The following is a 72,089-nucleotide window of genomic DNA, read 5'->3' on the forward strand; positions in this document are numbered from 1 at the left end:
TGTTTTGATCGGTGTTGTGTATATTTATTTTAGATGGTTCATGATTTGGTGCTCTGCAAGTTATCCATATTCGTGACAGTTGTTGATTGGTTGTGTTCTTGAGCTTCTAGACATTAACAGATGAAGATTTTAAAAATGGTGTTGGTGCAACTATTCCAGATGATTCTAACGTGCTTGCTGGTGTTTCCTAGTTGTGTCTTATTTGTTTTGGTGATCTGCATTGATTGTTGTGCGAGTTCTTGGTGGTTTTCATCAACCGATATTGACTTTCATGTTATGCGATATTTTTGATGGTGTAGCGTGTTGCGGTTGATCTTGGCGTGATTTTCAATGGAGTTGTGCATTTGGGAATTTGAATTAGGACCATGTTATGCTGTGTAAATCATTATATTGGTCTGGTGGTCGATCTTTGTATCATGTGATGTAATTTTTTAATTAAGGATTAAGTGTTTAGCCGACCTTATTATCAAGGTTGATGATTTGTATATATAGGTGAGTTATTCATGTAGTTTGGGTGTCATTTTTGTGTTTGCATTATCAAAGAGAGATTTGTGTGTGAACAAGTGATTTATCATTTGGTGTTGAGTTTGAGGTGAGATTGGTGTTGCAGGGCAGACATCTGTGCTTAACTAGAACTGTAATCAGGCATTTGGAGATGCTATTCTTTCAGTTCACTTCTTTCGGATTGTAGTCTGAATCTTATTGTAAGTCAGTGAGAGGGTTGTAGCCTTTCGAGCAAATATCTTTTGAGCAGCGAGCTCTAGGCAGTGTGCTTGAATAAATGTGCATTCCCCATTGTAATATTTTCACATACTACTACAGAGTATCATCTTAGTGTGGGTAGGTTCCCACCATGGTTTTTCCCTTAACCGGGTTCTCCACGTCAAAAAACTTAGTGTTGTGTGTTGTGTTGTCAATTTGCTTATCTGTTTATTGCTACAGTTTGTTGAATCTTTTGTTGTTCTTAAAGTTTTGTATTCTGGTGAAGACTGATTCACCCCCCCCCTCTTAGTCTATGAGAGTTGAGAAACACAACACCACAGGAGCCCAAATGATCTTTGCAAACGGAAAAACCTGTTACAAGGAGAAGCAAGGAAGCAAATAACAGATAAAATAAATACACAAAAAATATGCTCAAAAAGATGAGAGCTCAATATTCACAAAATGTATAATGTGATAATCCTTACAATACAATGAAAAGAATGAACCTCTAATAGGTCAAGAAACCCTCAAAAGGAAAACCTAGGCTTGCACATAATAATTAATAAAAGAATTAATTATTATGCACCTAAAGTTAGCTTAAGTGTAAAGGAGATAAAGGGAACTTAAATAATTAAACAAATATTGTTTAATTAATCAAGTAAATACCCGAATACTCTAACACCCCCCCTTAAGCTAGAATTAGGGAGAAGCTAAAACCTAGAACAACTATTGAAAGCAAGAAAGATGGTGTCTACTCCAACTATAATAACAATAACTCTAATTGAAATCTCAACCCGAAGTTTGGACATTCATCTGGTAAAGTTACTATTTTCATGGCTATTGTTCATTTAGTTATCAACCTAGGGACATAAAACTTGAAATGGGTCTGCACTATATATGCACTAAGCTCCTTCAATGGCTATTTTGCATTGTTGCAGTAACTAACATTATGCGGAAAGGAAAGGCAAGAATGGAAATTATAGAAGGCTACAGGAAAACTTATAAAAACAATGCTGGAACGATCTAATATAAATAACAGAAATCACTTTGTTCTAGCTTGGTTGCAGGAATAGTCAGTGGATCTATTTCCAGTGGCTGCAGGAACAGTCAAGGCACGAACTTCTACTGCAACTAAAGAAGAATTAATTTCAATGAGCATAAACACAGGATCACTCACCAAGTGGGCCCCCTTGGATGAGTGATATCAAGCTTCCAGAAAAATACTTTTAACAGATCAGAACAACATATCTTTTATTCATTGCTTCCTGAAAATGATTACATGTTTTAAAAGAAAAACTCCAGAATGCTTATCAAATTTTTTTGCTCTATATCCTTCTATTTTGTTTAACCTCTAAGAAAAAAGGAAGAGATTATTAAAAATCAAAGATCAACTACAATGGACAACTCAAATCACGCCCAGAAGAAGAGGCAGATGATTGACTGATGAAGAAGATAACTAGAGCTTGGTTGCAGGAAAAGTGGATCTAGACCAAACCACAGTCTTTGCATGTCGTAGCGATATTTTGCGAATTCAATGCCCACTAGAGTTAAACTTCCGTAGTGCTGCCTGGCTGCTCTATTCATGCCATACCTTGCACTTGCTCGACTCCTCTTCAGTTTGATCTCCAGTTATTTCTTACGTGATTCTTCCTTCTTCAGGCGTGAAAGGAGAATATCCATTGCGACATCATTTATTATCTGCACTACGACAAAAAACAACATACAAGGACATGCATACATATTTTATTTAATTAATACATTCATTAATTCACATATGATATTACCCTAAATAATCTGCATAGCAACAAGAACAAATCGCTTGGCTGCAGGAATAAATGGCATGGCTACAAGAATAGACCGGCAAAGTTCAAAAATGATTTCATAAGTTCAGGTTTAACACATGGAATACATATAGTCAATTTACAATACTTCACTACTACCATGCAAACCAAAAGATGTCAAAAACCTAAGAGTTTTGATGATAAAAACATGAAAAAGTCTCAACTTATTAGATGGGTCTCGACAACAAGGCCTGATCAGGTACCCAAATACAACCAAATCTCTATGAACCAGAGAAATAGAGAAAACCACGTGGGAACAAAACTCTACTCCAAACAGAGATGGAAAAAGCAAGAAGAAGGACTAAAAAAGCCTCCAAACAAGAATGTTCCAAATAGATAGGAACAAGAGAAGATCAGAAGAAACACTGAAGCATGACGAACCTGCAAACACTATCGAAGAATAATTGGTGATCTGAAGAACCTCCACTGAAATAGAACATGACCAGGTAGAGAAGACTGTAATCTATATGAGTGCCCTCAAATGACACTACTCGACTTAGAAGGCAAATAAAGGCAAACAATTGAACTAGAAGATATAGATGGCATGAGAAACCAAAGCCTGAAGAGCTGATCAATCGAACCATGGAAGCATTAGAACCAACTGGACAAACCTCCCCATAATGTTGAAAAGGGAGAGGGACAGGTACACTGAAAAGAACGGCCAACAAGGACTGCACGACGAAGAACCAAGAACATCGAAGGCGCAGAGATAGTACATAGTGTCGTGGAAGGAACACTCACTTGACACACAACATGAGGCAAATGTCATGGAAGGAACACTCACTGGACAAAGGTAGATGGCAAACAAGGAAAACATCAACCCCCTCATGGCACTTTATAAGTAGTGCATGTACAATAAGGCACAAGATCCCAAGTAATCAATGCATGATGGCACTTTATCTCAGTATGTTTGCATAAAAGAAGCTACAATGATAAGAAGACTGGAAATAGAAAGGAGAACCAAAAAAGAGACATCCTACTCAAAGAAGAGATCCTAGGACCTGAAACAACCAAGATATCCACAAAGTGCTGAAAAAGCAAAAAACTGAAGAAAATATTCCTGGAGCAGAATCTGGAGAGAAAACTCATATGGCTGGAAATTACATACGACAAGCTTTCCAACGATATAAATTTTTCAAAAAATGGAGTTCGGATTCCCATTCTATGGCTCCCGGAGTGCAAAAAAGAGACCCCACTTTGACTGAAAAAAACATAGTCAAAAAGAAAAATTGGAAAAAAATTCCAACATCATGAGATCCGTCTCAGAACCAGCTTTCCGATGCCTATTCGTTTATGAAAAAATGACTCCGTATGCCCAAGATATGGCCAAAAAATGAACCCCCCCTTAAAAAGACAAGAGGGAGGAGGTTCAGTGGCAGGAGCTTGGCGGAGGTGGCGGCCGGGCGAGCACGGGGAGACCGACAGGGGCCAATGGCGGCCCGGAGAGCCAGCGGCAGCTAGGGGCAGGGCATCGGCGGGAAGTCGGGGGCCGGCGGGGGTCGGAGTCGGTGGTGAGGGGCCGACAGGGGCCGGAGGCAAGGTGTCAGCAGGGGCCGGGTCTGACAGGGTTGGTGGAGGCCAGACTGTCAAACCGATGGCAGTGCTGGCAAGCCAGCGACGACCGGACGGTCCCCCCAAAAAATATTTTTTTGAAAAACTTGTTTTCTTTTTCGCCTTTCTTTTTTGATTTTTTTTATTTTAAAAAAAAATTAAAAAATTGGCCTACATGCTGTAAAAACGAGAAAAATATTTTTTGAATTTTTTACTCGAACTGTGTGCTAGAGTCGTATGATCTGGTACTAAATAAAAAATACTCCTAGAGGCTCAGGAGCCAAAAAAGGTCAAGTTTTATATGACTATAGGGGTTTTTGGGCCTTCTGAAAATATGCTCAAAAAGATGAGAGCTCAATATTCACAAAAAATACACAAAAAATATATTCACAAAAAATATGCTCAAATGGATGGGAGCTCAATATTCACAAAATGTGTAATGTGATAATCCTTACAATACAATGAAAAGAATGAACCTCTAATAGGTCAAGAAACCCTAAAAAGGAAAACCTAGGCTTGCACATAATAATTAATAAAAGAATTAATTATTATGCACTTAAAGTTAGCTTAAGTGTAAAAGAGATAAAGGGAACTTAAATAATTAAACAAATATTGTTTAATTAATCAAGTAAATACCCGAATACTCTAACACAATCTTCCTTCTTGGCTGCTGCTAACAATTGGTATTAGAGCTAGATCCTCCGGTAGAAGCTTAATCACTTGAGGAGATCTGGGATGGCAGCTCAAGGTATTCTCTTTAAGGACACTCTAAGGTTTGATGGAAGCAACTATACTATATGGAAGAACTGGATGGAGGTGCACTTGAAATGTCTTGGTGAAGATTATTGGAAGATCACAAAGAATGTCTATATTGTTCCTCATAATGGACCATCTACTCCTGATGAGGTTAAGGAAGCAAAATACAATATTAGAGCGAAGGAAGCATTGCTTAGTGCCCTGACTAATTCAGAGATGACAAATGTTATGGGACTTTAGACTGCACATGAGATCTGGGAGAAGCTTGAGATCCTATATGAAGGTGACAAATAAGTGAAAGTTGCCAAGTTGCAGAGTTTAAAAGGAAAATATGAGACATTAAAGATGGGAGATGATGAGAAAATACATTCTTTTATGGCTAAAGTGAATGACCATGTCCTAGGTATCATATGTGCTAGTGGAAGCATTGAGGAAGATGAAATTGTTGCTAAGGCACTGAGATCTTTGCCTCCTGCTTCTAAACATAAGGTTGCTGCTATTGATAAGATCCAGAGTGTGACTATAGTGACAAGAGATGTGTTGGTTGGAAAGCTTGCTGCATTTGAACTGAGTGAGTTTGGAGAATCACATGGAAAGTTTGAGATAGCATTTAGGGCATCTACATCTGTATCTGGTAAGTAGAAGTATGATCTTGATGAGTGTAGAATATCCAGATATGAGAGAGAGAGAGAAAAGAGATTGAAGAGCAAGAAGAGAGCTTGATGAGCTTGAAGCATTGATTGCCTAAAGTTGTCGGTAAGTATGATGGAAAGTTTCCTTTAAAATGTTTCTCTTGTAATAAGATAGGACATTTTGCTTATAGATGCCCAGAGAGAATGGCTAAGTATGATAGGCATGATAAGTTTGATAAGCATGGTAGGAATGATAGATATGAGAAGCATGATAAGCCTCATAAGTATAACCGGAAGTTTAGGAACCAGAAGAACTGTTATTATGCTGCAGATGAAGGTGTTATAGATGATGAATCAAAAGGAGATGAAGTTGTGTTTATTTCCATTAAAGAGGATAGACATGTACCTATTGATTTCACTAGTTGTTTTGTTGAGAAGAAAGCTTTGGCAACAAAGGTAGAAGAAAAGGATGAATGGGTGATTGACAACGGTTGTTCACATCATATGACCAGTAAAAAAAAATTTGTGATCATCGATAGATATGATGGTGGAATAGTCAGATTTGGAGATGACGAAGCTCGTGTAATCCGTGGGAGAGGTTCTATTTCTTTTGATGGTAAGCATAACATTGATGATGTCTTGTATGTTGAAGGTTTAAAGCATAATCTTTTGAGTGTTGGATAGATGGTTGATAAGGGTTATGATCCACAATTCAAGGTGTTAGCAGTAATCAAGAAGGAAGACTGAGAGGGGGGGGGTGAATGAATCTTCACTGGATTATCAAAATTAAACTCCAAAACATAAACTGCAGCAATAAATAGATAATAAAATTAACAGCACAACACACAACACCAAGATTTTTGACGTGGACAACCCGGTTAAGGGAAAAACCATAGTGGGAACCTACCCACAGTAAGATGATATTCTGTAGTAGTATGTGAAAATATTACAATGGGGAATGCACATGCATTTAGGCACATTGCCTAGAGCTCACTGCTCAAAAGATATTTGCCCATAAGGCTACAACCCTCAGGGAATTATCACTCACTTACAATATGATTCGGACTACAATCCAGAAGAAATGAACTGCAATGATAACATCTACAAATGCTTGATGAAAATTCCAGTTAAGCACAATTGTCTTCTCCACAACACCAATCTCACCTCTACACTTCATTGAATGATAAATCTCCTATTCGCACATTCACCTCTCTCTGATAATGTAGACACAATACTGACACCAAAACTAAGTGAATAACTCACCTATATATACAATTCATCAACCTTGATAACAAGGTCGGCTAAACCCTCAACCCTCAACTCACAATTACAAAAATTACATTACACGATACAAAGATAGATCACCGGACCAATAGAATGATTTACATTACATAGCATGAATCTAATTCAAATTCCCAAATGATCTCATCCACTGGAAATCACGCTAAGATCAACCGCAACACGCTATACCATAAGAAATACCGCATAACATGAAAATCAATACCGATTGACAAAAACCACCAAAAAATCATACAACGATCAATGCAGATCACCAAAACAAATAGGAAAAGACTAGGAAACACCAGAAAGCATGTTAGAATCATCACCAATAGCTGCACCAACACCACTTATCAAATCTTCATCGATCAACATCAGAAAGCTCAAGAACACAACCAATCAACAACTGTCACAAAGAAAGATAACTTGTGGGACACCAAATCATGAACCATCTAAAATGAAGATACACAAGATCATCCCAAACAATATCCCAAAAACCTCAGCACAAGATCTAATCACACAGGAATATATCGGAGAAAATACCGGATTCTACAAAGTAGTGATCGACATAACCAAACTACAAAACCATATCAAAAGATCTCCCCAAACTCACCGGAATAAACCACAGGAATATGTTGACATCAATGACAACAACCTATCCTAGTAACAACAATGAACAACCATATCCAACAACTCCAACACAAGGATGGTAAATGCAAGATCTTGAATGCCTTCCGTATAGAGATTGCATCTGGGACTAAGATTGAAAATAACATTTTTCATTTGAATGCTAGTGAGAAAAGTTGTTTGATTGCTGAGATAGATGAGATTTGGTTGTGACATAGGAGAATGTGTCATGTAAATTTTGATTCAATGATTAAGATCCGTTCTACACAAGTTGTTAGAGATCAGCCTAAGATTGTTAAGCTTGTTAATCAAGTATGTAAGGAATTCTAGTTGGGTAAGCAAACACAAATTTATTTCAAAAGCAAACAATATACATTCGATGGACTGCTAGATCTTGTGCATATTGACCTATGTCCACCTACAAATGTTAGAAGTGTGTAGGGTGATAGATATTTTACGCTGCTAATTGATGTTTATTCCAGGCTGATGTGGGTTGTCTTTTAGAAGGAGAAATCATAAGCATTGGACAAATTCGATATATTCAGAGCAAAGGTGGAAACTGAGTCTAGATTAAAGGCGAAATGTCCGAGATCTGATAGAGGTGGGGAATTCTGTTCCGGTGAGTTCAATTCATTCTGTGAGATGCATGGAATTAGAAGACAATTATCTGCTCCTAGAGCCCCTCAGTAAAATGGAGTTGTTGAGAGGAAGAACAAAACTATTTTGGATGTTGCAAGAACTATGCTGATTGAAGGAAATATTCTGAAGATCTACTGGAGAGAAGCCATTAGCACTGTTGTCTACACATTCAATAGAGTTCATATTAAAGGTGATACCGGTAAGACTCCTTATGAGCTTTGGTTTGGTCATGTTCCTACTGTAAGATATTTCAGAGTATTTGGTAGCAAATGTTATATCAAGAGAGATGAGGATATAGGAAAGTTTGATGCTAGAAGTGATGAAGGTATCTTCTTGGGATATTTAACTAAGAGCAAAGCCTACTGGTGCTTTAATAAGAGACCGAGAAAGATAGTTGAAAGTGCAAATGTGAAAGTGGATGAGAACCTTGGGAAGGAGATCAAAGCATGCGGTTATGATGTTGGTCAACATGTTGTTTTAGCTCTTGTTCAGCCTGAAGAGCCTAAGCAGAATGATCTGGTAGAGATTGTTGATCTAGATGTTGCTATTGTCGATGAAGATGTTCAAGAACTTGAGAATCAAAACAATCAGAACACTCTGAGGTATGTGAGATTGAATCATTCTGAAAATCAGATTATTGGTGATAAGAATAAAGGTGTGATGACTAGAAGAAGGTTAGCTATTGAAGAAGTATGTTTGATTTCTAAAGTTGAACCTAAAGATGTTGCTGAAGCCTGTAAAGATGAAAATTGGATGAGAGCTATGGAAAAAGAACTAGATCAGATTGAAAAGAATAATACTTGGGAACTTGTGACTAGACCTAAGAATAAGAATGTTATTGGTACTAAATGGGTATTCAGAAACAAATTGAATGAAGTCGGTGAAGTTGTCAGAAATAAAGCTAGACTAGTTTGCAAAGGTTAATCACAGCAAGAGGGAATTGACCATGCAGAGACTTTGGCTCCGGTTGCTAGACTTGAAGCTGTTAGACTATTGCTTGCTTATGCTTCTTATAAAGATTTCAAGGTATATCAGATGGATGTCAAATCTGCCTTTTTGATTGGTGATCTAGAGGAAGAGGTTTACATTGAACAACATGATGGAGACATGGTGTGTGAGTTGAAGAAAGCTCTTTATGGATTGGAACAATCTCCTATAGCCTAGTATGCTAGATTAGATAAATACTTATTGAAATTGGGATTTACTAAAAGTGTTGCTGACAGTAATCTGTATTTCAAGATTGAAAATGATAATATCCTGATTATTGATGTCTTTGTTGATGATATTATCTTTGGTGGTGATGATAACTTGAGCATGAAGTTTGTCGGTGATATGCAGAAAGAATTTGAGATGTCTATGATTTGTGAGATGAAATTCTTCTTAGGTTTGCAAATTGCACAGACAAGAAAAGGTATATTCATATCTAAAACTAAGTATGTGAAGGAATTGTTGAAGAAGTTTGGGTTAGATGACTCCAAACCGGTTGGAACTCCTATGGTGATTGGTTGTAAATTGTCCAAGAATGATGAATCTTCGAAAGCTAATCAAAGTTTGTACGGATCTATGGTTGGTGGACTGCTATATCTTACTTAGAGTAGGTCAGACATTATTCGTGTTGTGTGTATGACTGCTAGATATCAAGTTGATTTGAAGGAGAGTCGTGTCACTGTTGTTAAAAATATATTCAGATATCTAAAAGAAACTATGGATTATGGTTTATGGTACTCGAAGAATGATGATTTTATGTTGTGTGCCTACACTGATGTTGATTGGGCTGGTGATGTAGATGATTCGAAGAGCACTATCGGTGGAGCATTCTTTTTGGGTAAGAAGTTGGTGTCATGGGCTAGCAAGAAACAAGATTTAGTGTCTTTATCTACTGCTGAAGTTGAGTACATTGATGTTGCTAGTAATTGCACTCAGGTGGTTTGGATGAAACAAATGTTGAAAGATATCAGAGTTATTCATGATGAGCCTACTATTATTTATTATGATAATTCCAGTGCTATCAACATGTCAACGAATCCAGTGCAACATTCAAAGACAAAGCATATATCAATCAATTATCATTACTTGAGAGAGCAAGTCAGTGAAGAGAAGGTGAAGCTAAAGTATGTATCTACAAAGGAACATATAGCTGATATTTTCACTAAGCCTTTGTCTATAGATACATTTGTCTATTTGAGAGACAAGTTAGGGGTATCCACCCCTCCTGATGACAACTAGATGCATTGAGTTGCATCGATCCGGTGGATTTCAAAGCTTTATCTTCTATCTGGATTGGTGAGTTGGTGTTGCTCCTCTGTTGGAGTACTCTGTATTTTGGGAAGAGAGATTTATGTTTCTATTTTGTAGAGAGTTTGATATCTTTGGCATTGCTATCAAAGGGGGAGAGAGAGCATGTGAAAAATTGTTTTATCTATCATGATCTTAGGGGGAGTTTGTTGGTGATATCTTGTTTTCTTTGCATTGATTGTTTTTCACAATCATATGTTGCCATCAATGCCAAAGAGGGATATTGTTGGATATGGTTGGTCATTGTTGTTGCTAGGATATGTTGTTGTCATTGATGTCAACATATTCCTGTGATTTATTTCGGTGTGATTGGGAAGATTTTTTTGATCCGATTTTGTAGTTTGGTTTTGCTGATAACTATTTTGTAGAGGTTGATATTTCCTCCGATATATTCTGGTGTGATTAGATCTGGTGCTAAGACTTTGGGATATTGTTTTGGTTGGTCTTGTGTATCTTCATTTCAAATGGTTCATGATTTGGTGCTTCTCAAGTTATCTTTCTTCGTGACAGTTGCTGATTGGTTGTGTTATTGAGCTTCTAGACGTTGACAGATGAAGATTTGAAAACAGTGTAGATGCAATTGTTACAAATGATTTTAACGTGCTTGCTGGTGTTTCCTAGTCATGTCCTATTTGTTTTGGTGATCCGCATTGATCATTGTGTAAGTTATTGGTGGTTTTCATCAACCGGTATTGACTTTCATGTTATGCGATATTTCTAGTGGTGTAGCGTGTTGCGGTTGATCTTGGCATGATTTTTGATGGAGTTGTTTGTTGGGGAATTTGAACTAGGACCATATTATGCTATGTAAATCATTATATTGGTCCGGTGGTCGATCTTTGTATTGCGTGATGTAATTTTGTAATTGAGGGTTGAGGGTTTAGTCGACCTTGTTATCAAGGTTGATGATTTGTATATATAGGTGAGTTATTTGTGTAGTTTGGGTGTCATTTTTGTGTCTACGTTATCAAAGAGATTTATGTGCGAACAAGTGGTTTATCATTTGGTGTTGAGTTTGAGGTGAGATTGGTGTTGCAGGGCATACATTTGTGCTTAACCAGAACTGTAATTAGGCATTTGGAGATGTTATTCTTTTAGTTCACTTCTTCCAAGTTGTAGTATAAATCTTATTGTAAGTCAGTGAGAGGGTTGTAGCCTTTTGGGAAAATATCTTTTGAGCAGTGAGCTCTAGGCAGTCTGCTTGAATGAATGTTCATTCCCCATTGTAATATTTTTACATACTACTACAGAGTATCATCTTACTGTGGGTAGGTTCCCACCATGGTTTTTCCCTTAGTCGGGTTTTCCACGTCAAAAATCTTGGTGTTGTCAATTTTCTTATCTATTTATTGTTGTAGTCTATTAGATCTGTTGTTGTGCTTAAAGTTTTATATTCTGATGAAAACTAATTCACCCCCCCTCTTAGTCTTCCTTCCTGGTTGTTGATAACACCATTATAGCCCATGAGTTTGTGAGAGAAATTTGTAGACTACATGAAATGCCGAAAAAAGATAATATTGGATAGGGATGCAAGAATGACGTCTAGATTTTGGCAAACCTTGTTTGCAACCTTAGGCACACAATTGAATATTAATTCAACATATCGCCCAGAAATAGATGGATAAATAGAAAGAGTCAATCAGGTTCTTGTTGATCCATTGAGAATGTATTGTATAGATTGATAGTACAAATGCGAAGATTATATTCCCTTGGTTGAGTTTTCTTACAAAAATTGTACTAGTTATTCATAAAGATACCACCATTCAAGGCACTATATGGAAGGAAGCGTAGAACTCCTATTAGTTGGGATAAATTGGAAGATAGGATAACCCTTGGTCTTGAAATGCTCTAAAAAATGGAAGAGGAAGTCAAGATGATCAAAAAAAGGTTAGCAAAAGCTAACGGTTGGCAGAAAAGCTATGCAGATGTAAAGCGTACACCCAAGCAATTTGAAGTGGGAGAGAAAGTACTCTTGCAATTTAAACCCCGTAAAAGTGCCATCAAATTTGGGAAGTCATCAAAACTTGCACCCTGATATGTAGGATCGTTTGAGGTTCTCAAAATTATCAACCTAGTCACATATAGAATTGCTCTACTACTAGATCTTGCCCAGTTGCATGGTGAATTTCATGTTTCATACCTTCAAAAGTATATTTCAAACTTTACACATATGATTGATTGAAATTCCCTGCAGGTACAGAACCCAAGGGTGGTCATGATGTAGCCAATCAGGGTGCTCAAGGTATGTAGGCTTCCCTTACGTATCAAAGAAGTAAAATAATGTAAGTTCCAATGGGACCAATAAATTGATGACAGTGCAACCTGGGAGGACTACGATGAGATCCACCAGAAATTTCCTCATTTGTTTAATGTTTTTAATAGTTGAACTATTCCTCCAACGTTGGGATAAATAAAATTTCATTTTTGATGTTAATGTAATTTTTTTTTAATCCTCGAGGATGATGATTCACAAGGGGAAAGATATGTTACACCCCTTTTTCACTAATACTATGTTAATTCTTTTATAAAATTATAACATGATGATTTGTTGAATAGAGGTTCAAAATGCTAATTAGAATTGAACTTATTGAAAAGTCACAAAGTTTTGTTGAAGTTATGTAATCATGTTTTTATAAGATAGATCTACTGTGAGATTTTAGGCTAACTACATTTCTTTGACCTAGTGGTTGTAGGAAGTCCATCGTCCTCCAAAAAGGGAGGGAAAGTATCGCCAGGTATGGGAGGTAAGAAAATGAAAGATCAAAAAGTCATCTAAGACCTCAAGTCAATAAGTTCATATATGTTTTGCTTGCATCCAAGTTGTGGAGTCATGTCGAAATACCTTTGTCGAGTAACCCTAGTCTGTTAATTGTATGAGAATTTGCCAAGATCTAGAGTCCAATTGATAGCACAAATAAGAGAGAACAAAATATGACAAGAGTAAACTGTATTCTAATCAAGATGCAAAATACCGATCAACTGGATCATCAAGAATTACATACAACGTAGATGAGCCTACTTATAAAGGCAAGGCTAAGAGACAAGAGAGCACAAAACAATGACATGTGGCTCAATGAGATGCAAGGGTAGGTAGGAGAAATAGTAAAATATTCCACATGAGGTGGATCACCCACCGAAGGTGGAATTATCACTCCACAATAAGTGGATATGATAAAGTAATAACAATATCACACCACAGAAGGTGAAAATTCTCCTACATACACACTCCCAATGTATGCACATCTCCCTAAGTGTCTCATATGCAAACTACTATGTTATGCATGTACCTAAGTAAACTTAAGTAAAGTGTAATTATATCCAAGATGAATAAATAATTACACCAACATCCCACTTAAGTGCAACTTAGGGGAATGCACTTAAGTCTACAATGCAACTAAGTAATGCGCTACAAGGCCATGCTAGGTAACCATGTACAAATGCAAATGCAATCTCCCATAAAGTGGGGAAAGAGAGAAAAAAAACCCAATGGGAAACCCCTTTCCCCCTGATGGGTTGGGGTTTGGGATAGACTAGCCTAGTCTATGCTCTTGGATCCTTCCCTTGGATCACCTGGTGTTCTCTTCACACCCTAGGGGCTCTAGGACTTCCCTTGCTTGAGGAATCCCCTGACCTTGCCCAATCCACCCACCAATGAGTTGCAATGCTGCTCCTAAGGTCTCACCTACTCATGAGACTCAAAAACCCTTACTATGGCTAATAAGGGTTAGGCTGGTTCCACACCTTCCTGGTTCTTGGCAAGGATAGGTCAGGTCTCTAACAAGGTTTTTCCAACCATCCATGTGCCCCCAAGAGGTTTCAAGCTTTCAATCCCTTACCAATTTCACTATTTTGTGTTTTGCCTACAAAATAGGGCTACAAGGATTATGACTAATTAGGCCTCCTACCTGGTCCTTTAGGGCTTCCTCTCACAAACGATGCACAAAATACCCAAACTCCAAAAATGGACTACCATTCATTTGGCAAGGGCTCAAGTATTTCTCTATTTTTGGGCCTCCAAGTGGCCATACAGTGCCTTGGGCGAATTTTGGGGTTTTTAAGGGTTTTGTGAGGGTTTTAATGGTCTGTCTGAGTCACAGTGTATGTTATGTGCTATAGCCACCTTTTCTGGATTGGTGGAGGATCCTCCTTCACACCAATGGTTCTTCACACACTCCTCTACACCTCCTCCAAAGGGTTCACTCTCCTTTGACCTTCCTTGCTCTCCAATACCTCTGCAACTTAACCCTTCCTAGCCGGGCACTGTCTAGTCTCGCCTAGGAATGGGTCTTCAAATGGATTCCTTGCATTTCCAAGGGCCCTGATTGCTGTGAAGTATAGTACAGGGTCTCTACTCTCATTTCCCATGGTTTCATGGTGATTCGACAATGGGGAATGGAGTTATGAACCCATTCTCTCAAAACAGTCCAAAACTGGATAGTGAGAAGGCAATTTACAAAGTATTTACAAACACACCTCACTTACAAATAAAAACCTAATATAAATGCTTGAAATGAAATTATTTACACCATATAAGACATTCCACATAGTTTTGCATGCAAATCAATCCTTTAATAATCCTTCTTTACTCCATTTGTGTCGACTGGCAACAAAAATTGCAGTCACAGTCAGTTAGTTTGCTTGGGCCGTACAATATCTGACATCCAATACATTAACTTAGGGTTTGCAATTACTTATACTACCCTCTCCTCATTTTGTGTTCCCATATTAGGGTTGTCCATGCTAACCTAAAGATTTTGACCTCTAGGTGGAAAAGTTGTTTGACAACTTTTAAAAGTTGTCATGCAACTTTTGCAACTTTTGAGCAACTTTCTCAATGTTGCTTTCCTTGACTCCTAGACCCACATTGGGCCAACCTAAGGACACTACCATGCTATGAAGGACCCCTAAACACCTCAAATGCACACATACCCCCTATTTCCAAGAAATCCTCAATTTTGACTCATGACCCTAAGACCTCAACTAGGACCCTCACTAGCACCAATGAGCACATGGCTCTTTATTTTATATACAATGGCTTCAAAAGAAGCATAACACCAACAAAACAAAAGGAGGAAGAGCTTAGAAGGGTACTCCTGCACCACCCCCCTCCCCCCTCAAAAAAAAAAAAGAGACATGAAAACTATACAAATAACTCTCAAAGAAGTATGCGAAGAACAAAACCCCATGTGAGGAAAAAGTCCCCCGCATATGAGAGAAGAAGAGAGACCAAGTAGCCCCCCCTCAATGTAGAATCTGCACCAATGGTAGAAGCTCGAGGCTGGATGAAGAAACTGCTCAATGATCATTGAACAACGTTCCTCCCCTTAGGAAGAAACAAAACCAAATGTGTATCCATGAAGTCTCCCCAATCATGAAGGTAAGATGTAGGAAAAAAACTCATGATGAATGAAGTCTCTGAAAACTGCTCAAGTGTCCCCATGTTGATGCTGAAAGTTACCCCCTCCAAAGGTGGTGTATTGATCCACACTACTAAAAAAGTCACTCCAAGATCTAGTTGAGATGAATATAGAACAAGATCCAAAGACTCATATCTCTCCTCTAAAGATAAAGAGATTTCCTCCAACTGTTGTACATATGTAAGAATCCAAAATCATGTCAACCTTGAAAGAATGATCATGTAGAGAATGCACAAGAGGGTCAAAGTGTTCCCTCACAACAATCAAAGAAGGATTATCTTCACCAAAGAGAAGATGAATATCATCAATTATGTCTCCCAAATATGCAATGTAGGACTCCACAAACTAACCTACAATGACTGTCAAGTAGGCATCCCAATGAACTGAAGCTAGAAGACAAGGAATACCCTCCTACACTGAATCACAAGAAGGCAAAACTGTCACACTATCCACATCATTAGGTGCAATAGGTGATGTGATATCAATAGGAGGAGATGAAATGGAAGGCTCGATAATGGGGTCACATGTGATAATTCCCAAGTTCAAGTACCCAAAATTCTCCTCAAAATCTGAATCATTATGTGAAGAATAAACCTCATCAATAGGACCAAAATGTGAAAAAGAGTACAACCAAGATGCATGATCAACCACCCCAGTTGCAATGATAGCTCTAGTCTCCAAGTCTCTAATGATAACTGAATCAGGTGTGATCTCCACAGTTTCCCTCATTGCCCCATGTGTGAATTGATAGATGGAAAGAAGATTGTTTGTCAAGTTGAGTACACACAACACATAATTGAAGGAGTTATCCCCAATGGCAATAGATCCTTTCCAAATCACATCCATGTACGTATGATTTCCCATCAAAATATGTGGTACGCTGCAAGGCTCAAACGAAGAGAACATAGACTACGAAGATGCCATATGATGAGAAGCCCTTGAATCTAGAAGCCATCTCCATGAATCATGACTTGTAGTAGCACAAAGAGCTTGTCCCTTTCCTTTATCTGTCCCAAAAGAGTGATCCTTTCCTTTATCCTTTTCTTTGGAAGAAGAAGTTGATGTAGACATTCTACAAGGTAAACTGATTTTGTTCTTCTCAAGAAGATGTTTCAATGCATCAATATCCTTCTTGTAACAATGTTGTTCATCATGTCCCGACTTCTTACAATATGCACAAAAAAGATTGTCCTTATATGATTTCCTCTTAGGTAAGGATGTAAAATCACATTGTTGTGGAGAGGAGGATTGTGGTCCATCTTGTTGTGGCTTAGGCTTAGGTTTCTTTTGGTTCTTGCCTTTTCCTTGATTTCTTTGATTCCCTTTATTAGCCACCAAAGCTTGTGACTTTGAAGATTTGAGAATCCCCATCTTGGTCAACTTAGATTTCTCAAGAATAAACATATCTATGAATGCATCAAAGGATGGTAGAGTGTAGGAGGCACCTTGAGACAATATATGGGTGTGAAAGCTAGAGACAAAGGTTGCATACTCTGATGGAAACTTGTCCAACAATCTGTAAACCAGTTGAGCATCCTTTTTGTCAATGCCACAATCCTTAAGCTTTTCTCTTAGCTCATTTGCTTTTGTGACAATCTTGGATTGTATCAAAATCCTTGGGATCCAATGTTGTGAGTTCACTATCAAGCTTGTAGTCCTTAATCTCATCAACTTGACCACTCAATTTGTCATAAATATCACAATACTCTTTAATTGTTGTACACTTCTCAATGTGAAAAATGAGGTCATCTGATACATATTTTCTCAATGTTCTAAGTGCCATAGAATTTTGAGTGAGCCATTCAACTCGAGGTTTAGTATTAGCCTCAGGATCAGGTGGTGTTGTTATTGTTCCATTTACATAATGAATGAGTCATTTTTCCACTAGTTTACTCCATGCCTTAATCTTCCATGATGCATAATTATGAGGAGTTAAAAGTGGAAATTTAGGAGAACCCATAGCACCAAAATGAAAAAAACACAAGATAGAGAGGCACAATCACACGAGACGTCCCCCAAATTACTCAATCAAAGAAACTCCCCACCCAAAAAAATTTTTAAAAAAAATGATGATTTGGCACTTTATACTTAGTGCGTGTACAATGACCACTTGCAAAACAAGGCAAGGCGGAATTTTGATTTCAGCTTTACAATTGCCTCAAATAGGCTATAAGAGACCCCAAAAAATACTGCAAGTGATTTAAACTGAGATCCAAGCAAAATACAAGTACCAAATAGGCCAAAAATGATCAAATACTGAAAGTATAATTTCTACTCAAAATCACTGCAAATTGATGGAATATTATGAAAGTAGATGAAAATTTTTGCACTTTTAAAAAAATGACACCTAAAAAGGAGGTCGTATGACCCTAAATGAAACCTTTGAAGTTGCAAATTTGAGGATTAGACAGGTGTAGTCATCAAAAACTGTGAATTGTGAAAAATCTGTCCATCAAAATCATAAAATTCCTCCAGCATTGCGAAGAGCACAAAAAATTATCCCAAATAAAAAAAATTGCACCAAAAAAGGAGCTAAAATGAGCAAGATATGACCTCTTGAATTCGGACTGCAAAATCAAAAAGCCCAATGAGAGGGGGGTAAAAAAATAAATAAAAAATTGCTGATGCAGTGTTGATGTCAGCAAAACATGATGCTAAATTTGACATCCGTTTGACCGTCATCAGGCCATCGCTCCCCCTGGCTGACCATACGGAAAATACTGACGTGGTATAAAATGATAGGGTTTTTCTCTTTCTAACAAGAATTCATAATAACTTAAGTTATCACATAAATAAGGTCAAATTGAGAATTCTCCCAAAATCCTTTTTGGATTGTCATTTATTTATTATATTATTTTATATTGATTCAATATGTATGTAATACGGAGTATAATACGTATGTATATAAGTGTATATGTGTGCAACTTTATAAACATGAAACAATTATATATATGTATATACATAGGTATACACGTATCCCATACTATGCACATACTTAGTCACTCCTTAAGCATTTATGAGAGAATTGATACATAATGGCTAGTGACCATATTAATATAAATATGAGTTTAGAAGAAAGCTTATTAAATGGTGTCAATCAAGTAATAATCTCCTATCAACTATTAAGCCAATGAAAGAAGATTTGAACAACTCATAAAGAAGGTTCTTGGCTTACTCTCTACTTGAGAATAGGAGCATCCAATGTTGTTCAATGAAATTCAAAACTCATGGAAATTAATTTAGATTGAAATGAAATAGAGATAACTGCTTAATGCAAACTGTTTTGAAGGACTTTTGAAGTTCGGAGCATATATATCAAGCATATATTTTATTCAATAGACATCGCATAAAAATAACTCTCTTTCTCTCTCGATAAATAATTTTAAAAAATGAGAATTAAAAAGTAACAAACTGTTAAACGAAGAAGATGTTGGGTGGAGACTAGTTGAAAGCGAAGAAAGAATCTTCGGTTGCAGCTAGCTTGGAAAACAAGCATGTAACTCAGGCTTATCTTGAGATTATCGTACTTCTTAATAAAAGAACAAAGTAAATGTTTTATTGAAAGTTTAGTTTGAATATAATGTTGCAAGACCCAATGGAGGTCAATAGATGCCAATGTAGCTTAATTTTTTCTTCTTGAAGTTGAATGCTTTCCAGTAACTAGAAACCGTGCTACTCTTGTTCATGGCTAGAGTCTAATTTTTTGTAGCCACGGGTTGGAAATGAAATTAAGGAGACATACTAGAGAATACTAATTGGAACCCTTAAACAACATTAATTGAACAATCTCTAGAAGAGATTACGTATTACAACACCTACTTGGGAATAATAATTAACAACAAAAGAACATTTTGAATCATTCCTTATCTGAACTATTACTTCCATTTAATATTCTAAACCATTCCGTAATAATAAAGGGTAATTTGGTAATGCCCAGTAGTTGAATTAAGCTCATTTCATAATTCTATCAATGCATATGGTTTGAATATAACTTGATAAGAGGAAAGAATCTTAGCTTATGAAAAACAAATATAAAAGGAGATGTATTGTAAATCATCTCTGCTAGAAAATATAAACTTGAACTTTGACAGGTTGAGTTGGAACCCATCATTGTCAGCATGTTTGCAAATATGATTTTGCTAAGTAGGAGGCAAATACTTGTACACACGAGGTCATAGGTTGCTACTCATGTTTACAAGCATGATGTCGTGTTTACTCTAAACATTAATAAATATTAAATTAAAAATTAGAACAAGAAAAATATGAAGGTAACCATCTTTGAATACATTACCTCGTGACTGGAACTAAAATAGTTAAAGAATATGTTAACTTTGAGTCGAGGAAGTCAATAATATCTTGGTTGTGAGAAGCTAACTCAAGAGTCAACCTTTGGGTCAATAGATTAACCCCGACAATGGTTCTAACTGAGTAGGGTGGTGAACAATGATAACATGCTAACTCGTGTTTGCAAAATAGAAAACCTTTTGCCAAGGTGATTGTTGTCACAAAAGTATGCCTGCTTGACGAACTCTTAAGATCATTAACCCTGTGACAAATTGAAACAACCTCGAAGTGTGGGACCTTGCATAATGTGAGGTTGAGTCTCCGGAGAAGGTCGTCTTCCTTATCAATCCAAATGCAGGTGTTGGACCAACCCAACACACATATATAAATATATTCTATTGATCTAAGGGGGAAAAGGCAAAGAAGGAATGCTTGAAAGGGGAAAGGAGGTTTGCATCCAGATTGAAAGATTGATGTTCCCTACCTATAACTGCATAGAACATCAAGAAAACTACCAAAGATACACAAGATTCTATCCTAATTAGCCATCTAAGTGTGAGTGAAGGTTGAAATTCTTGTAAGATGGCAAGAGGAACTAAAATAGTTCACAGATGATATCTAAAGAGGGATTAACACAATCACATACAACTTAGGAAATCAAACAAGAATGCATCCAAACAATAAGGTAAAAAACATTACACAAATTGTAAGGACTGAAAGGAGGCTATAATGTTAGTGAAATGTGAATGAGGGATCAAGAAGAAAACTACCCTTTCCCTCCAAGGAGAGATGAGAGTTTCACTATGGATTTCCCTTCAAACACTTTTCACCAGGTTACATTCAAAAGAGGAGAGGAGAATTCACTAGATTCAACCTCCGAAGATGAAGATTGAATTCTGAATGAAATGGGAATGATAAGTTGATCCCCTCTTCTTTATTTGAAATGGAAAGTAGTTGATTGAATTATGTAGTGCAAAAGTGACAAAGAATTGATTATAACTTGATATCAGAGTATGGGATGAAGTTGTGCACCAGGATCTGGCAGTAATATGTCGAGACGAAGTCACCCTGCAAATTTGAGGAAAAGTTGCCCGGACAGTGGCGGGAATGTACACAGTCCTCCAAAAAATCCGTGAAATGAATTTAGGGTTTTCCACCTCTACAAACGGAGCCCGAATCGAAAAGTACAGTTGCACACCTGCAACCTACAAATAGAAAAGAGAGGAAAATGGGTTGGGATTGGGGGTTTGCCTTTAGGTCAAACCCTAGTTTTGGAATTAACCAAGTAATGAAAGAAAGTACTTGCAAGTAGGTGTAAATAAAAGACTGAATTGTAAATCACCTCAAGGGAGGTTGTGATAGAAATGTTGATAGAAGTGCTTGTGTGGAATCAATCTCCTCTTCAATGGTTGAATCCTTGACTTGAATGCAACACTTAGCCTTGAAGGGAGACTTGAGAATGCTCAATGCTGGAAAAGAATGCTTGAATGCTCTTGAATGCTTGATAAACTCCAATCTTATCCAACTTCAACTTATTGAACTTTTGCAAATGAGAGGACAAATGCCCCTTAAATACATGTTAGTGGATTTGATTTTCTTCACAACCCGACATCGGGGGAGTTTCTCGCCCAATGCACAACCCACAATGCATGCTCTAGGAAGATCCTGCCCCAAACTAGGGCAGGGACAGGGATGCCATGCCCCTGTCCAACCCCTTTCTCCAAATAAGAATGTAGACAGGGTGATGCAGAGGCCAAGGAAGAAGTAGATTATGAGGGTTGAGCAGTCTCTGGTCTCCGATCAGGATAGAGGATTCGATCTCACGTGTGTGAGGACCCTAATGCAGTCAAAAAATGCTAGGGTCACCATTTTATGACACTACATTTAGCCCCCACTTTAGTAGGAGTATAAGTGTATGCCAATACTACCAGTAAAGTACAAGGAAACAATATTGAAAGGCTTTTACCACATCAAGGAGGAAAGATGCGCCAAGCCCCTAGTGGACTTATGATCTTACGACTTCAATTGACAAAGTAAAAGGGAAGATCGAGAAGGGGAGAACCATGACTGTAAGTAGCAAAGTTCCCTTCACTACGAGTCATGAAATCAAGGATACCAAAGATTACAATGTAAAATAAAGTTCACTAAGTAATTCTAAGTATCAAGAAGGAAAATACGAGCGAAGTGTATGCCCCCACGTTAAAGCGATCACACGCGCCTTATTGGGAGTGATTGGCTTTAAGGTAGGATACACCCAAGAGAGAGAGAAGAGAGGAAGCACGCTATCGCAAGAATTTAGCCCCCAGTCGAGGAATAAACCCAAGGATAATGAACACAAAACATGAGGTAATGTCACTTTCCTCAGGGTCAGTATGTTGTATGATAACTCATGTATATCATGTATGCATTTGCATATAATAATCGTCATTCCCCAAAGGACACTACCTTAGAAGAAAGGGAAGAGAGGATGTCTTTTGAGTCAACATGAAAGAGACCAAGAAAAGATCTTAATTCTTTGCATCATCCCCAAGTAGACATTAAGGGAACAATAGAAGAACAGGGATACACATAGAAGAATGGTCACAAAAGAGCAAGAAAGGAGAAAGAGAGAAGATCTACAATACTAATATTGCTAATCTAGCATGACATCCACTTCCCAATCTTGCTGATCACTATTTCGGGAAGGCGAGCAACACACTAGAGGAGCGACATCGAGCACAACAAATGGAGCTATCACAAGATCCAAATGATAACTATGCTCATGTTGTAAGTCACTTTGTTCGATTCTAGGAGCTAGGATTAGGGTTTGTGAAAACTCATCTGATAAATGCTTGTCCATATCAACATACTCATACTAACTATCAGAAGCATTAGGAGTTTTATTACCATTATGAATACCATTTTCACCCATTTCTTCATCAAAGTTTAGAGAAAGAGGAGAAAGAACATGAATAGGAGTAAAACCATCACATGTTTTGTGCAACTTATGATTTGGAGATGTAGGTTGAACATCTTGCTTGGGAGAAAATAGAATCATGTCAATTGTCGAAGTCTGAGGTGATTGAGGATTTTGAGGGATAGCTTCGCGAGCTCGAACACAACGTCTTCGTCAGTGTTCTTTCGCACAATGATTCCATCGAGTCTTAGTGGAAGGCTGAGAAGGAGGAGGAACACTTGACAAAGTAGGAATATTTTGCTCCTTGATATTTGAAGGTTTAGGTTGAGGTCTTTTAGGTTGAACAAGAGGAGAAGCAGACCTCTTCTCTCGATAAGAGGAAGGAGGTAGAACTGCGCCATAGAAAGGAGGAATATTAGGTGTAGGAAGGAGACCAGGTCCATCATGAGGAGGATGTATAGGTCTAACCTTAGGAAGAATATTGTTTTTCTTCTTAAGAGAAGGTAAAGTCAGATCCATAGGTATAGGTTGACGATCTTCCTTAGGAGGGAGATTAGTTCTATCTGTGAGGGGAAGAACCTCATCTTGAAGAATAATAGGAATGCTAAGTGTTGGAGATCTTGGTTGAATGAAAGATAAGATCATATATTTCTTCCATTTTCGATAAGATTGAAAAAGAGCATTGCTCCTTGATGGAAGAGATTGAAATTGTTTAGGCCAAAAGAGATCAATAGGAACATCAGGGTTTCTTTCAAATGGATGAAATAAGCTATGGTTCATGGTTATGATTTCTCTATTGTGAGGAAATTTTAGACACTTGTGGATTGGAGAAGTGATAGCCTTCATGGAAGATAGCCAAGGATAGCCCAACTTCACACGGAATTGCTCAGAAGAGGGTATGATAACAAAGTCAACATCCATGGATTTAGTATGAAATTCAACAGGAAGGTTGATAGAACCAATGGTAGTACAAAAGAAGCCATCAAATAACTCCACAACCACAATAGAAGCATGATATATTGGTTTATGCAATCATAAAGTGAAAAGATACTCCTCAATGATGACATTAACCATGCAAGAGGGATCAATCAGGGTACCACGACAAGGGATATCCTTAACCTTCACAATTATGTATGAAGGGCCATCGTGTGCTCTAATGGTCTCGCTAGGGTCAAATGTAATACAAGGATCCTTAGGCATATCTTGTGTTTCTACCATATTAACCAAGTTTGGAGCCATAGAGGCGAATTCCTCATAAGAGAAAGAATTGGACACAATCTTAATAACGTTAGAGGTATGAGATGGCAAGGGATGAGTGAAAATATTAAGATTTTGATTAGGAGGAGCTGCTGATTTATTCCCTTTATCATTCACACTTGCCAAAGATATAGTGTAGACACCTAAAAATGTCTCATTGATCATGTGCTAATTATTCCTCTAATTGATTAAATAATCTTTATTATTTAATTAATTTAATTAATCTATTTCTTCTAATTTCATATATCCTTATCATCTTATTAATTATTCTATTTTCCTATTCTATCATCATTTAATCATTTTAATTATTTTCTAAATATTTATTAAATATTTATTATTTAATTAATTCTAATTAATTCCCCAATTTAAATAATCTTTATTATTTAAATAAATTGCTAATTATTCAATTTCTATCTCTGATAATCTAATCATTCAATCCTCTTCTAAATATTAATTAAATATTTATTATTTAATTAATTGTGATTTAATCCTTTAATTTAAATAATCTTTATTATTTAATTAAATTCCTTTTCCAAATAATTAAATAATTTCTTTAAATTATTTAATTAACTAATTAATTCTTCCATTTCCAAATCCCCCAAATTCTAATTTCATTTAATTTCATATTCTTCTAATTTCTTCCTAATTCAATTACATGTGCATGATTTCAAAAACCAAAGTGAAAACCAAAGTCAAGTTCTAAATATATTCAAATACTAAATTGAATTAATAAATTCAATATTTGAATTAAAATCTCATGCAAAGATTAAATTAAAAATCTAAATCTAAATGCAAGCACATGCTAAATTAATTAATTAAATCAATCAATTAATTAAATCATTATCTCTCCAATCTCTATTTCTATCTTTCAGTTAGCTTTTTCTAAATTAAGCTTTCTGTGTCATCTTCTTTATTTCCTCCAATCATTCTTTTTCTTCAAGTAGCTTTTTCTCAACCAGTTAACTCAATTAATCTATTCAATCTATTGAGTTTCACTCCTACAATCAGCAGTTCAACTATCAATTTTCATTTTGAGTTCACCTGGGTTCACACCTCTTGATCAATCTGTTCCACCTTTCAATCAAATCTTCTCCAAAAATCTATAAATTGAGCATTCAATCCTCACAATTCCTCTGAATCATGAACTTTGAATCTTTGCGTCACTTGCAAGTTACCAGCGCAATATCTGAGAGCCATCATACCACGAAGAGGAGAAGAGTAATTGAAGTTCTACGCAGTCACGGAATAGGGACTTTTTATTGATTTCATTTATAATTCCTGTTTTGCTTGGTTGTATCATTTCTTTGTTAGTTTGTTAAATTCTTTGATTAGAAGGGAATCATGATTTCCCTTTTTTATTCTAATTGATTACTTGTTTTTATAAGATGAATTTTACATGCGCTACATTTTGGTGAACCCGACATGAACTAACATCAATTTAACCTTTTCTGTGTTCTGTGTGATTTTTGCAGATTGTGCAGATTTTTCATTTTTTTTGCAGGTTACACAAATTTTGAGAAAAGTTATTTCCATCACGCAATCAAGCTTACATCGTCACGCAATCGAATAGACAGAATCATGTATTTGACCCTTCGGGGTCACGCATTCGTTCTGACAGGGTCACGCAATCGCCCTGTCACGATCGTCCTTTCTGCATCACACATTCGCAGGAAGCTTTGCTGTTTAATTTTTTCTTCCATCTGTTATCTATTATGTTTAATTCTGTCTTAAATTTAGTTAATTCGGGATCAAATTGCTTTTTATTTCATGATTTGATTAACAAAATTTATGGCAAGAAAAGTTCAGTTCAAGATTTCAAGTGCAAGAAGGATGAAACAACAAAGGAGAGAAGCCAAACACTATCAAAAGGTTCTCCAAGCAGAAAAATTGATACAGGATTCAGAAGAACAACTGGTCTTAGACAAATATAATAGCCTAGTTCTTTCTTATATAGTTAAATATGATATAATCAATATTGAATGGATGATGAGGGATTTGGCTAGGGCTTCACAATTGGTTTTGCAGGTTCCTAATCGGGTTTAGTTTTCTTATTTTTTTTAGTTTTTAACTTTTTTTGTTGTCTGCATTATGTCACACAATCGACCTGTTAGTGCTACGTAATCGACCAGATATAGTCACGCATTCGGTCTGTCAGATTTACGCATTCGGTTTGCCAGATTTATGCATTTGGTTTGTAAGTATCACACATTTGCTCAGGTAGTATCATGCAATCACCTCTGTCAAGTTTTGAGTTTTTGTTAGAGCTATGCCAAATATCCATCTCAAGGCAAAAGAGGAACGATATATATCTGAAATATCACGCATACAAATGCGATAAAAAGCTTGACTATGGGAACATGTGAGTAACTCCATCAGGGCTATGAACGCCTACTGGCAATGGAGCAATATTTGAGAAATTACAGTCTATAACCTCGTCGGAGCTCTCAAGGCTTGCTGGCAGCGAGGCTCTATTCGGGATGCTTTTGAAGTTAGAAAAATCATGTAGCTAGTCATATAGGATGCTAAGGATATTTAGTGAACACAAGAGCAGGAATTAGCTCATCTGCACACACATGGGCAAAAGAAGATCAAAGTTTCAAGAACCAATGGGGAAGTTTTCCACATCTCCATTTGTAAATCCTAGTCACTAAGTGTGTTGAGATGAATGTTCCAAGGGACCTTAGAGATCGATTGACTGCTTATCTATGAAATGTTTTGCACCTCCATTTCAATTGGTGTATTACAAATGCAAAAACAAACACAGTCAACCTTGTTCGAATAGGAAATGCATCTTCATCCTGCATATTGCATTCACATAGGTCATGTCAAAAATTCATTTGTCTCCACATACATTTTGCAGATCATCATGTCATACAGGTCTGCACACTGGGGGCATAACTGGAAAAATCCTAAAAATCATATAAAGTCCTAAAAAAATTCAAAAAGTCATATAAAGTCCTGAAAAAATCCTAAAAATCATATAAAATCCTACATAACAACCAAAAACATCCATATAATGTCCTGAAAAAATACCAAAAACATTCATATAATGTCTTGAAAAAATCAACCAAAAAAATTTGCAAAACAATCCTTCAAAAATCAAAAACATCTACAAAAAGTCCTGAAAAAATCAACCAAAAACATTCAAATATCGATCTACATAATCCAAAAACATCGAAAAAGCTCTTAGAAAAGAACTAAAAATAAAAAATCAATCAATCTGAAAAACTTACAATAAAATGTCTTGTGAGAAACAAATACCCTAGCAGATATCCAACAAACACTTCGCACGAAGTTAACAAAGGATACAACTATCCAGTCAAACATCTGCAATCAACTGATCAAACTGTCTTATCAATAATATCATATCCATATCAATGTGATCATTATCTTGTCTTAAACAGAAGAGGATACACTCGAAATCAGACAGGTCAGTCTTAAACGGGGTTCTCAACTTTCTAAGATCAGACATTATCAACCATCACATCAAGCAACTGAGAACGAAGGCACAAGGTCAGTATAGCTGCTGAATTTTGTCCGAGTCAGTCTTTATCTTTTATCACTTGGCGACAGATATTGTTCCTATGCTACTCAAGGATGTCCACAAGTGACTAGAGGAGCTATGATGGGCATTATCTTTTTCTTTGTTTGCTGCTTGTCTACTACGTGTTTGTTTCTTCAATGAGATATCTTTACATCTTGGTTACTTATACCCTGATGTGCTAAGCTCCATTGTTCAATAATAAGGCTCAGTGATGAATATATATTGCGCAATAAAATAAATGACACAGGTTCGTGATTCATTCAATTTCATTTTCATCTCATTTGCTTATTGCCAGTTTGTTGATTCTTTTCTCGTCATCTCTTTCTAAATCATTTTCTATCATCTAACATTATTCTATTTCATTCTAAGGTTCATTCTCTCATATTCTATCTCAATATCATCCTCACATCACCTATCTCTGTCTCTAATCAACTAACCATTCTTCTATCTTTCATCTCACATTCTTCATTTTTCGAGAGATCATTCATGTCTTTAGTGCACAAACAATCTCTCGAGGGGGCATATTTACACCATAAGTATCACCAAGGCATACTGGGGTATAATTTTTTGTTTTCTTTGAAACAACGTCATTCTAACATTGTCTCAAAGAGGGGCAAATGTAGACACCTAAAAATGTCTCATTGATCATGTACTAATTATTCCTCTAATTGATTAAATAATTTTTATTATTTAATTAATTCAATTAATCTATTTCTTCTAATTTCACATTTCCTCATCATCTTATTAATTATTCTATTTTCCTATTCTATCATCATTTAATCATTTTAATTATTTTCTAAATATTAATTAAATATTTATTATTTAATTAATTCTAATTAATTCCCCAATTTAAATAATCTTTATTATTTAAATAAATTGCTAATTATTCAATTTCTATCTCTAATCATCTAATCATTCAACCCTCTTCTAAATATTAATTAAATATTTATTATATAATTAATTGTGATTTAATCCTTTAATTTTAATTAATCTTTATTATTTAATTAAATTCCATTTTTAAATAATTAAATAATTTCTTTAAATTATTTAATTAACTAATTAATTCTTCCATTTCCAAATCCCCCAAATTCTAATTTCATTTAATTTCACATTCTTCTAATTTCTTCCTAATTCAATTACATGTGCATGAATTCAAAAACCAAATTGAAAATCAAAGTCAAGTTCTAAATATATTCAAATACTAAATTGAATTAATAAATTCAATATTTGAATTAAAATCTTATGCAAAGATTAAATTAAAAATCTAAATCTAAATGCAAGCACATGCTAAATTAATTAATTAAATCAATTAATTAATTAAATCATTATCTCTCCAATCTCTATTTCTATCTTTCAATTAGCTTTTTCTAAATTAAGCTTTCTTCATCTTCTTTATTTCCTCCAATCATTCTTTTTCTTCCTTCAATCAACTTTTTCTCAATCAATTAACTCAATTAATCTATTCAATCTATTGAGTTTCACTCCTACAATTAGCAGTTCAATTATCAATTTTCATTTTGAGCTCACATGGGTTCACACCTCTTGATCAATCTGTTCCACCTTTCAATCAAATATTCTCCAAAAATCTATAAATTGAGCATTCAATCCTCTCACAATTCCTCTGAATCACAAACTTTGAATCTTTGTGTCACTTGCAGGTTACCAACACAATATCTGAGAGCCATCATACCACAAAAAGGAGAAGAGCAATGGAAGTTCTACACAGTCACGGAATAGGGAGTTTTTATTGATTTCATTTATAATTCCTATTTTGCTTGGTTGTATCATTTCATTGTTAGTTTGTTAAATTCTTAAATTAGAAGGGATTCATGATTTCCCTTTTTGCTTCTAATTGATTACTTGTTTTTATAAGATGAATTTTACATGCGCTACATATAGTATTATTATCAATCAAGTCTTGAATCTTATTCTTCAATGCGAAACATTTCTCAGTATCATGAACAGGTTGATGATGAAATTAACAAAAAGAATTGTTATCAAAATAAGGGGATGCAAGTTTAGAAGGATCAATTTGTTTTATAGAAGGAAGTTTGATAACATTTATGTGCAACAACTGAGACATAATACTATGTAAAGATTCATTCAAGGAAGTAAATTGTCTTTCTCTTTGGAAAAATTTAGAAATAGAAGGCACACATGTTGTTGTTGGTATTTTGGTATGGTTTTGTCATTGGTGTCAACACCTATCAACACTTATCAACTCTGGCACTTTGGAGAATTGACAATGTTCACTGGCAAGCAAGTGACTTATGCACAGTCACCGGTATCTGGTACACCAGATGAATATATTGTTCACTGACACTTGGAATTACATGGAAAACATCTAATTATGTTGAAGACATTGTTTGGACACTTTGTCTTGGAGAATTGCTCATTGGTATATTCGTATTTGCATATTTGTTGTTACCGGTAAATAGGTCCAGGTTATGCACCGACAAGCTTATCTATTCTAGATCAACACGACATGCTTTGGAGATGATTTCGTTGTTATTGTAAATGCATTAAGCCAACATGTTGAATTGGATATTGCATCGGTTATTGATTTACCTGTAATCATTTTTTTGTAATATCTTTTAGAGCTGACCTACTAAAATTGGTCTTAGGTTATGGTATATATGTAAGATCTTATTTGTAAGATCAATATGTGATTGGGAGAAAGAATTATAAGAAGATATATGCGAGAATAAGCAGAGCTATACACATAGACATCATTTGAAGATGAAACAAGGTTTTTGTGAAGGCAATCAAAACTACACCGGTACTGAATCCAGCATATGAAGATGCTATTTTGAGCAGTACATAATTATTGGATTTAACCATCCAATTGTAGTTAGTGTGACTCTTATTTGTGTTTGAGCAGTGAGCTCTAGGCGCTTGGCCTTTCTGCATGTGCAGACCCCATTTGTATACATATACTATCTCCAGTAGTATCATCTGATTGTGGGTAAGGTTTCCCACCATGGTTTTTCCCCTTACAGGGTTTCCACGTACAAATATTGGTGTTATGTGTTGTGGATGTTATTGTCTTTCTATTTCATGCATTAATCTTTACCGGTACTGTAATTAACTGATAAACTGTCTACCAACATAAAGTCTATTTTACCGGTATTAAGCATTAAGGTTGGTTAAGTTGTTTTTGGTTTGAATTTATTAGAAAACTGATTCACTCCCTCCTCTCAGTCATCTCTGGGACCTAACAATTGGTATCAAAGCTTAGTCCTCTTTTTGTAGAAGTTTAACAGCTTGAGGAGATCCAATGTCTACTAACTATTTCAGGAAGGACATTCCTAAACTTGATGTAACCAACTATGGCATATGGAAGATCAGAATGGAGACACATTTGAATTGCATTGGAAAGGACATCTACGATGTTAGAAAGGATGGCTATACTGCTCCTACATCCGGTCAGCCTAATCCACCTACCTTAGGAAAAGATGGAGAAAATGATTGCAAAGCAAGAGAAGCACTTTTGAGCGCATTATCAAATCAGAAAATCATGGGATTATCAGATAGGTCTACTGCTAAAGCTATTTGGGATCATTTGGAAAGATTGATTGAAGGAGATTCCACAGTAAAAAATGCAAAACTTGAAAGCTTCCAGGTTAGGTATGAAAATTTGAAAATGGAAGAAGATGAAAGGATTTATGCTTTTATGGAAAGAGTAAATGAAATTGTTTTGGGTATTAAATGTTGTGGAGGAACCTTAAGTGAAGATGAAATTATTTCAAAAGTTTTAAGAGGATTTCCACCGGCATATAAAATAAAAGTTATTGCTATAAATGAGTTGAGAACAATTCCTAATACATCAGTAACTAGGGATACATTGATTGGAAAACTTTCAGCTTTTGAAATTGAGGAATTTGGTCCTGTTGCTACTATAAAGATAGATTTAGCTTTTAAGGCATCAACATCATCTGCACCATCATTTGATAAATCTGATTGGAAAGCCTTTTATGGAAGAGAACTTGAGGAAAGCAGGAGAGAAAATGAAGAAAATGAAGAACTTGAGGAACTTGAAGCACTATTTGCAATGAAAATGCCTAAAGGTCCAGTTGGAATTAATTATGAAGGCAAAGCACCCTTTAAATGTTTTAACTGTAATAAGATTGGTCATATGGCTTCAAGATGCCCTAATAGACATGCTAGACTAAGAGAAGAAGCTAGAAGAACATACAAGCCTAACCCTGAATATCAAATATACAAATTTAAGAAGAATAAAGATAAATCTTGTTATCTTGCTGATGAACGAGTCACTGATGATTTTGATGAAGATCCGATAGACAATGGATGGGTTTTTGTTGCTATAACAGAAGATCAACCGACACCTACTGTTCAACCAGTAGAGCAGGCCCTAGCAACTAAAGTTGAAGTTAAGGATGAATGGATCATTGATTCAGGATGTTCACATCACATGACAGGTGATAAAGGTAAATTCTTGAACTTTCAGGAATATAATGGAGGTCTGGTAAGATCTGGAGATGATAAAGCTTGTTTGATAAAAGGAAAAGGTACTATATCTCTTGATGGTAAGCATAATACTGACAATGTCTACTATGTGGAAGGTTTAAAGCATAATCTTTTGAGTGTTGGTCAATTAGTTGAAAAAGGATTTTAGTTACAATTCAAGAATGGAAAATGCAAAATTATGAACATAACTGGTTTGGAAATTGCAATTGGTAATCAAACTAGAGGAAACATATTTCATTTGAATAATAGTGAAAAGACATGCTTGATTGCACATATTGATGAAAGTGGGCTATGGCATAAGAGACTCTGTCATGTAAATTTTGATTGCACGGTAAAAATTAGTACTACTAAGGCAGTTAGAGATTTACCTAAGATTGTTAAGCCTCACAATCCGGTATGTAAGGAATGTCAATTTGGAAAACAAGTTAGAGCATCTTTTAAAAGTATTCCAAAAAAATTCAATAATGCTCTTGACTTAATTCACACTAATTTATGTGGTCCAACTAGAACTAAAAGTTTACAAGGTGATAGATATTTCATGCTAATCATTGATGACTGTTCTAGAATGTGTTGGGTTACTTTTCTTAGAGAAAAATCAGAAACACTTGGTAAATTCAAACTATTCAAGGCAATGGTAGAAAATGAAACCGGTAAGAAAATCAAATGTCTGAGATTAGATCAAGGAGGTGAATTCGCATCTAAGGAATTTAATGTAATCTGTGAAGTGAATAGAATCAGAAGACAGTTATCAGCACCCCAGACACCACAACAAAATGGAGTTGTAGAAAGAAATAACAAAACTATCTTGGATGCAGCTAGAAGTATGTTATAAGAAACAAATCTACCACATGTATATTGGAGAGAGGTAGTAAGCACAATGGTCTATACATTCAACAAAGTTCACATCAAAGGAGAAACCGGTAAGACCCCTCATGAACTATGGTTTGGTATTACTCCTACTCTTAAATATTTTAGAATATTTGGAAGTAAATGCTATATTAGAAAAGATGAGTATATTGACAAATTTGATCCTAGAAGTGATGAAGGAATATTTCTTGGTTATTCATCTAAGAGCAAGGCATATAGATGTTTTAACAAAAGATTGCAAAAAATTGTTGAGAGTATAAATGTGAAGATTGATGAACAGTTTAGAGGAACTTCAAGGTATATAGACTCTGAATCGGCAATAGAGATATTGACAAATGAACCTACATTGAATCCACCGGCACATAATGAAGATCCAGTTACACTGGTATCATTTGAAAATTCCACTGTAACTGAGGAACAAAAGCAAATGAAGACACCCCGGTATGTAAGACCGAATCACTTTGAAAATTAGATAATTGGGAACAAGTATCAAGGAGTTATGACAAGAGGAAGACTGGCAAATGAAGAGGTATGTCTTATTTCTCAAATTGAACCATCATCAATTAATGAGGCATGTGAAGATGAGCACTGGATTAAAGCTATGGAAGAGGAACTAGAACAAATTGAGAAGAACAACACATGGACATTAGTTCCTCGACCTAAAGACAAAAATGTGATTGGAACAAAATGGGTATTCAGAAACAAACTTAATGAAGATGGGAAGGTAATCAGAAATAAAACAAGACTAGTGTGTAAGGGATATTCTCAGAAAGAAGGAATTGATTATAATGAAACCTTTGCATCGGTAGCTAGAATTGCGGCAGTCAGATTATTCTTGGCTTTTGCAGCATACAAGAACTACAAAGTATATCAAATGGATATTAAATGTGCATTTTTTGGAGATCTTGAAGAAGAAGTTTACATTGAGCAACTTGATGGATTTTCTTTAACAGATAACAAAGATATGGTTTGCATGTTAAGGAAAGCTTTATATGGGTTGAAGCAAGCTCCAAGAGCTTGGTATGCTAGATTGGGTAATATACCTTTTGAAGATTGGATTTTCTAAAGGTAATGTTGACATCAACTTATACTATAAAATGACTAATGATGACATCTTGGTTATAGAAGTTTTTGTTGATGATATAATCTTTGGAGGAGAATATGGATTATGTAAAGACTTTTCTATTGAAATGCAGCGTGAATTTGAAATGTCTATGATTGGAGAGATAAAATTCTTTTTAGGACTACAGATTTCACAGACTGATAAAGGTATATTCTTAAGTCAATCTAAGTAATTGAAGGAGTTACTTAAGAAATTTGGGATGGAGAACCCTAAACCGGTAAGCACCCCTATGACTACAAATGACAAATTATCACTAAGGGATAAATATACACTTGTTAATCCAACTAGATACAAATCTATGATAGGAGGCCTACTGTATTTGACACAAACAAGACCTGATATTATGAATGCAGTATGTATTGTTTCAAGATTTTAGAGTAATCCTAGAGAAAATCATGAATCAGCAGTAAAAAGGATTTTCCAGTACTTACAAGGCACTACAAATCTTGGTTTATGGTATCCTAGAGATGAAAACTTTGAATTATGTGCATATACAGATGCAAATTGGGCAGGAGATGTGGATGACAGAAAAAGCACCACCGGTGGAGCATTTTTTCTTGGAAGCAAATTAATTTCTTGGTTGAGTAAGAAACAAAGTTGTACATCTTTATCAATAGTAGAATCAGAATATGTTGCAGCATCAACTAACTGTACATAGGTATTATGGCTTAAGCAAATGTTGAAGGACATAAAGGTAAAATGCAAGGAACCTATAACTATCTATTGTGATAACACTGCAACAATTAATATATCTAAGAATCCGGTATTACATTCTAAAACTAAACATGTTTCTATCAAACTGAATTTTCTGAAAGAGAATGTTGAAGCAAAAGAAGTAAAACTGGTTTATATGAATACTAAAGAGCAGATTGTAGATATTTTCACTAAGCCTTTGCCTAAGGAGACTTTTTAATATCTCAGAGACCAGCTTGGGGTCATAACCCCACTGGTAGAGACTTAGATAGTTGATGTTTGTCATCAATCGATAGAATTAATAGAGAAATCTTTTACTCTGGCTTTGATGAGGAGAGCTACTTCTCAGGGGGAGTAGTTGACATACTGAATTAGTTGGTATTTTGTATTTGAACCTGGCTTCTATATTAACTTTGGAATTTTATGTCAAAGGGGGAGAGATTGATATGGAAAAACACAAGGAAATCACATGTTACTCTCAGGGGGAGAGATTGTTACTTTGGGAGAGATTGATTACTCTATGTATCTGAATTTTGATCTCTGGTTGTGATCTCTTTTGGGAGACTGTTGGTTTTTGGGTTTTGGCATTTCTGTTTTGGCACTTTGATGGTTTTTCCATCTTGTGTTGCCATCAATGCCAAAGGGGGAGATTGTTGGTATTTTGGTATGGTTTTGTCATTGATGTCAACACCTATCAACACTTATCAACTCTGGCACTTTGGAGAATTGAGAATGTTCATCGGCAAGCAAGTGACTTATGCACAGTCATTGGTATCTGGTACACCAGATGGATATATTGTTCATCGGCACTTGGAATGACATGGAAAAAATTTGGTTATGTCGAAGACATTGTTTGGAAACTTTTCTTGGAGAATTGCTCATTGGTATATTCATATTTGCATATTTGTTGTTACCAACAAATAGGTCCAGGTTATGCACCGACAGACTTATCTATTCTAGATTAGCACGACATGCTTTGGAGATGATTTTGTTGTTATTGTAAATGCATTAAGCTGACATGTTGAATTAGATATTGCATCAGTTATTGATTTACTTGTAATCATTTTATTGTAATATCTTTTAGAGCTGACCTACTAAAATTGGTCTTAGGTTATGGTATATATGTAAGATCTTATTTGTAAGATCGATATGCGATTGGGAGAAAGAATTATAAGAAGATATATACGAGAATAAGCAGAGCTATACACACAGACATCATTTGAAGATGAAACAAGGTTTTTGTGAAGGCAATCAGAACTACACCGATACTGAATCCAACATATAAAGATGTTATTTTGAGTAGTACATCATTATTGGATTTAACCATCCAATTGTAGTCAGTGTGACTCCTATTTGTGTTTGAGCAGTGAGCTATAGGCGCTTGGTCTTTCTGCATGTGCAGACCCTATTTGTATACATATACTATCTACAGTAGTATCATCTGATTGTGGGTAAGGTTTCCCACCGTGGTTTTTCCCCTTACAGGGTTTCCACATACAAATATTGGTGTTATGCGTTGTGGATGTTATTGTCTTTCTATTTCATGCATTAATCTTTACTGGTACTGTAATTAACTGATAAACTATCTACCAACATAAAGTCTATTTACCGATATTAAGCATTAAGGTTAGTTAAGTTGTTTTTGGTTTGAATTTATTAGACAACTGATTCGCCCCCTCGCCCCCTCTCAGTCATCTCTGGGACCTAACAGTTGTAGCATTCACATTGTGGTTGTTGATTGTATCATTGAACTTGATGAAGCTTTTTGTTGGTTTGAACTTTGCAAATGGTTGTTGAACACTCTCCCCCTTATCACTCGGAACCATAGGAGTGGATTGCTCCATTTGACTCACAACCAATTGATAATTGTGGAGTGTTGGAAAGAAGTGATGGAATAAGAAGGCAAAGAGCAATACCATTGTAAAGCCTTGTCTCTTAGTGTTCTTGTAAACAATTTTGCAAGCAATCTTTGATCATAAGAAAAATCAGTACACAAGGTTTGAAATGTTTTGGCATACGTAAGAGGATCACCTTTTCCATTATAGAGTTCCAATTGAGGAATCTGGTGCAGGAGCACCTGAGCACCTGAATGCTCAAATCCTAGCAGGTATAACATTTTATTGCAAATTAAGCATGTGTGTTTATTTTATGCTTCTAGTAGGTTTAATAGGTTTTTTTTGTGGTGTAATAAGGTTTGGAACTCATTTTGTGAGTTTCCAAGATTTTTTTGGTTTTTTGCTCGGTAGGCTAAAAATTGTCAATTTTGGGTCCAAATGAGCATTTTTGAATTTTTTGATGTTGTAAAGCCTTGAAAGGCATTGGATCATGTTTATTTATTCTTTCTAAATGATGTTGAGTCATTGGTTTGAGTGCCAAGTCACCGGAAGTCAAAATGCAATTTTTGAGCAACAAAAAGTTATCAAAAAGTTGTCAAAAGTTGTCAAAAAAGTGGTTTTTGGTGGTTTTGGTTAGTTCCAGCCTGTACCTATCTGTACAAGGGCTTCAATAAGTTGGCACATGTATAAAAACCATGTTCCAATCATTGTATGGGTTGTTCATTTTGGAAAATTAAGAAAAATACTTGTTTTGCTCTTGTTTTCTGTGAGTTTTTAACTAGTTTTCTGCACTTTTTAGAGTACAGTCCATACCATGTCTCCATGAGTCCGTACTGAACCTATTTTTGATTGATGTGATATCCTTTGATGTTTTAGTAGTGATCTCTGATCTTTTCTTGGGGTTTGGAACAAGTTTTGTTTGAAGTGCTCTTGAGAAAGGCATTGTTTTGTGGTTCCAATGGAAGACCATTCATGGTCCAACTAATTTCTTCAAAGTCTCTTCATCCATGGCTTTGAGGGAATTTGTTGGATCTATACATACTGTACCATACATCCATTTTCCTTTTCTAACAATGCACAGGTGTTTGTAAACCCATGGCAAGTATGTGGAGTGAGCAACTTGGCTTGGGTATTCTTAGATTTGTTTGAATGGTACTTTGTTGTTCATAGCACTGTACTTTGAAATTTTGAAGTAGACTTAAGTTGGCAAGAGTTATTGCTACACTTTACCATCCTTGTCTCTCTCATGACTTGGTTGGATGCAAGAAGAAAAGGTGTAAACAGACTGAAAGACAGTGTGTCACTGTTTCACTGTTAAAACCTCAGTGCCAACCTCCCTCAAGGACAGCATGGAATGATGGATTCCTTTTTTTTTTGGTATCAGGGAATGTATTTAATAGTTTTTTCAATGTTAAGAAGATAAGATACACCATTTGATTGTAAAGGACCTAAATAAGGATCCTAGAAAAGTGTATTTCTTTGTCACAGTCTTATAAGGCTGTCATGTTTTGTGGCATCCCTTGAGTGTTCAACTTTTAAGATCTTTAAGAGGCTATATGTATTGTTTTTTGCCTTGCCATTAACACCCCTTTGCAGGCCAGGGATAGATTGAAGAAATAAATTAAAACAAAGAAAGAAAGTGTAAACAATTTTAAGACTGTTAAAAGTGTAGTGATGGCAGTGTATGAACAACAGTCATAAAAATCCCTTCTTATTTGCTTTGCAGGGTGTTAAAACTCATGTTGAGTCTTTGTTGCATCCATATTTGATACACTCTCATTGTATTGGGTTTACAAATGTTCAAAAAGTATGCAAAATCTTAAAAACGTTGCTGTCCCAGTCACCTAGACTGTTATTTTTGTGTAAGGGCAGCAATATGACACTTGTTTGATATAATGACAGTAGTCTAAGATGAAGTTTGATTCCTTGGGAGTGTTTGGAATATGTCATAGCAAGGTATAAAACATTTAATTGGGTCTAGTATCATGGAGAAGACTTTCAAATTGCAAACCCTCACTAAATCCCTCAAAGACCCTTGAAAAGTGCCTATTTTGTGGGGCAGTCCTCAAACAGTCCGTACAGTACTTGCCATAGAAAAAATCCTTGAGTATTCATCATCAATAGACCACATCTCCAAGGGTTTTCCATGAAGTATAACAGATTGAGCAGGGTGAACAAATTTCACTAAAAACTAGGGCTAATTCTAGTAGCCTTTTTGGAGCAAATTTGACAATTTCATGAAATTGGTAAGGAAGGAGGAGTAAGTGATGGTTTAAAATCATCAAAACTGATAAGTTAAGACCTAAGACACCCTAATACAAGCTCCTCAGCATTGCACTAAGTCATTTGATCAAAATGACCATTTGAACCTAGAAGTTGCCTTGAGTAAACCAACGTTCTTTGCACCCAACTTGGAAATTTTCATTCTTGAAAGGTGAAGGACAGTCATCACACTTTGCAGACCTGTTTAGATGCTCAGAAATCCTTAAAGGTGCAAACAAGGTTAGGTAAACCATGGTTCTCCAACAGTTGCCCATTCCTGGAAGAGAGGAGATTCAACCAGTTGGACAACCAAACTTGTTCATTTTTGGTGACACACAAGAGGACCTCATTTTAGACTTGAATGCCTTAGCATGGAAGGTTAGGAGGAGTGATGTCCAATACAATAGAGTGCAAGCAGTGTTGAATAGAGAGGAGGAGATAGGAGAAAGGTTTAGAAGAATCCCTTTTGTGCCTAGGGATTGATTTGGGAAGCACATTGAGAACAAAAGCCCACCAACCTCAAAGAAGACTAACCTTCTATCATCCCTCCTCATCAGAATCTCAACATGTTTAGGTGGTGTTATCAGTATTTCAGATGGTGTTGAATTTTTCCTGATATCCTTAATTTTCCAATCTTTTTGATGTCCTAAGTCTGCAAATCAATGGTTTCTAAGGGTTTAGGGTTTAATAATTTCAAAATCATTTGGTAAATAAACCTTTATCTCTTTTGTCTTAAAGAGAGGTCTTTTTAATCGTTTCCTTTTTTCACTTAACTAGAAGGGTCACCACGTCGTTAAAAGGGGCCATTTGAGCTTTAGCCTTAGGCGGGCTTTACTAAAACTGAAATGCTTTATATTTTTCCTAAAGTCCTAAGTATGTTTCTTAATGTATGCATCGGGTTCTTAGCGACTGGGTAAGTCTTGTTTGATCCTACGGTTGTCATGATACCACAATAATAAGTTGCACGTTGAATACTCATTGCAACTCAGCGACAAGCCGCTAGTGGTGGGGTCGATCAAAGATCCAGCAGTGGTCGTTAAGTGCTGACAGTCAAGCGGTAGCGGGTAAGTGAAAAGGGATTTTAAAGATCAAGCAGTAAGGATATGATCTAACGGTTGTCGCTAGACCGCGATGAAGAGTTGCAAGGATTTTACTCTTCACGGACTAGCGACTGAATGGTGGGCTCGACCAATGTGAGTGGCCCAGGTGTTTTAAATGGTTGACAAGTCTAGGGGAAATCAACGGTTGTCGCTATACCGTGATGGGAAGATGCTAGTCCTTTATCCTTCGCGGATCAACGACAAAGGGCAGGCAGGTGACTAAATGGTGGGCCCTCTTCAAAGGCTTAAGTGATTAAAAGGTGCACTAATTATGTGTGATCCAATGGTTGTTTCTCGACCGTGATGGAAAGTTGCTAGAGTTTTATTCTTCGCGGATCAACGACTCAAAGGAAAAGAATACTGAAGACATCTGTTTAGTTCATTGGAGTGGAAAATTTGAAATTTAAATGGATTAATTGCAGAGTGTGTAGCTCCATTGATGGTAATTAATGCTCATTTTCCATCGAGGTTCCTTCATAAAACATTGTTTCAAGATTTTAATTGCAAAAGGAATTCAAGAAGATTAGCAGAGACAAGGTGCACAATTTTTGTGAATTCTCAGGCGACAAGTAAGTTTTTCGGTGACTGTGTTTTGCAATTTCTGCTTGTGTTGATATTGTCCGGTGCTAGGAGTTTTGAAGGGTTGTTTGAATAACAAAATCAAAGTAAGGTTAACCTAAGATTGTTAAAATGGCACCGCGAAGAGAATTTAAGGGAAAGGCAGACTATTAGGAGAGGGCTATCTGTGCTGATTTTCTGGAACAATTGGTTCAATCCACGAATAGTGCTGCCAAGATAAAGGAACTTGTGCCTAAGTCTCCCCGCTTGTGGACTGGTGATGGTTTATATGATAAGGGATGTTGGCTAAGAGATCCCTAGATAGGCATGGCAGGTCTAGGTCTGTTCAGGGTAGGGTTTGGCCAATAGAATGCACCTGCTCCTACAAATAACATATGGGAACTAGATGTTGGTAAATTGGTGGTCCCTGGGGTTTTCATGGATGTTGATTTACTGACTTAGATTGCAAAGAGCTATGACCCCATCACCAGGATTGTGAGGAATATAAGTGGAGGCCCCCTAATTGAAATTACAGCTGATGAACTTAAGAAGGTATTCTGGCTAAATGAAGCCTTGAGTTATCTAGAGCCCATTGATTTTGAAAAGCTGAGAAAGGTTTATGATGCCTAGAAGGATCATCTTAGGAGTGAGCCATTGAGGGAATTTTTTGCAAATACAGGAGGCTTAACAGTGGTAGGCCCTAGTACAACAGAACCTTTCCCTATGAATTTCTTCACCTTGAGGGCTAAGGGTATCTATTTGTGTCAAATTTTTGGAGAAGATGCAGAGAATGCCATGCCCACTCATTACATGCTTATGATGGCACAAATTATGAACCCATCCATAGCAGTAGCATATTATTTTGCACCGCGAAGAGAATTTAAGGGAAAGGCAGACTATCAGGAGAGGGCTATCTGTGTTGATTTTCTGGAACAATTGGTTCAATCCACGAATAATGCTGCCAAGATAAAGGAACTTGTGCCTAAGTCTCCTCGCCTGCGGACTGGTGATGGTTTATATGATAAGGGATGTTGGCTAAGAGATCCCTAGATAGGCATGGTAGGTCTAGGTCTGTTCAAGGTAGGGTTTGGTCAATAGAATGCACTTGCTCCTACAAATAACATATGGGAACTAGATGTTGGTAAATTGGTGGTCCCTAGGGTTTTCATGGAAATTGATTTACTGACTCAGATTACAAAGAGCTATGACCCCATCACTAGGATTGTGAGGAATATAAGTGGAGGCCCCCTAATTGAAATTATAGCTGATGAACTTAAGAGGTATTCCAGCTAAATGAAGCCTTGAGTTATCTAGAGCCCATTGATTTTGAAAAGCTGAGAAAGGTTTATGATGCCTAGAAGGATCATCTTAGGAGTGGGCCATTAAGGGAATTTTTTGCAAATATAAGAGGCCTAACAGTGGTAGGCCCTAGTACAATAGAACCTTTCCCTATGAATTTCTTCACCTTGAGGGCTAAGGGTATCTATTGGTCTTTGTGTCAAATTTTTGGAGAAGATGCAAAGAATGCCATGCCCACTCATTACATGCTTATGATGACACAAATTCTGAACCCATCCATAGCAGTAGCATATTATTTTGCACCCTATCTTGCAAATGTCATCCATGAGGGTTTAATTAAGATCAATAATGCTAAAGTGGATAGACCTTTTAGCTGGTATTCCATGTTAATGCATATGTTTTTGTTTAAAGGTGTAGAGTATTTTGCAAAAGGTATGGACCTGTTAAGAGAAAAAGATGGGGAAGACATGTCAGTCCAATTGTGGAGTGTAGATCTATCTTGGGACAAGGAAGATGTCATTTATCTAAAGTTTGATAGATGTTTTGCATCTAAGCTTAGAATTATTCTATGTCAAGAGAACCCTAGGATCCCAAAGGTTCTCCTTGAATTCATTAGACCCAAGGAGTTTGTAGAAGACATTAAGATTGTACACAATTGGGGTGACATAATTTTATATACTATTTCTACTATTTTTAGAGTAGATGGTTTCAAGGGAACCCCATACTTGCTCCCCTATCAGGTCCACTTGAAGATTGGTATTGCTGAAATTATAAGGCAGATTGGGGGTCTGCAAGAAGAAGAATTGACAAATAAGGGAAGAGGGACAATCTTTCCAACTGTCACCATGACACATCAATTTGTTATTACCAAAGGGGGTTGGCTACATTTTGTGAAGTTCCTCCAGCCATACAGATTGCCAACAACAGTGGCCAGGTTTGTTGATCCTGAAGACTTATTTAATGGTATTGTAGCGTCCTAAAATTGTGACACTTGCAATTTCGACTGCATTTGGGTCTTCACGATGGCGACGCAACACTAAACCTGAATGGAGACCCCGAAACTTGTTCATGACATCAAAAACTGCATTTTTCCAGCACCCTGCCTGATCCCTCCTTGCACCCTGTTGTCCCGGGAGGTGGGACTAGAGCGCCCAGCGCCCTGGTCCCCCAGGACCATGGCGCCCAGCGGCCTGGTCCCTGGCCCTATTTTTGGGCCCGGTCTCCTATGGGACTTCGGGTCTTTTTGTTTGCAATTTGGAAAATAATACTTCCTAGTCGGCCCAAGGTCGGAAAAATCAGTCTTTTAACCCTAATTGACAAGTATATAAACTACTTTTCCTCTCTCATTTTGGGTAAGAGGGAAAAGGCATGGAAACGATATTCAAACATTCAAGCATTCAAGCATTCAAGCATTCAAGCATTCCTTCAAGCAATTGATCATTCTAAGTCTCCATTCAAGGCTAAGTGTTGCATTCAAGACAAGGATTCAACCATTGAAGAGGAGATCACATACTACAACATACAACATACAACATACAACATACAACATACAACATACAACAACATCTATACCTTCGCATATAAGGATACAAACATCCTTCCAACAAGGTATTAGTACTTGTTTTATATTACATTTACAACATTTCTCATTTCTTGGTTAATTCCAAAACCGGGGTTTGACCTAAAGGCAAACCCCTCATCCCTAACCCCCCAATCGTCTTCGCTTTTCTGTGTGTAGGTTGCAGGTACGCGGCTGAAATTGAAGATCTGGAATCCTTGTGCAGAGACGAACAGATCCACCTTCATTTCGCGGATTTTTTGGAGGACCGTGTGCACGCCGGGCACCATCGTCCCGTCAACTTTTGCTCAAATTTGCAGGACAGCGCCGTCTCGACATTTTACTGCCAATTCCAGGTCCGCAGCTTCATATCATATCCCTATCTCTATTTATAAGTGAATCTTTCTTGCTTCTACATGCATTCCTAGTTCAATCTTTCTATCTACATTCTTTACAAAAGAGGGTATCCTTGCTATCACAACCCTTGAAACTCATATAGAATCCAATCTTGCATTGCGTGGGATTGGATCTTGTGGGTTTCAACCCCTCTTTTGAATGTAAAGTCTCTCCTAAGTGAAAACCATCAACCCTAGTGACTCTCCCTTCTCTCTCCTCGGAGTTGGGGAGGGGAGAACGACTAGGGTTCGATTTTTCTGCTTTACATTTTGGTGAACCCGACGTGAACATCCTTTCTGATTATTCATAGTTAGATCTGAAAATTGGATTCCTTGATTACATTTCCATGTTTGATCTTTTGCAAAATTTTAGAGGTTAATTGCATAAAAACCCTAAATTTTCTTTTTAAGTAATTAAACTTGTGAAATGTTTAATTGTTAATGCTTGTTTCAGATCTGCCCTTCTATTACAAATTATCAATTCATATTTGTGCGTTAATTTTGAAAATTAAGTGGTTAAGTGTCAAAACCCTAATTTTTGAAACCCTCTTGATTCAACCTTTGTCTGACAATTTCACTGATCAAAACATCTCCAAATCAGCTGTAACTTTGGATTCCACAATAAAATCACAATATCTTTCATCCCTGAAAATTTGGAAAAAAGTTGCGAGGACCGTGTGCACCCCGAGCACCATCGTCCCCGACATTTTTTCCAAAATTTCGGGAGCTAGATCTTACTGTATTTTTCTGCTAAAATCCAGAATTTTGGCCGATTTTATCAATTTTAACACCTTCAAAATTACAGTCAAAGTTGGTCTAGCGATTGCTTGGATTGAGGCTTCTAATCATTCAAAAATTGTTGAAATTGAAATTTGTGTCAAAATTGTGTTTCTTACAGTCCTAAATCTGAAAAGTGTGTTATCATTCGTTCGAAATTTCAGTGATTTATTCAAATTTTTGCAATTTGTGACTTTTGAAATTAAGTGCTTAATTACAACAACTTTGATTTCCGCTTTCAAAATTGAATTTTGCATGAAATTGAGTCAACTTTCAAATTTCAAAACTTGCATTGCTTTTGGTATTCCCTCTAAAATCATAAAATTTAAAATTTCAGTTTCCCTCTCTTTTTCAAAATTCAAATTTTGCATTTTTCGACAATCTTGGTAGGGTTCAATTTTGAGATTGCAACTTTAATTTGGCCTATCTACAGATCGTAAAATCACTCAATTTTTTTAGGTTAGCTGTAAAATCATCATAACTTTCATCCCTGCAAATTTCAAAAAAAGTTGCGAGGACCGTGTGCACCCCGAGCGCCACGGTCCCGGACATTTTTTCCGAAATTTCGGGAGATTGTCCTGATTGTATTTAACAGCTTAAATCTAGAAGATTGGCTGGTTTTACTGAAATTTGCTACCTCTAAAATTCAAAATCTTCTCTCTTTCTTTAGTGCATGAGTTTTACAACAATAAGCCCTACTTACACTATTCCCGTTAGACGAAGCCTTAGAATCAAGTCCTTCCAAGGTTTAATTGCTGAGGAGATGGAACCTAATTTGAATGGTTTTTTTAACGCGGACATGGGTAATTCCTCTAATCCTCTTAATGATGAAGAAGCTCTCCATGAGGTTTCTGAAGAACAACTTTCAAAATTGGATAACCAATTTGACGATTTTCGACAATGGATGTCTCAAGAATACCCTGATAGTCAAGCTCTTCCTTTAATTGATGGTCTAAAACGTATGCTTCGAAGTGATAAGAATGGAATTGATATTTTGCGTGGTATTGCACACATTGTGGATTCAAATGTGATGCCTATGAAAAGTTGTGCCGAAACCTTAGGTTATACACAACCTCCTACTCAAGACAATCATTCTATTCCTTTGACGACTCCTATTGCTAGTATACCTACTTTTACATCAAACATAATGACTACTTCAATACAGGACATTCCGCCTATGATCACCAGTCATGGGGGAAATCCTTCTTCTTCAATTAACCCTCTTCCTTCATTCAATCCGACTTCTTCATTCATTCCTTCAATGAGTGTTCCTCTTGTATCTCCACAAATGAACATGATGCAAGGGGGCAATTCATTTAACCATTCCATTCCTCCTTGTAGTGTTCCTCCTGTCCAATCATCTCCTATGACTAACTATCATAGTGTCCCACCACCTTATTCTCTACCTTCTTTCAATAACATAACACTTCCATCACAATCTAACACGTCTAATATGAACTCTTCGACTGAAGCGACCATTAACAATCTTGCACAAACTGTCTCTTCTTTACAGCAACAAATTGCCTCTATGAACCAATCTAAGTTTAGTGTGCCCACATTTGATGTTGCGAGCCCACTTTATCTTGATATTGTTCGAGCTATTCCCCCTAAACATGTTGAAATTCCGCATTTGGAGCTTTATAATGGTAAGGGTGATCCTCTAACACATGTTAAGACCTTTCAAACAATATGTACTGATTTTGCTTATGACCAAAGGTTGCTTGCAAAACTGTTTACTAGAACATTAAGAGACAAAGCCCTACAATGGTATTGCTCGTTGCCTTCCTATTCTATTACTTCTTTCGAACAACTTGCAAATGCTTTCATTCAACAATTTCAAAACAATATAAGTCCTAAAGTTACTTTGATTGATTTAATGCATTGTAAACAAGGTGTTAAAGAAAAAGTGACTGATTTCATTGGTAGATATAAGCATTTGTATGCTCAAATTTCCTTTCCAGTGCCTGACAATGATATTCAAAGAATCTTTATTTCTAATTTACAAAAAGACATTAGAGAAAAACTCCTGTTTTCTGAGTTTACTTCTTTACAACAGTTGTGCGCAACTCTTCACAATTATCAACTGACTGTGAGTCAAATGGAACAATCACATCCTATGGCTCCGAGTGATAAGGGTGATAGTAGTCAACAACCATTTGGGAAGTTTAAACCAAACAGAGAGTCCATTAAATTCAATGAAAACATCATCAACAACAATGTGAATGCAGCATCAGGTGTGTCTCCTATTTCTAAGTTTTTCAAGAAAGAAAGAAAGTTTACTCCTTTGAATGAATCATTGCATAGTATTATGAATAAGTTATTGGAACAAAATGTGCTTACTCTTCCTCCTATAAGGCAAATTGATCCTGCAAAGATTAATTCACCTTATTTTGATAACAAATCTTTTTGTCAATTTCATCGTCAACCTGGGCATGATACTGAAAAATGTTTTGCTTTAAAGGGTAAAATTCAAGATTTGATTGATAATAATACTATCTCTGTTTCTGGTGTGAATGATAAAGGCAACACATCTGTAGCTCCTCCTAACCAAAATCTTCAGATTTTTACTGATCCATTGCCTTCTCATACCTCTAATGCGATTGATACTACTGATTCCTCTGTCTCACCTGATGATCTTGTGTCTATGACTCCGAATGTGATTAACTTTGTGGAGCAGCAGAAAATCCCTAAAGAACCTTCCATCACCTTTGATTCTAGTGAAACTATCAGGGCACCTGATGGTCCTTTATATATAGTTGCAAAAGTCAAAAATACGCCTTGCCGTGGAGTGCTTATTGATCCTTCTTGTATGGTTAATATCATTACTGAAGAATTTCTTTTTACTTTGCAATTGAATCAAGTGATCTATGACAAAACAGATGTGGTTGTGAAATTATTTGATGCATTTTCTTCTCCTGCAATTGGTTCTATTACATTACCTATTGAGGTCCGTAACAAAACCCTTGATGTGGACTTTGCTATCATTCCATCATCCGAACAATTTCGTGTGAAGCTAGGCTATCCTTGGCTATATTCCATGAAAGCTATTGCTTCTCCTATTCACAAGTGTTTGAAATTTCCCCATAACGGTGAAGTTGTTACTGTCAATCATAGTCTCTTTAAACCAGCTGAAAGAACTTCTAGTGTTCCTATTGATTATTTTTGGCCTAAACAATTCCAGTCTCTTCCTCCGCGAAGTGATCATCTTTTCAAATCTTATCAAAAGTGGAAAAAAGATATGATCCTTTCTCTAAGTTAACCTAGAACACCCAAACTTGACATTCCTATCATTCTTGAGAAGGAAGTTCTTCCTTTGAAAGATAAAACTAATGTCTTTCCTCAAGAAGATTCCCAACCTATTCCTATGGATGTGACTATGCCTATATCTAATAAACCTTCTAAAGGTAGACCTATACCTCCTCGTCATGATGGACTTGGTCTCCTTCCTAAACCGAATATTCCTCCCTTATATGGAGCAGTTCCTCCTCCTTCCTTTTATAGAGAGAAGAGACCTTCCTCTTCTCCTATTATTCAACCTAAGAGACCACAACCTAAACACCCAAATGAAAAGGATGAGAACATTCCTCCTCCTCAATCTTCGCAACTTCCTACTAAGACTCGACGAAATCGTTCTGCACGTGAACGCCGATGAAAGCATCGTCTTAGAGCTCAGACAGCTACTTCTCAAACTTTGCAATCCCCAAAAACACCTTCAGCCAGTATTGTTCCATTTTCTCCTCAGCTGACGATTGAGCCGAAATCTCGTAAACATAAGATGCATGATGGTCTTGATCTTGTGCGAGTTAAAGATCCTATTTTTATAAATCTTGATGATGATATAGATGAAAATGTTATTCATGATGAAAATGCTACTTCTCCTGTTCATTCTGATAGTGAATATGAATATGTTGATGTTGATAACCATTTATCTAACGCATTTTCTAAAGCACTTATCCTAGCTCCTAGACAAGAACACCGTGGCTTGGGATATGAACATAGCCCTTGTTTTGATCTTGTGATAGCTCCATCTGCTGTGTTGGATGTTCCTCCTCTAGCGTGTTCCCTACCTTCCCGAAACATTGATCAGCAAGATTGGGGGGTAGATGACGTGCTAGACTAGTTTCATTAGCATAGCAGATTCTCTCCTCCTCTATTTCTTTTGTTACTTCTTCTATATGTTATTCTCATTCTTCTATTTGTTGTCCTTAGTGTTGTGTACTTGAGGACGATGCAAAACATTGAGATCTCTTTTGGTCTCTCTCATGTTGACTCAAAAGACACATGTGTTCCCTTCTTCTAGGTGACCTTCCTTGATTATGGAATGAAGAACAATTATGCATACATACATATGATATACATGAATTATCATACATCATACTGACCCCGAGGAAAGCGAAGTCACCTTGTGCTTTGTGTTTTGTGTCTATTATCCTTGGGCTTATCTCACACTTGGGGGCTAAATCCTTGTGATAACGTGCTCCTTTCTCATTTCTTATATGTATCACTACCTTAAAGCAATCACCCCCGGTGAGGCGTGTGCGATCGCTTTAACATAGGGGGGCATACATCCTGTTCATATCTTTTCAAGATACTTGAAAATTTCTTGGCAAATTTAGCCTTGCCTTGAAAATTTTTGATATCTTTCTTGCATGACTCATAGTGAGGGAACCTTACTACTGGCAGTCATGGTTCTCCCTCGTGATCTTCCCTTTTACTTTGTCAATCGAAGTCGTAAGATCCTTAGTCCACTGGGGGCTTGGTGTATCTTGCCTCCTTGACGTGGTGAAAGTTATTCAATGTTGTTTCCTTGTACTTTACCGGAAGTATGAAGCGTACGCTTATACTCCTGCTAAAGTGGGGGCTAAATGTAGCATCCTAAAATTGCGACACTTGCAATTTCGACTGCATTTGGGTCTTCACGATGGCGATGCAACACTAAACCTGAATGGAGACCCCGAAACTTGTTCATGACATCAAAAACTACATTTTTCCAGCACCCTGCCTGATCCCTCCTTGCACCCTACTGTCCCGGGAGGTGGGACCAGAGCGCCCAGCGCCCTGGTCCCTGGCCCTATTTTTGGGCCCGATCTCCTATGGGACTTCGGGTCTTTTTGTTTGCAATTTGGAAGATAATACTTCCTACTCGGCCCAAGGTCGGAAAAATCAGTCTTTTAACCCTAATTGACAAGTATATAAACTACTTTTCCTCTCTCATTTTGGGTAAGAGGGAAAAGGCATGGAAACGATATTCAAGCATTCAAGCATTCAAGCATTCCTTCAAGCATTTGATCATTCTAAGTCTCCATTCAAGGCTAAGTGTTGCATTCAAGACAAGGATTCAACCATTGAAGAGGAGATCACATACTACAACATACAACATACAACATACAACAACATCTATACCTTCGCATATAAGGATACAAACATCCTTCCAACAAGGTATTAGTACTTGTTTTATATTACATTTACAACATTTCTCATTTCTTGGTTAATTCCAAAACTGGGGTTTGACCTAAAGGCAAACCCCTCATCCCTAACCCCCCAATCGTCTTCGCTTTTTTGTGTGTAGGTTGTAGGTACGCGACTGAAATTGAAGATCTGGAATCCTTGTGCAGAGACGAACGAATCCACCTTCGTTTCGCGGATTTTTCGGAGGACCGTGTGCACGCCGGGTGCCATCGTCCCGTCAACTTTTGCTCAAATTTGCAGGACAGCGTCGTCTCGACATTTTACTGCCAATTCCAGGTCCGCAGCTTCATATCATATCCCTATCTCTATTTATAAGTGAATCTTTCTTGCTTCTACATGCATTCCTAGTTCAATCTTTCTATCTACATTCTGTACAAAAGAGGGTATCCTTGCTATCACAACCCTTGAAACTCATATAGAATCCAATCTTGCATTGCGTGGGATTGGATCTTGTGGGTTTCAACCCCTCTTTTGAATGTAAAGTCTCTCCTAAGTGAAACCATCAACCCTAGTGACTCTCCCTTCTCTCTCCTCAGAGTTGGGGAGGGGAGAACGACTAGGGTTCGATTTTTTCACTTTACAGGTATGTTTAGGAAGAAGGTCAGGTGTGGGGCCAAAATGCATCAATTACACTTCCCCAAAGATCTAATAAGGAATGAATTTAACTTGGCAGAGCAAGAGGTGAGAAAGGAAAAATGGTTAGTATTCAAGAAAACTCTTGATTTTGTCGAACATTTTGATAAGAATTATGATCCATTAAAGAGTTTCCACCCATTTGAGGAAAAGATTAAATTTTTGATAGATTATTTTGAGGATTCCATGCAAACAGTGAATGAGAAAAAGGATGCAGTAATGAAGGCAAACCCTGAGAAGGCCGACCCTGAGAAGGCCAAGCTCATCTTGACCAAGCCCATGTTTGCTAAGATTGTTCCCCCTGGAGAGTATGTAATATACAAAAATTTAGGATACAATGTAGTGATGCCTAAGGGGGATGAACCTTCGACATCAAAGGGCAAAAGGCCAATGGAGGATGCTCTTGAGTCACAAACCTCCCTAAAAAGGCAGAGGTTGGAAAAAGAGGCACAACCAAGTGAATCTATGTATTCACCCTCTCAATCCCCATTACATATAGGTGATGAGTAGGTAGTTGCTGAGAAATTAATGCAACTAGGAAGCTTGGGAGAAATTTCATTTACTTATGGAGAATTGCAAGAAGGAATGCCAGAAGAGCTAACAAGTGCTAAAATGGACCTGATTACTAAAGAATTTACAGGCAGAGAGTTGGTGATGCAAAGGCCTACCCAAAATACTAATAACAAGCCCAAATAAGATTAGGCTAGTGACCCTTCAATTAATCACAAGGGTCCTATAAGGAAGGACTCCACACCTTGGATGAAACTACTCACACACTCACTAGTCATGGGCCTACTCAAGATGAGTAAAAGGCTTCAACTCTTCAAAAGTACCTTACCAATGATCCCCACTCCTTGGTATTTTGCATTTGGTCCACACATAACATATAAGACCTCTTTCAAGCACTGGTTTTTATCTTGGGCATCAAACCCTAACACCTCCTTTATAAACCTACCCCTTCGGCTAGTAGCCCTCCTATATCGGTGTTTTGGCCTTGACTCAAAAATATCCCACACACCCATACAAAAAAACTATCATTTCAAAAACCCTTTTGGAAGTTATACTGATACTCAAAATGGTTTTATCATATCTACAAATATAAGGCCTGCTCCCTTTAGAGGCTCAGAGACCTAATAGGGGTAATTAGCCCTATTTTCCAAAGCAACTACCTTTACCGGTAGACCAAATGAAAAATAAACTTAATGGGAATGTGGGGGGTAGTGATAAACTTATAATTCCAGGGTTGCATGCTTGGAATCCATCACTAAGACAAATTATGACGACTGTCCTAAAACTTGTCCTACGTAGTCACATAGAGATGCCTACCTAAATTTATTATTTTCTCCACACAAAAAGGTCTCCCCTATAAAAAAACATGAAAAAACTAAAATAAAAAGGCTTATCCTGCATCCCTCCAAAGAAAGAGTCTTCTAATGGACTGGAGTGAAAGATAAATCCATTTTGGTTCAAAACCCTCTCCAAACCCTCACTTTTCAGGTCACAGTCAGTAAAATGGAGGGTTCTCTCTACTCTAGAATGATTAAAACCACAAACCACCACCAAAATAATTCTATTTCATCTCCCTATCTACTCCATGGATGGTGGGGTTCAAATCGATCCGTACAGTCACGTACAACACCTACAAACTCAAAATTTATGGTAAAACTATAGTATTTTGTGTATTACTGATTCTCAAACTCCAACTCCAATCAAAGAAACCTCAGGAATCATTCCCACAATGATTATAAAAATATCCAATGGTTTCTCACCTAATTTGGAGTAGGTTGGAGCCATTGAAAGGCTTCTCCAACCGATTTACAAAAAGTTGCACTTTTGCACTCAAAAGTTGCATTTTTCAAAAGGTGCATTTTTTCAATTTTGCTCACAAAGTTGTCATACTTTCTAAGGTTGGGATACACACACATGGAACAACCAAACACACATAAAACATGTCTAAAACCTATTAAACATGAATCTAAACCATCTATTACCCCTTTTTACCACATTGTCCCAATTGGCTTCTCAAATTGCCTAATTGGTGACATGGGCTTACATGGTGGGGTTTATTTGCATACATGAAACACAAGACACACTAACACATCCTAATGATCCTAGTCTTCATCTTCAGGGTCATGAATAGCTTGTTAATGAGGTGCTCCTACACCATACTCCCCGAGAGAAGAGATCTCAAGCCCACTTGAGACCAGAGTTTGTAAATTTGCACCATGATTGGATATTTGCTCACTTGTCATCCAAACCGCCTCAGAATATGGTTTATCCTGCCAAGCCACCAAGTACTCAATGTAATTGTTCCTTTTATTCTTTTCAACTCTAGTGTCTAACACTTTTCTCAACTTGGGTGATTCCTGCCTTGGAATGTCATTGTTTGCTGCAATTTGCATTGGTTCCTCTTCTTCATTTTCAGTACCTTTGAAAAGTGTAAGATCACACACATTAAAAATGGGTCATAATCCAAGATCAGGAGGAAGTTGGATCTCATAGGCATTTTGTCCACACTTCTTCAATATCTGACATGGTCCAATCTTCCTCTGCATGAGTTTGGTGTATTTGCTTTTTGGTAGTCTCTCCTTCTTCAAATGTACCCATACCAAATCCCCAACACTAAACTGTACATCTCTCTTCTTCTTATCAACATGAGCTTTTTACTTCACTGCAAATTGTTGGAGATGAGACTTGACTTGGTCATGCACCTCTTTAATGGCTGATGCAAAGGCTTCACCATCTACACTAATGGCTTCTTCTTTAGGTAAATCTCTTAAATCCAACACTCCCCTTGGGTGTATGCCATAAACAATCTGAAAAGGAGATTTACCGGTACTCCTATTTATGGTGTCATTGTATGAGAATTCTGCCTGTGACAAAATGTTGTCCCACTTCTCTCCATGTTACCTTGTTAAACACCTTAATAGGTTTCCTAATGATCTATTGACAACTTCAGTTTGCCCATCCGTTTGAGGATGGTAGGTTGATGAGAAAGCCAGGTTAGTTCCCAACTTCTTCCAAAGAGTCCTCCAAAAGTGACCTATGAACTTCACATCTCTATCTGAAACAATATTCAGGGGCAATCCATGTATCTGGACTATCTATTTGAAGAATAGGTCTGCAATATGATGCATCACAAGAAGTCTTACATGGCAAGAAATGAGCCATTTTACTAAACCTGTCCACTACTACAAAGACACTGTCAAATCCTCTCCTTGTTCTAGGAAAACCCAACACAAATTCCATATTTATGCTCTCCCATGGCCTAGAAAGAATGGGTAAAGGCTGATATAAACTTGCATTCATAGACTTCCCTTTGGCTTTCTGACATATGACACATGTCTCCACAAACTTTCTCACATCTTCCTGCAATTTAGGCCAAAAATAATGTCTCTTCACAAGGTCTACGGTCTTATCAAGGCCAAAATGACCTGTCATGGCTCCACAACACTTCTCCCGAATAATATTCAATCTCATGGAACATTTAGGAATACACAACTGCACTCCCTTGAACAACAATCCATCTTGTATCAGAAACTCAGATGACTCAATATGATACCGATCACTAAAAGTTTCACATACCTTGTAAATCTCTCCAGTCTTCATCAACATTATAGATAATCTTTAAGGAATCAATACCAACACTCTCCATCTTGATTTGGTTGACAGTTAAGACTCTCCTTCTCAAAGCATCTGCAACTTTGTTCTTGACCCCCTTCTTGTGTTTGAGGGTAAATGTGAAAGCTTGTAGGGTCTCTACCCACTTCATGTGCCGGTGATTAAGCTTCTCTTGGCTATTTGTGAAACTGTGTGCCTGATTATTAGTAAAAACTATGAACTCCTTAAGCAATAAATAGTGCATCCACTTCTTCAAGGACTGTACTAGAGCATACATCTCCAAGTCATAAGATGAGTATCTTTTCTTAGCATCATTTAGCTTTTCATTGAAAAAAGTAATAGACCTTCCTTCCTGACTGAGTACTACTCCAATGGCCATGTGGGTTGCATCACATTCCACCTAAAATATCTTGTTGAAGTCTGGTAAGACAAGGACTAGTTGTTCTGCAACTTTCTTCTTCAATGTCTCAAATGAATCATCTGCTTCTTTGGTCCAACTAAACTTGCACTTTTGTCCTCCATTTATGGTATCAAGCATGGGTGCACAAACATGACTAAATCCTCTCACGAATTTCCTATAAAAAGTTGCTAAACCACGGAAACTTTGGACATTATTCACAGTTCTAGGTGTAGGCCAAGACAATATAGCACTCACCTTCTCTTGATCCATTTTCAACTCACCTTGTGAGATTACAAAATCCAAGTATATGATCTCTTCCTGCACGAAAAAACACTTCTCCAAATTGATCATTACTTGCTCTTCATGTAACCTCTTGAGAACCATATCTATGTGGTTGAGGTGCTCTTCCCTTGTGTGACTGAAGATCAAGATACCATCTAAGTATACTATGACAAATTTCCCTATGAATTCCACCAATACTTCATTCATTAACATCATAAAGGTACTAGGTGCGTTGGATAACCCAAATGGCATGACTTTCCATTCATATAACCCCTCATTAATTTTAAAAGTTGTTTTCCATTCATCCCCTGGCCTTATTCTAATATGATGGTATCCACTTTTTAGATCCATTTTTGTAAAATATTTAGCACTCCCTAAGCAATCAAGCAAATCCTCTATTATAGAGATTGGGAACCTATACCTTATGGTTATCTTGTTGATGGCTCTTGAGTCTGTACAAAGCCTCCAAGTGCCTTCTTTCTTGGGTGCAAGGACTACCGGTACTACACATGGGCTTAGGCTTTTTCCAATCAGTCCTGATTCAAGCAACTCTTCAATTTGTCTTGCCATTTCTGCATTCTATTCTGGGGTGAGCTTGTAGGCTGCTTTGTTTGGCAATGTAGATCTAGGGATCAAATCTATGCAATGATTGATGTCCCTTACTGATGGTAGGGACCTTGGCATTCCATCTGAGGTGATTCCTTAATGCTTATCAAGCAACTGTCTGACTACAAATTCTAGGTGTTTTGGTCCTCCTTCTTTCTCTTATGCATACTACTCTTTCCTTGTCACCTTTGGGCTAGGCATGAGGGCATAGCAAACTGCACCTTTCTTTGCAATCTCCCTCATGAATTGTTTACCTTCTATCATCAACACTCTTGTATCCTTCGCTTTTGATTCCATCTCTCTTCGTCTATCAGAGGTAAGAGTTCTATCACCTTACCATCCTTGGTGATTGAGTAGGTGTTCCTTAACCCATCATGATGAGCCTTCAAGTTATATTTCTACGGTCTCCCAAAGAAGAGATGACATGCATCCATTTTGGCTATGTCAAATAGCAATCTATCCTTGTAAGATCCAATCTGAAACTCCACCCAAGCCTGCTCTTCCACCGCTGCTTGCTGACCTTGGGTGAGCCACGAAACCTTATAGGGATATTGGTGAGGTAACTTCCTAAACTTAAGCTTTTCTACCATTTCAAGTGATACAAAAATTTCAGTGGATCCAGAGTCTATCAGAACCTTGCATACCTTTCCTCCTGCCTTGCAAGTGGTTTTGAAAAGACATTTCCTTTGTGTAGGCTCCTTGTCAGGTACCTTCATGGTGGTTACTGCTCTCCTCATCATCAGAGCCTCTCCTCTTTTAGGATATCCATAACTATTAGGGACATTTACACTTTGATAAGTGCTTGCACTTGCCACACTTTGACAATCAGATTCCTGCACCAAATTGCTTCTCCTTTCTCCCATGGAGCTAGAAGCCTTCTCCAGACACCTATTGGCCATATTCCCTTCTTGATTATAGTTGTAGCACCTAGGAGGTCCTCTGCCTTGGGATCTCCCTCTAGAGGGTGGTTTTCTACCCCTAAAGCTTCCTCTTGGATTGTAGCCTCCTCCATGGTTGTAACTACTCTCTCCTCTATTGCCTTCTTGGTTAGAGTCTCCTTGATAACCAACACCATTTCCTCTACCTCTGAAAGGGCCTCTTCCTCCTATATGCTATCTCCCTTTATCTCTGCCATTCTGATCCTGCCTTCTCTTCAACTTCTCCCCCACCTTGAGTGCCAATTGAAAGCACTTTTGGACTATCTTTGTGGTGTGGAGATTCAAGTCTTCTTGGATTGTAAACCTCAACCCATTGAGATACCCTGCCACCTTCTCATCTTCACTCTCTTTCACCTTAGTCCTCACACACAACTTCATGAACTCCTCGGTATAGGAACTCACGCCCATCTCCTTCTGTTTCAAATTTTGTCTCCTCCTATGCAATTGGATATTGTAATCCATTGGGATATAGGCTTCTTTCACAAAAGCTATCATCTTCTTCCATGTAGCTACTCTTCTCTTTCCCTCTTTCACCCTCTCATTTTGGATGAAATTCCACCAAGTTAGCGCAGCCCCTTTCATTTTGGATTGGGCCATCTTCACCCTCTGGTGGTCTGGTATGTATTCACTTTCAAAAAAATTGTCCAAGGAGTCTATCCCCTCCATCATGGTGTCAAGCTTCATCTTGCCTGCAAATATTGGTAGATCCATCTTCACATCCATTGTTCTTATCTCCATGGACTTGAGGACACTCATCAGGGGTCTCCTATCTACAGGTACCTCTAGCTCTTCCTGCATAGGGATCTCCTCTTCATTACCTTCTTCTCTAGAGTCTTTCTCTCCCCTCTCCACTCTATCCTTCAACCAGTCCATCTCATTTCTCAAGGCCTGATTCTCAGCCCTGACTTCTCTGCTCTCTACCATTTGCTTCTTCACTAGAACATTCAACTCTGCATTGGTCATTCTTGAAGGTGCCTCATGGGATCCTTCTTCTTCTGACATCTTGTCTTCTCCTTCTCTTCCAAAGGACACTCCTTTGCTCTAATATCACTTGATGCAGAGGCCTACCCAAACTCCTAATAACAAGCCCAAATAAGGTTAGGCTAGTGACCCTTCAATTACTCACAAGGTTCCTGCAAGGAAGGACTCTACACCTTGGATTAAACTACTCACACACTCACTAGTCATGGGCCTACTCTGTTAGGATTCCCAAAGATACTGAGGGGTGGGGTGGGTTGAATCAGTATCTAACCGGTAAAAGAATTTACTTGAATTATAACATGAAAATCACTTCAAAACTATGTACCAGTAAACTAAAAATAATGCAGTAAAGAAGAACAACAACCATAACATAAGAGACACACCATAACACAATATTTTAACGAGGAAACCCGGTGTGGGAAAAACCTCGGTGGGATTTGTGACCCACAATATTCACTTACTGGCCAATAAGGGAATATTACTGTTTACAATAGGGGCTTGCACATGCAGGAAGGCCAAGTGCCTAGAGCTCACTACTCAGTTACAAAGAAGTCACACTGACTTACAAAATTGGATTATACAAATCCAATGTCTTGTACTACTTCAGATCAGCATCCGCTATGCCAGATTCAGTATCGGTTTAAGCTCTGCAATATACATAAACCCTTACCCCAATAATTTGCACATTAGGTCTGCTATTATCTTTTTATATCTCACACTTGTAAATGATCTACAATGATCTCATACTTATATGAGTCATGTTACAATCTGCCAAGTCGGCTTACAAAAGATTTTACAATTGATTACAAAAAATATATATACACAAAATTTCTGTCGGCCAAGGTGTCGGTAATCTTTCTTTTGGTGCCGGTGATCTGTATGCTGGTGTAGAGTCTACCAGTGTCGGTGCCTGTGTCTGCCTACCGGTGTCATATGATTGTAAGGTTGCCATCAATGACAATACCTTAAATCACCTATAATTTATCATTGGAGTGTGTATTTTCCAACAATCTCCCCCTTTGGCATTGATGGCAACACTCATGAGAAAAATAAAAAAGTGTCCAAAATGATGTCCAAAAAGAATCTCCCAAAATATCTTACCAAAACTGTGTTGTCAAAAATGTATGCTCCTCTTGAGCTGATGATGTCCTGTTCTGATCATTTTTCTCATCTCACTACTCCCCCTTTGACATCAATGACAAAGGTTGTCATTTGGTGTCAGTGGAGTGTGTTTCCTACCTAGATCCTTGTATCCGGTGGGTTACAATCTGAAAGAGTTCAGCTATTACCAAATTTAGACTCTCAGTGAACTTTTCACTATCTTTGAATGCAACCTCTGTCCTTTGAATAGTATCAGTGAGGTGATGCATTTGTTCCTCTGGTGTCTTTAGTCCTTGAACAAGTGCCTCAGAGATCTCTTTTCTCAAAGAGATGAGGTAGTCCAATTTGGGGCTGAGTTTGTATTTAAGGTCTTTTTCCTTCCCTTTTATTTTATCTTTCTCTTTTTCAAATTTCTCAAGTTTTTCTTCTAGACTGTATATCTTCTGCTCTATAACTGATAATGGTTCAGATGAACCGATGAGGTTATCAGCTATATTGTCGATCTCCTTTTGTACCTTACTTATTTCCTTATCTATATTTGTTGTCAGAACATTTGTCTTGCATGTATCTTTGTAGAGTCCCTTAAACTCCATTATTGTTTTGTTTAGTGCCAGTAAAAGAGTGCCAATGTGTCCCATGCACTTCTTTATTGTTTCATCAAAGAATTTCTCTTTCTTTTTATTCATTTTCTCCTTAAATGTGTCCTCATTTATTTGATCAACTGTCAAAATGTTGCCGGTGATGAACTTAGACAATGTGTTTAGTTGACCTAACGAATCTTTATTATCCACAATGCACTTGGGTGCTATCAATTTAAGAATGGGAATCATATCATCAATAGCCTTATAGGCTTGTACATTACACTCTAAGATTTTCTTTATTGAGTCCAGTAAGACTTATGTCACATTTGTTGGCCAGAATTCTGCTATAGAAGTACCAGATGTCTGTCCAACTGTTTTTACAATTTCCATGCTGCCGGTTTTAGTAATAACCTTGCTTTTCTCTCTCTCCGGAGGATCTGTTTGGGTATGTATTTCTATTTGTAAAGGTTTTGGTTTTTCAGTTTTTGCCGGTGGCACTGTCTCAGTTTGAACCTGTACATCAACCTGTTTCCGTTCCAATGCCTCAGAGGATTTCTCTGAGATCTCAACTGCTGGTTTCTCAGATGTAGTCTCTGAATGTACTTCTGGTTTCTGTGTATTTGCATCTGCATCGTCCATTGCCGATTTCTCTGATTTTTTCTTAGTAGAGTCCTTTGTCGGTTTCTCTGATTGTGTGCTAACATTGATTTCCACATCTACAGCCGGTGGCTCAATAGCCACATCTTTCTTCTTATCCTCAGTGGTTTCTTTATCTACCAAATATTCACCTCTTGTGTATCAATATTCATGGTATACAAAATTTCACTCAGGATTTGTATCCTGTAGAGGAGTCTCCATACTCTCAATAGTAGGTTGATTATCAGCAGTATGTGCCGATGGAGTATCAGAAAGAGGTGGGGGTAAGTTGTCTGTTATTTTTAGGTTAGGAGGTCCACCTACCTTACCTTTCCCCTTATCCCTGTCCTTTCGATATACTTTTATTGTCTTGGGTCTTTTGAGTTCTTCTTGTTTTTTTTTTCAACAAAGAATATGTCCCATTGGTTCACAGTCTCTTCTAAAATTTCATTCATTCTCCCTGCCATCAGTGCTACATGCCGGTGACCAGTTGAAAATATAGTCCGGTTGGCCTCACTGATTAATTGATCAATTTCTTTAGGTGAGTTCACTGGGTGAACTGCAAGTAATTTCTCAATTTTTATTTTCTTATCCAGCTCAACAATAGCTACCCTTCTAGCTTCAAGTCTTCTGTAGAGATCAGTGGGTATCTCATCAACAATTTCCATCAAAAATTTCTTGTAAATATCCAAGTGTAAAATTACTCTATTTTCTATGCTCTCTTTGTCATCAACGGAAAGTGTATTATATAGTTTGCTAATGTTTTTCAACTTTCCATCCTCTGTTATTTCACTAAGGAGCTTATCTAGTGGAGCAATGTCTTGTTTTTCAACTTCTTTACTGGAGGCCTCACTGCCAGTTGCTTTTGTCTTGTTCTTCTGGGTGTAGGTGAGGGTGCCAGTGAGGGTTTTCTTTTCCTTTCTACCCTTTTGAATACTCCTGGTATATCACTCTCAGAAGAAGTTCCAATCGGTGAAAGATGAGCTTCCGATTGAAGTCCTTCCAACTCACTTTCCTTGATACCAGTTTGTTTCAAAACATCTTCCTTAATTGCCTTTGCCTGCCTAGTTCCCTTCTTCACTGTTTGTTCAAATTTCTTAACCCTTTTCCTTGACTGAATTCCACTTTCAATTATTTCTACATTTCCAAAGACTTTCTCAGTGGGTTCCTTTGGTGCTTCAAGGAGGGCTTTTGCATAAGTTTCTATGATGTTATCATCTGTTTCATAGCCCATTTCAGTTACCCAGATAGTCCTAGGGACAACTACCTCCATCCAGATTTCATGTTTCTTAATTACAAAACATATTTCCTTTTGATATTTATCCACAATTGCCTATGATAGTCTTGTTCTAGTCTTCATTCGAGCTTTTAGTGCCTGAAAATGTTCATTTATGTTTTTCTCCCTGTTATCTCCCATGTTGTTTAATGTGTCCAAAAGTTGCTTTCCTACCGGTATGTCAAAACCAAAATCTCTCCTACCAATACCGGGTACTTGTTTAGTAATGTACAACATTAAACATACAAGAAAATTTCCAAATCTAAAGGTTCCTTTCTTATCTCCCTTTATCTTCTTCAGATTGTCAATCAATTCATCTTTGAGCCATTCACACACATCTATTCTAGCATTGTTGTTAACCATATCATATGCGCTTTTGATACATAGGCTTGATACTAAGTTTAACCTATTTGCATGTGTATCCTTGTAGCCTAAAATCATACTGACAAATCTGACATTGATATCCTTCACATCATTTACCCTTAGAGACCTTTTGTCAAATATTGCGCCGGTTAGGTCCATTACTGTGTCATTAGAGACCTTTTTAGTTCTGTCAAGCCTGCTACCGGTGGAAGGTAACCCTATTACTACCTTTACTGCTTCTTTGGTGATCTTATGGATTGAATCCAACCAAAAGAATTCCCCATGAACTCTGCTTAGCACAATCCTTATAATATCCTTGGGAAAATCTGGGACACTAAGGATTTCAGTAAAAGCTAGGGTTTCCACTATCTTATGTTCCGGTTTGATATTTTCAGATACATCACAAATCACAGTCCGATACATGTTCTTGATTTCATCATCTCCTAATTCCTCTATATGACAATTTATGTATATCCTAGGGTCTTCAACATATACTACTCCCTTAGGTATTTTTGAAAATGCACCTATAGTATCATCTTTCTTCACTATTTCGGGAACAAGCTTAAATACGGGTCTAGGGCGCTTGATAACTTCAATCACAGTAGGGTTTGCAATAAATTCAGGAGTGGATGAGGAAGCCATAGTTATAAATACCTCAATCTGCCTTAGGGATGAGTGCTTGGATGAACTGCTTCACTTCTTCGCTAAGGATGCCTTCGCTTGGGAATTTTCGCGCTCTCGAAGATTTGAATGCTTGGTGAATGAAAAAGGAGCCAAAACACTTGCTTTGTAATGTTATTTTCTCCAACTACCACATTTAATGCTTGTCGGTTAAGTCACAACTTAACTTATCTGTCGGTAAAGAAGTAATTCAACTTCTCACCAACAACCAAGGATATAATAGCATGTTTTTCAATTTGTTGCTAAACCCTCAAAGGATTTTCCTTCAGTTAGATGAAGAGTCTCCTGTCAGTGGAGTTATACTCTGTTCTACCAGTGGAGGAGTATTCCCATCAACATTCTGATCTAACTTTTTGATCCATTACTTTGAGAATTCTTGCTTTACCTCTTCAACCTTTTCTTTACCTTTCGAACTAGGACCTTTGTTATTTGCCGGTGAAGTCTTGCTTCTACAAAATTTTGCAATATGTCCAATTTTGTTTCAAGCATAAAAAGTCACACTGTTTTTCTGAATAGCTTTTCCATATCCTATGCCGATATGTGTTCTGCATTGATTAGATAAGTTTCCAAATCTTCCACAAACATAATATCTTACATTCATTCTACAATTTTCTGAATTATGACCAACTTTGTTGCATTTAGAACATTGACCGGTGGGTGTATTAGTGTTTTGATAATTTCTAGATCTACACTAATTTTCTCTATGACCATACTTGTTACAATTAAAGCATTTCCCATTGAATTTGTAAGGATTAGGTTGTCTTACTGGTTAACTATGATCATGATTGTTTGCAGTACCAGAGCTTTCACCAATTTCAGAGCCAAGGCCATTTGTATCACCATTAGGTTTTTGATTCTTCATCATGTCAACAAGTTCTTCTGAACTTTTCTTGAATTTCTCCTTGTGTTGATTTGCAACAGCCAATTCACTCTCCAAGATTACTTTCTGTCTCATAAGTTCATTTGTGTTATTTTGTGTATGCATCAAATCTGTCTTCAACATATCATTTTCATGACTGAGTCTTGTGTTTTCATTTCCAGCATCATTTAGTCTTCTAACCAAATCATATTCATTCTTCTTTCTATCTTCAATTTATTTACAAAATCTCATAGTCATATCTTGCATCTCATTCTTCATTGTACTGTTATCTTGTCTCAACTTGTTTACTAGATCATTAAGAGTTTCCTTTTCATCTTTATCTTTCTGCATCTTTTCACAAAGTTCTCTTCTTTTGTTCCTTGCTATAGTGAAATTTTCTTGAAGTCCTTGAATAATATCCTGTGCAGTCTTCAGATCATCCTCAAGTTTGATATTCTTTACTTTTTCTACATCATAGTCTGAAAGAGTTGTTTCCAATTGCTTTCTTAAGTTTTCCATCTTTACCAGTGTCAAGATCTTCCTCAAGCTGTTAGGCTTTTGAAAATAGAGGACCAAGCTTTGATACCAATTGTTAGGATTCCCAAAGATACTGAGAGTGGGGGGGGGGGGTGAATCAGTATCTAACTGGTAAAAGAATTTACTTGAATTATAACATGAAAAGCACTTCAAAACTATGTACCGGTAAACTAAAAATAATGCAGTAAAGAAGAACAACAACCATAATGTAAGAGACACACCATAACACAATATTTTAACAAGGAAACTCGGTGTGGGAAAAACCTCAATGGGATTTGTGACCCACAATATTCGCTTATTGGCCAATAAGGGAATATTACTGTTTACAATAGGGGCCTGCACATGTAGGAAGGCCAAGTGCCTAGAGCTCACTGCTCAGTTACAAAGAAGTCACACTGACTTGCAAAATTGGATTATACAAATCCAATGTCTTGTACTGCTTCAAATCAACATCTACTATGCCAGATTCAGTACCTGTTTAAGCTCTGCAATATACATAAACCCTTATCCCAATAATTCACACATTAGGTCTGCTATTATCTTTTTATATCTCACACTTGTAAATGATCTACAATGATCTCATACTTATACGAGTCATGTTACAATCCACCAAGTCGGCTTACAAAAGATTTTACAATTAATTACAAAAAATATATATACACAAAATTCCTGTCGGCCAGGTTGCCGGTGATCTGTATGCCAGTGTAGAGTTTGTCGGTGTTAGTGCCTGTGTCTGCCTGCCGGTGTCATATGATTGTAAGGTTTCCATCAATGACAATACCTTAAATCACCTACAATTTCTCATTGGAGTGTGTATTTGCCAACATACTCAGGATGAGTAAAAGGCTTCAACTCTTCAAAAGTACCTTACCGGTGATACCCAATCCTTGGGATTTTGTATTTGGTCCACACATAGCATCTAAGACCTCTTTTGATCACTGGTTTTGATCTTGGAAATCAAACCCTAACACCTCCTTTGTAAACCTACCCCTTCAGCTAGTAGCCCTCCTGTACTGGTGTTTTGGCCTTAACTCAAAAATATCCCACACAACCATACAAAAAAATTATCATTTAAGACACCCTTTTGGAAGTTATACTAATACCCAAAATGGTTTGATCATATCCACAAATATAAGGTCTGCTCCCTTTAGAGGCTAAGAGACCTAATAGGGGTAATTAGCCCTATTTTACAAAGCAACTACCTTTACCAGTAGACCAAATGAAAAATAAACTTAATGGAAATGTGGGGGTAGTGAAAAACTTCTAATTCCATGGTTTCATGCTTGGAATCCATCGTTAAGACAAATTATGATGACTATCCTAAAACTTGTCCTAGGTAGTCACATAGAGATGCCTACCTAAATCTGTTCTTTTCTCCACACAACAATGTCTCCCCTGTAACAAAACATGAAAACAGTAAAATAAAAAGGCTTATCCTACATCCCTCCAAAGGAAGAGTCTTCTAATGGACTGGAGTGCAAGATAAAGCCATTTTGGTTCAAAACTCTCTCCAAACCCTCACTTTCCGGGTCACAGTTAGTAAAATGGAGGGTTCTCTCTACTCTGGAATGATTGAGATCAAAAACCACCACAAAAAGAAATCTATTTAAGCTCCTCGTCTACTCGATATATTGTGGCGTTCATATCAATTCGTACAGTCACGCACAACACCTGCAAACTCAAAATTTTTGGGAAAATTATAGTATTTTGTGTCTTATTGATTCTCAAACCCCAACTCCAATCACAAAAACCTTGGGAATCATGCCCAAAAGGATTATAAAACTCTCCAACAGTTTCCCACTGAATTTGGAGTAGGTTGGAGTCGTTGAAAGGCTTCTCCAACCGATTTACAAAAAGTTACACTTTTGCACTCAAAAGTTGCATTTTTGCAATTTTGCTCACAAAGTTGTCATACTTCCTAAGGTTGGGATCCACACACATGGACCAAACAAACACACATAAAACATTTTTAAGAACTATTAAACATGAATCTAAACCATGTATTACCCCTTTTTACCACATTGTCCCAATTGGCTTCTCAAATTGCCTAATTGGTGACATGGGCTTACATGGTGGTGTTTATTTGCATACATGAAACACAAGACAAACTAACGCATCCTAATGATCCTAGTATTCATCTTCATGGTCATGAATAGATTGCTGATGAGGTGCTCTTACACTAGTTGGATCCTGTCATTAAATAGGCCAGTGATGAATTTTTGGCCGATGACAGTTTTGTAAAGTCAGGAGCCTTTTTGCAATTTGTTTGGAGGAAACATATGGGGAAATTTAAGGAAAGATGTGAAAAGAGGAAAATTGAACAATCCCATAAAGATACATCTGCTATTGAATAAAAAATAAAGCAGGAGATGCTAAAAGAGTTTGAGGTAATTCTAGACACCTAAAATTAATATTTAATTAATTTAATCCTATCAACATAATTAATTAATTTAATTGTGTTGTCCTCATTCCTCTCAGAATCAATTAAATCTATTTTAATTAATTCTATCACTATTGCCCAATAATTAATTTATCAAATAAATAAATTATTCTCCTATTCTTCTAAAGTCCCCTCCAATAATTATTTCCTCTAAACCCACTAAGTTAATTAATTTTAATTAATTAACCTAGTCATGTGATTCCTACAAATCACTTTTTCCTAATCCCACTCAACCTAATTAATCCTTCTTGAATCTCTCATAATCATGCTTATCATTATTCTCCTATTTTTAATTACCACTCATGTCACATCAACATTGAGTCTCTCAAATAAATTCAAATTTCTTTGAATCCCTCAATGCATCCTTATTTTGAAATTTTTAATTCCTCAAGTTTGAAATTCAAATTTCTCCCCCCTTTTTCCAAGGAATTTTATATTCCTGTTTATTTTCCCAAGGCACCCTTGATCCATGCCTTCTATCTAAAATCAATCTCAACCCTTCATAATCAAATCAATCTTGGCCCTCCATTAACCTTCTCCAATCTATAAATTGGAGCCTATTCTCCTCACAAATCAGATCCACTTCTCAAGCATTGTCATGCTGCCTATTTCTTCTCTCATCCTCTTCTAATCCTCTCTCAAATCTATCAAATTCACAATCCATCACTCAAATCCAATCCTATCAAATCCATCCACTTATCTTGTTGAGCACAAGGAGAGCAATCCACATTCACTCCATCTCTCTCCAACTCTTCATTAGTCAAACTTTGGAGCTAGCAAAGTTCATGGAGCCAAGGAGGACAAGGAAGAGCTACTTGCAATGGGAGCTTCATGATTATATTTTGTCTTGTTTTCATGATGTTCTTATTCAATCTTTCTTGATATCTCATTTAAAATGGTTTTTGGGTTTATTGAATATTAATCATGCACTAACCATTTATTGTGAGACATTTTGGCACGCTCGGTGGGACCCACGTCTTGAATTTAATAAAAAAATTGAGTTTTTTGTGAAGGTTTGTCACAGGTTCATGCTTCAGCGCGAGCGCACGTGCATCGGCGCGACCGTTTCTGGATCAGCGTGACCTTTTCTGGATCAATGCGACAGTTTTGTAAAGTCAATAGCCTTTTTGCAATTTGTTTGGAGGAAGCATATGGGGAAATTTAAGGAAAGATGTGAAAAGAGGAAAATTGAACAATGCCATAAAGATACATCTGCTATTGAAGCAGAAATAAAGCAGGAGATGCTGAAATAGTTTGAGGTAATTACCCCTGAGGAAGGGAGAAAATTGATTGCAAGTGCTGAAGTGCTAATTCTCCCAGAATGGGACATAGCCGATGCAAGAATTTTGATGTAGTAAAGAAAGAAACCAAACCTTTAGAGGGAATAAATTATAGTGATGACCATGCAACTCTAGTAATGTGGTCACTTAAAAGAGAAGAGAATATAAGAAGGGGAGAATCCTCAGGATCCGACTATTCAGGGGGCATGATTGTAAAGAGAGTCAAAGATACAAGGGTAATTGAAGCTGCTAGCACGACCTTAGAGTATGCTAAATTTGGAGTGGCAGTGGCTGAAAAGGAAGCAAAAGAGAAAGCTGATCTCCAAGCAAAACTAGAGGTAGTCCTTAAGGCCTACAATGAAGCAAATCTTGAGATAGCTTCTAAAGATAACACCATTATAGAGTTGAAAGGTAAATTGGAAGGACAGTATCAAAAGGGTGAGTCTTCCCAACTAATGATTGCTTCTTCTCTTGCTAAGCCCCCTCCTTCTAGTCCTATTGTAGAATTCCCTCATTCCCCCATGACTTCTGGCTTCCAATCACCTGAGAACATTCAAGATGAGATGGAGAAATTGAAGCAGGCTCAAGCACTTTTTGCAAATAAATATGAGGAAAAGGTCAGGGGTACCGTTTTGAAATTTGATGATACTATTGGAGCAACAATTGTTTATATAAACATTAAAAGAATATTGACTCTTTTGGATTCTTTGAAAGAAGAAAAGGCTACTTTGGAGCCAATTTTGGATAAGTGGACTGCTAGAGAGGTGGACTTAGAGTCCATATATTCTTTATCCCAGGAAGAAGTAGGTGCTGATGATTCTATCAAACCTAATTATGAATTAGTAAAAGTTTTGTCCAGGTTTGCAGCAGAAAGAGTCAACATAGAAAGGAGGGCAAATTTGTACCGAAAGAGTATGCAAATGAAAAATTTGAATTGTTTCCTGGAGGTTTTTTAAGTGTCGGTAAACTGAAAGATAAAGAAGTATGGCTTGGGGATCTAGGTCATAGGTTGTCTCAGAGAATAAATAACATTATAAATATAGATGATACTTCTTTATTTATTCAAACTATTGAATAAATTGAGAAAATAAAATCACATTTTGGCTTTTTGGAGAAAGAAGTTAAAAAGTTAAGGGAAACAAGGAAAAGTTTGAATAAACTGAAGCAAAAAATTATTAGTTTCTCTTGGCCTGATGATGATATATTCAAGGTATGGGAAAGAAAATATGTTTTGAAAGAGACAGAAGCATAGGAAGATCCCACAGATGCTCCAACATGTGGCAGTTCACAGGCAACCTAAAGCGGTTAGTTCTTGCAACAGATTTTTTGGGTAACTAAAATTTTGAAGAATTAAAGACACGTGACACCTGATCTGCAAATATTGAGAAGTTAGTTGGCCATTTTCCAGCTGGACAACTAATCAGTTGTGGAGGAGTACATTCCAAAATCAGTTATGCTCCTACTTCAATTGTATTTTTGTAATCGATGTAAATTTTGGGGGGGATTATGGTTAGGATGGGAATATTCTTCTAGGGAAGTCCGAAGCTTGTTACATCCAATTTTTATAGATGGATACTAGGACTACCTAGAGAGGGATCGCAAGAATTTTTATATCGAAGCTCTAGCAAAATATATGCAGGATTTTGTTTTGGCATTTTGAGTCATTCTTGTGTCTATGCAAAATTTTGATGAGAGAATAGTAATATATAATTAGAATATTTTTTGAGCCCAAATCTGTGTTGTCTTTGTGTTTGTGTGCTAGTTATCATTTTGATTAGATGATCAAGGATTGTTTAGTTAGATGATTTGCAAGGCAAATGATGGGAATGTTTTAGGTCTTTTCCTCAAGGAGGAGAATTAAATATACTTAATTCATCTTCATTGATAATTAGTAAATTTACATGAATTTGATGACTGGGTCTAGCATAGGTTGAGAGTTTATATATGTAAGGTATATATAGATTTAGTAGATCAAAGTGGTGATATGTATATGAATTCTATTGTCAAATTTTAACTTGATTTTGATAACTTTGAGGCCCAGATAAGACACTGGTTTAAGTTGCTAGTGTTTGTGACATTCTTTGTGATCCTTTATAATGAAAATAAATCTTTCATTTATGTTTGATTGCGCTAAAGTGAAAAGATTTGCAAAAATTTGCACTGATTTTCTGTAAATCATATACTAAATTGTGAGAAAGTAGTCACAAGTAGGTATACCCGCCTAAGATTTGTCAAGCTTGAAGTGTAGGAGGTTTCCTTGTAAGCCTTGTTAATTGTTTTCTTGTTTCCTATTCTTGTTGTTCTCTTCTTTTGTGAACAAAGGCAAAGGTTTTTTTAGAGAGAAAACAAAGTAATCAGAAATTGAGACCAACAGGTGGCATGACTTTAACAATATCAAGAGAAAGTGGGCTCGCAACATCAAAGGTGGGAACACTAAACTTGGATTGACTCATAGAAGCAATTTGTTGTTGTAAGAAAGACACGGTTTGAGCAAGATTGTTAATTGTCATTTCGGTAGAAGAAGTGATGTTAGACATAGGTGAGTGAGAAGGTGGTGTGATGTTATTGAAAGAAGGCATGGACTGAGAATAAAGTGGTGGGACGTTATGATAAGTAGGCATAACTGATGATTGGGTAGGAAAAGGGACACTCAAAGGAGGAACAAAGTTGTTGAAGGAATTGTCCCCTTGTGTCACATTGATTGGTTGAGGAATAATAGGAACATTCATGGAAGACATAGGTAAAGATGGAGGATTAAATGAAGAAGAGGGATTGCCCCCACGACCCATGGTTGTAGGAATGACATTTTGAGTTGATGTAGCCATGATGTTGGAAGTAAAAGTAGGAATACTAGTCATAAGAGTAGTCAAAGGAATTGAAGGATTGACTTGTGTTGAAGGTTGTGAATAACCTAGGGTTTCAGCACAACTCTTGATAGGAATGACATTAGAATCAATAATATGTGCAATGCCACGCAATATATCAATTCCATTCTTATCACTTTGAATCATGTGCTTAAGGCCTTCAATTAAGGGAACAAATTCACTATTAGGGTATTCTTGGGACATCCATTGTTGAAAGTTATCAAATTGATTGTCCAATGTGGAAAGTTGATCTATAGAAACCCTAGTTAAAGCTTCTTCTTAATCATGGGATTCATCAATGGGGTGAATAGGCACATGATTAGGATGGGAAGAATTAGCATGATCCTCATTAAAGAAGTCACCCAAATTAGGCTCCATCTCCTTGGTAATTAAACCTTGGGAAGCCTTAATTCTAATGCTCCGTCTAACAGTGATAGGATAGGTAGGACTAATTCTAATGCAAAAGATATGTTCCCCACTCCAAGGAACAACAAAAACCTATGTTATGCCACTAACCGGTGACACAAAAATGGGGACCTATCTTGCCATGGACCTAGGACCCTCTAACTAGTAATCCTTAAGTGATTTGACGGGTTGGCCCTGTCAACATAAAAAATAGAAATTCAAAGCTCCAAATGGAATGAAAGGTATAAAACCTTAGGGTTTATGGTTTAGGGCTCATTTAGAAGGGCTTTTCAGTGTTTTAGCTGGTGAAGATTGATCTCAGATTGGATTTCAATAGGGCTAAGGTTGACATGAATTTATTCAACAACGATGTTATGCTTGACTAGCATTTGTTAGTTCATTTGGTCCAGATATACTGTCTAGTCAGAGGTCATGCTAGTTAGGAGGACCTATGGTGTGTGATTGAATAGAGTTATGTTGGGTCAAAACATCAGTCTCAGATGGAATTAGCTATTATCTACTACTTACATCCTTGTGAAGGGTCGAGCCCCTCCAATAGGTTGTGGCATGGGGGACTTATGTTCATGGTTGGGTGGAAAATCACCCTGATGATATTTTGCCTTTGATCAGATATTCGTGATCAAAAGGAAGTTTTGAATGAAACCCTATAGATATAAATTATAAACTCTTCTCTTGTACCTAAATTTGAAATAATATTATGTAGAGTAGATTTCATTTGTATTCTTTGTGATGCTATATGATGTTATATACTTTTTGTAATTGTATTTAAATTTTTTTTTTCTTGTTTCAAGAATTTATTCTATTTAGTTGTTACTTTTTCATTCTCTTATTGTTCAAAAAATTAAGCTTGTTATAGTGATAAAGAAATAAACAAAAAAGTGATATACCATACCATAGTGATCTATGTGGGGAAAACCTTTTTGAGACAAAAAAGCACACACCAAAGAAACTGAATTATTCAATAATTTTAAAGGTTACAATGCACTTGTAGAGTCTAAGCTTTTACAACAATATCACCAAATAAAGATATAGAATAATTTTAGAAATGTAATAATACCTAAAAAAATCACTACCAAAACCTCCATCACAAACAACCAATAAATATAAGACATAATATATAAAACCATCAAATGGTAATTAGGAAATCATAAGCTAAAACCATCCAAAATGTGGCACCCAAATCTCTAATTAGAACTCCAACACTCAAATCCCAAGATGAGGAACACATACCATAAATAAACATATTGCCTTCACCTGCCTGAAGCTTATCACAATCCACTCATTGAGTTAGGTGCTCCATTATCTGCATTCAAAGATGTACCTTATGACGTATCATAACACACATCATAAGCTGACCAACAAGTGTGACTCCCTTTTACAACTCTTTTATTTGTCATAGATGTTTCTACATTTGCAATGTGAGAGGCTCAACTTCCAAAGA

This window comes from Cryptomeria japonica, chromosome 3 (genome assembly GCF_030272615.1).
Source record: "Cryptomeria japonica chromosome 3, Sugi_1.0, whole genome shotgun sequence".
NCBI classification, from domain to species: Eukaryota; Viridiplantae; Streptophyta; class Pinopsida; order Cupressales; family Cupressaceae; genus Cryptomeria; species Cryptomeria japonica.